Genomic DNA, 69,840 nt, shown 5'->3' on the forward strand with positions numbered 1-69,840 from the left:
GCACCCATTGAGTTTCATCTGGTTTTCCATGCTCTTCTCCTCACCCTGGTTTCATTCTGCCTGCATTTCTGTTTAACACTGCAAGGGAGATGCTGTCTTTAACTCATCACCATGCTTTATAAAATCATATCCAGAATAGGTATCTAATGAGGTCAGGTAGAACACCAGTGTATTCACATGCTTGAATGTCTGTGACTCACCCTGACCATTCCTGGTAGAGCCCTTTCTAAGGGTGTGACTTTGCTTAAAACTACAGGTACCATATCTTCTACCCATGTACAGATAAATATATGTTGCATGCGTGTGTGTATACACTCATATAAAAAGTCTTTAAAACTGTATTTATATGAAAAATACATATGAAGCTAAAAGAAATACATATGTAGTTAGATTTTGATAGCACTACAGCCAAATGGATAATAACTCACCTTCAAATGTACAGTCACTGTCTGCTGGTGCTGTGAGTAGGTTAACTGTTGGTTAGGTCTTTTTCAGTGTGCACAAATCTCCTGAATTGGGGAAATTAGTGATTTCCCTGTGTGAAAGTACAAGTAAAAAATGCATCATGGGGGATGCTCTAATGAGCTTGCACAGGAGGCCCAGTACTGGGAGCACCTGTCTCAGCCACACTCACTCCTCCATCAATTCGGAAATCTTAGTGAGGGCATCCAGCATGTTAGGGAATGCCCTTAGCTATGGATAATTTGTGATTATTATGCCAGAGGAAATACGATGCCCTGGCTCCTGATGAGGAGGTGGTGGTGGGCACACATCCCCAACACAACAGGGAGGTGTTTCTATAATCAGACACCAAAACCTATTCTGGGGTCTGGTTTTCCATCTCATTCACTGTGGGAATCTGCTGTGAGGCAGAATAGCCCTCCTTTCCCAGCCTGTTAATAAGGAATAGGTCTCCAAACTCCTCTGGTGGGTTTCCAAACTTACAGATTGCAACAGATTCAAGATTTTTTAGATCGTTTGTGTTCCAGATTTAAGTTTCCCTACGGACCATGTTCATAGTGGAAAAAAGAATCACTTCTGGGTCAGAAAAAAATTAATTTTAATTTAGAACTGAGATATTTTTCATCAGAAAAATATTTTGGAACATTTATTTAGAACCACATATCAGGAAATTCCTGTTTGTATACAGATCCCTATAGTAAAAGAAAATATGTTAGGAGGAAAGATCCCAACCTTCTCCAAATGTTTATGTTTTTCTTTTCTTCCCACATTTAAAAACAAACAAACAAACAAACAAACAACCCAAACAACTCTCCCCTCTTATGGTTTGAGAGGATATTATGGATTTAACAAAATGCTTCTGGGCATAAGATGCCCAACCAGAATGACCTGCACTTGGTTTTGGTTCCTTGAGTCCTCCCTAGGAGCTTGCTCCTTTCTCCCATGGGACACCCTGGTCATTCCTCAGCAGCCAGAGCTGCCTGCTCCTGCAGCTCCAGGCACAGCAGGCAGCTGTGGAGCATCCCAGCCCCAGCTCAAGCCACAGCTGCTCTTGTAGCTGCAAGGGATGTAAATGCTGGCCTTGCTGCTCTCGGGGATGCTGGAGCTGCCCAGGCATGGAGCTGGGAGTCAATTTTTACAGGTCAGAAGTTAATAGAACTGTTCTTATAGAACACAGGCACCTTGGCAATCAGCTTTGACAAGCAATTCAGGAAAGCTCCTGTGCACTCCTTCAAGCTCCTTGGGTTTCAGTGTGACAGGGGCCCTGCTGTTAAATTAAAGTAGCAAAACCACAAAAAAGCATTGAAGAATTAGGGCAGCAAGTCTGAGAAAAGCTGTGTCTAGAGCAAGGGAAGGAAGTGAGGAGATACAGGAGAGCAATTCCCCTGAGACCCTCCTTCTGAGTAGTGCTGTCCAGATCTTCTGTTTATGGACCTGCAAATGTCTGCATTGTGTTGGTTTTTTCCTGAGTTCTGAGTTTGTGGGTCAGTGCAGAACAAAGGGGGATAAGTAAAACAACCACAGCAATATTTTCTAGCTTTTTCCTACTTCTTTTTCCTTGATCTTATTCTGACTTGTCTTGATTAGTAGAATTAATGCAGGATTAAACCCTTAATCCTCAGCATACCAAGTGGCCACAGTACTGCTATCCATGGGGGCATTATGGCAGGGCCAGGACTGAGTCATGGAGCTCAGAGATAATTGACAAACATAGCAGCAGAAGATGGTACAGCTCATTTTGATCTACACTTTGTTGAACAGGGGCCAAAGTTCCAGCACTAATGTGCCATTTGATGTGGGACACTTGGGCAGATCAGCCCCACAGCAGTGCTGGCACATACCTATATTCTCTGTACAACTACGACAGTCTGTAAATACCATTTGCAGCCAAGGCTTTCTTGTGAATAGTTAAAAGACTTGGTAAATCTTTTGTTCAGATTGGGACTCCCTTGGACAATGGCAAGAAAATACCCTGAAAATGCCTCCTGTCACTCTGTGGGGCGTTGGTGGGATGTGGGGTCTGAGAGGCTGGGCAGTGGGCACGTTGCAGGGACAGCACAGTTTGTCAGTGTTTCACCTCCTGTCTCCATCCCGTCCCTGCTGTCTGCCATGTCCCAGCATCCACATCTGTACGGCCTTGCAGCGACTGGTCCCATGGGAAAAGCATCTATAAAACTCCTGTATTGAGTTTGCACAGCTAGGTCTGGGTAGCAGGGGGCTACAGAGGTGTCTCCTGTGAGAGGCTGCCAGAAGCTTCCCCCATGACCAGCAGAGCCAGTGTCCAGCTCCAGGATGGACCCAGTGCTGGCCCCATCAGTAGGCTGGGGGTGGATCCTTGGAGGGGACACAACTGACCCAAATTAACCAAAGGGTTATTCCACACTGTTGAGGTCTCTGGTGTTGGGACGGCCCTGAGGTGTTAGAAAGTCTCTTTTTTCCCAGCCCCAAGACCGAAGAAGAAGTCAAGATTCGTCAGTTCTGCTTTTCAAGGTTGTTTATTTTCTCTTATCTGTTCCATTCTTTCTCTGACTGGCAGAGGTCAGTCCAGGTTGGGTTGAGGCACACTGCCCGCCCTTGGGGTGGTGTTACCTTTTTATAATAAAAACTACGTGTACATTATTTACAATAATTTTCCAATGCCTATCACCTATGTTAGACAGTTTGTCTCTACTCTAAACCAATCCAAAGGTGTCACCATCACAGCAGAAGATGGAGGACAAGAAGAATCAGGAGGAAGGACAGGACACACCCAGATTCCTCCATCTTGCCTCTTGAACCCCCATTCTAAAACCCCAAAATTCTACTTTTTCACCCTGTGATAAATTCACTAACATTCTACTCAAACTCTTGTGGCTTGTAACTCTTCATACGAAGTTGGTAATTGTTTCCATGGGCTAAAATCGAAGGCACAGGTGTTTTTGACTCCATGCCAAGGTCTCTGAGCCCCCTTGCCAGGGTCTCGAGTCGTCCAGGGCAGTCAGAGGAATGTCCTGGGTTCCGACACCACACCATGTGATGTCAAGACATAAAAGCTCAGGAGAGGAGGAGAAAGGGAGGCATTCATTATTTGCAATGTTTGCTTTCCAGAGCCAATGCTGAGGGTGCTACAGCCCTGCTTCCCAGGAAGCGGCTGGGCACTGCTCACTGATGGCAAGTAGAGAGTAAAGCCATGGTTTTTTTCTTTTCTTGTGTGCATGCAAACTTTCTCTTTTGCTTTAGTAAAGTAAAGGCAACCTGTGAGTCATTTTCCATCTTACTTTCTTTCCCCTGTCCAGCTGGGAAAAGGAGTGATAGAGCAGCTTGGTGGGGACCTGGCATCCAGCCAAGGTCAACCCACCACAGCTACAAATCTAAGTTAAGCAAAATTTCCATGTTAAAAACTGTCTTATAGGCTGCGTGCCAGCAGCCTCTAAAAGAAAAAGGAGAAATCACTCTTTAAAGTGAAAAGAAAGAAAGAGTTGCTAAAATTTATGCTGGGCTTGCATACAAAATTCATCGAATTTTCATGCTGGCAAACATGAGGACTGGGTATATCAACAAAGCTGTTAGCAATTGAGTTGATGACCACCACAAATAAAGAAAGGTCCCTGACTGTAGAGCAGGGCCCAGCCCTTCCTCTGAGAGCTTGAGACTCTACAGTGGCCTGCTTGCTGCAAATGCAGGTCCAGGTTCCAAGTGCATTTGCTCTTTGGAAACAGAAATTACCTTTTAGATGGGTGTTTTTACAGAGTTTGAAGCAATGACTGGGCATTCACCCACTAGCTCAAGATACCTATGGGCTTTCGGATGAAATTCCTTTGTGTTTTTGGTTTTGCTGGTTTTTTGGGGTGTTTTTGGTACTGCTTTTTCCAGAGTTACTGGTGTAAGAGCACTGCTTGTTTTGACAATGTGACCTGCAACAAAGTAAAGGTGCCCAAAGCAGCCTCAGTTACTCAGTTCCCAGTGTCCGGACATGCCAGGCTGCCTTCCTGCAGCCTCCCTGCATCAGGGTGTGCACTGCCACCACCCTCCTGCCTTGCCACCCAGGCTCAGGAGCCCAAGAATGAGCAACAGGATCTCTCCTGCATTTCCAACAAGCAAGCTGCAGCTATCCCTCAGGTCTGTGCATCCTGAGCCAGTGAGCTTACCATCCCACTGACCTTTGGTTGGCCTATGCTACATTTTAGCTGCACCTTCTGCCATGTCTTCAATTATTTGTTCGCTCAAAATTTGTTTTATGGGGTTGTAAACCAATGAGGTCGGATTAATGAGTGTGTAAACAGCTTGGATCATACCCTCCTTCCCATTTCTCACACTAACAGGAATCCTGCGTTATGTTATCTGTCTCTGATTTGATAGATCAGAAATCCTTACTATCAGACTGCCAATTTCATGGGCCAGTTCCCTCAGCTCTGGGGATGGAGATTATCTGGTCTTTTTAGCTGGAATATATTAAACTCAGAGTTTAGCTTCCATCTGTAGCAGGGTAATTTCCATTTCTCTGAACATTTCCATTAGTCATCCTGGCTCTGACCCTGCAGTCTAGATAATTATTCTTATTGAATTGCAGCACCAAGCTAGTCTCTTATGTTTTGAGACCTGAATAAATTGTTACTCCTTTTAACCTGAGCGGGAAGCTGAATGTCAGGATCTCACAGATAATTTCATTTGGGAAGGTAAATCAACAGGAGGAATCGAGTGGCTCTGAAGAAGTTTTGTTGGTTTGCTTGCAAAGAGGTGCAAAGACCAGAACAAAATGCTCTCATGTGTTCCCAGCTGCCTGTCCCAAGCCCATATGGATGGTGCTGGAGCAGCCAGGACCAGGCAGGGTTTCCCACAGAGCTGGGGCTCCTGTCACTGTGGCCCCCCTACCCTGCCAGCAGCCAGCTGCAATGCCTCCTGTCCCAAGCACACAACATTTTGCTCATCTTTGAGAAATTTTTCTCATTAGCATATCGTTATAATTTACTTTTATCTGTTAACTTCAACCAAATCTGCTCATGCCCTTTTGGTCCAAGGTCATCTTCTGCAATGAGATTTTCTATAACCAGTCCAATGGATGACAAATTAGGTTGAGGTAATATCACCCTTGCTTGGTTCAATGACAAGGGAACTGCTGCATCCAAGAATACCTGGGGCTTGTGACTATTAGCAGAACTATTTTCCAGATAGCAGCTCTGAACTTCAGGTCTTTTCAATGATACAATTCTCAAGAGTGTCTGTTTCTGCTGAAGCTGCAAAGCATTCTCCCACCTCAAAAGTTGCTGCTCAGAGTGTGTGACAGAGTCTGTTTCACAGTCCCTAGTTCCCCAATCATCTCTTCCAAAATTAGCTGATAACATCCCTTGTTTCTGTTTGCATTGGTTCTCTGTTTCCTTAACAGCTCAGAGATTGGTCGCTGTTCCTTCTGCCTGTCTGTCTGTCTATCTATCCATCTATTACCTTCTATCTATCGGTCATGGTCATTGCTTTTGCTCCACCATTGTCTATACAACATCCACATTTTCTTCCCTTCACTCACCCTGACCAGCTCTCTAACAAGTGTGCAAACACTGCAGTTGTGTGTTTCTGATCTGGTGCACATGGTTACCTGTATCAGGCCCAGTTCCTCCCCCTCTGCTCTTAGGCTATATGAAAGCTTTTTTCAACAGTTGGGTTTTCCCTCTGTCCTTCCTCTTCTCATTCCTTTGTCCATGGATATCTCTACTTTTAAATTGCTTTTCTCTGTCTCTGTAATAAAATCAAGCAAATGGCTTTACTGAGTCTCAGATAACCCCCTCCTCTAAATTTTTTTTAAACTTTTCTATTTCTAAGCTTGTCAACATTTATCCCACCAGACTGGTAGATTAGGTATGCAGGTGAAGTCCCTTTGCCAAAAGAAGTCCCATTCCTGGAAATGCCTATTATTGCAGCAAGAATGTGATGAATGTTATACTCATGCTGTGCTGCCATGAGGGATGTCACATCAGTTTTCTTTGTCCTGCACCCACGAGTACTTTGCAACATTATTATCAAAAACGTATAAGAATTTGCTGATTATTTGGTGGAAGTTAATCAAGCTGAAAAGTAGATTAACTGCATTAATTCACTTCCATTTAGCTTTTACTGGAGTTTATTTCTTCAGCAGTTATTTGCTGAACTTGGAGATTGCTTACTTCATCTTGTGAACAAACCTTTATGTCTACCTGCCTCTGTAAGTGCCTGTAGCTTTTATCTGTTAAGGTTATCAAGGCAGGCGTAGATGTACAAGAAAAAGCATCTTGACTCATCTGCCCTGGCCCCTGGCTGTGGCTGGAAGTGTTGAGATAGCAGAGCACTGGCTCTTGTTGGGATCACACGAAGGGTTGCACCTCCTAGGTCAGCCAGACATAACCTGGCAGGAAAGAATTGATCCAAGGAGAGATGTAGCAAATGCATTGCTGTGATGATGTGAAAACAAGCCTTCAGGCCAAAAGGCTTTTGCAGACATAGGCTGAGCTGTCCGAATGGCCATCATGTCCCCTGGTAGCTGACTGTGCCCCCGACTGTCTGGGGCTGTCACCATGAGAGCAGGGCCCCAGCAGAGCTGTAAGAAGGCTCTCCATGCCACTGTGGCAGCCTTTCATTCTGCCAAAATCCCTGGGGAGCTGGCACTGAAAGGGAGCTGGAGCACTCACACAATCCCTTACAGGGCTGCCTGCGTGGCTGCCCATCAAGGGCAAATAATGATCACCTGGGTGGGATTTCACCCAAGTGTGCACATCTAAAACTGAAGGCGAAGCAGATACCTACACCTCACTGTGGTTCATGGAGCCCCAAGAGTGACTCAGACACTCAGATTTAGGCCTACACTGGAAGGTAAGAGGAATACATTTAGGAGTCCACCAAATGAACCTAAATCCTCTCTTTGATGACTGGTAAAACCATCATCTTCTCCAAAGGTTTCCTAAATCCCTACAGCCCTAAACCCAGGCACTTAGTAAACAAGTTGGAGGCTTTTCTGCAAGGTCAGTCACAGAGCCAGCCAAAGCTGGTTATCTCCCCATCACACACTTTCTCCTTCCATCCTTGGGCTCGAGAAACTACTCCAGTCCCCACCTCATGGCTCTTGCACTGGAGCTGGAGGGAGAGCAGCCACTGCCCCTGGGCTGCCCCACATGCTGTGCCACAGGTGGGGTGGGTGAGCACAGCTGCTGGGCCGCAGACACAGGGCTGGGGAAACACTCACTCCTTGCTTTCTATTGCTCCTGCTGCTCGGTGTCTGGGGTGGAGCATGTGTGGGGTTGGGGGTGGCATCCATGCCAGTGTGTGGCCCCATGTCCCCCTCTGCCAGCCAGGGCAGAATGGCTCCGTGCTGTTCCTTCTTTTGTCCAGTGGAACTGCAAGGGAGGTGCATTTTCTTTGCCATTTCTGACTCCTCTAATCTCTGTTCCAAAACCGGCTTTCTGAAACTCAGGAGGAAAAGCATTTCCCTCCCTTCTCAGCACAGATATGTTTTGCTTGTTGAGGCAAAGGCTTGCAGTGCCTTTCTGCACTGCAGTAGCAGCAAATATGTCTCACAGGAACATTCAGGCATCTATTTGCTCCAAGATAGGAACACTGAGACTTTTATTTCCATTGCTTAACCTGTTTAACCTTGTTTGTCTACTAACAAACCCCATTTAAGTGCTGCTCTTTTCATTTTGTTCACTGTTGCACAGAAAAAGAAAGTTCATCAGGAGAAAAGCCTCTCTGCTCATGTCAGAGCTTGAAGAAAAATAGGCTTGGGTTTGAGTTTAATTTTTTCCCTTGCAGAGAGGCCCAAACCAATCACAGGGCTCCTCAATTCCTTCAGTGAGTCTTCAGCTGATGCTCTCTGGGAGATGCTGTCTTGGGAGCACAGGGCTTCCCATCCATGTCTTGGCCACCTGGCAGTGATGCAGTGGCAGAACTGGGAAAGGATGGCAATGGGGACCAGGTTGGTGTCCCCTGGCACACTGATCCATCCAGCAAGTTGTCCCGAGACCACATGGGGACAAGGATAACCAGGAGTGGCCTGGGCAGCAGCCAGCTCATCCTGCTGCACTGGGGCCAACCAGGGTTACGTGTCATGCACTCCCATGAGAGACAACTATCCCAAGGGGCAGTACATGACTGGCATGCTACCATTTGATGTGTATGTTAAACAGCACTGATTGCAAATTAACCATCCTTTAGCCTGCATTAGAGCACTGTCATTGAATATACATTGAATTGTCGTTGAACTCTGCACAGCATGAAAACTCCCATTGATGGCAGGGCAATTTGAAGATATAAGTAAGTTCCCCTTGAAGCAGGATCTGCACAGTTACAGCTTCTGCAAGGTGATGGTTCTTCCATGGTGGCTCAGCCTGGGCAGATAACTACACTGAGAAAACACAAGTCAAAATGCTTCCAGAAGAACCCCAAGGTAAACAAAGAAACTGTCAGGAGTGTTTAACTGAGCACAGACTCTTGGCTGCTCATTCCAAGCCCTGTATGATAAATCCCCAAGTCATGCTGCACTGAGTTGGAGTGTTCCAACAGCAGGAGCCAGGATTTGCCCCTGGGTGATGCAGGTGACTTTCTAAGTCATGGTGCTTCTGTCAGCTCTGCACCATGAAACCACCCTGGGCAGCTGGGATTGCTCCTGGAGAACTGTGATGGGTTGTGACCAAGAGCAGGTCTGTGTCCCTCTGTTTTGGGGGCATTTCAGGGAGCCCTGTGGCTCTGAGCACCTCAGGCAAAGGGCTTTGGGTACAGTGTGTCCCTCAGAGTGCAGATTGTGCTCATGCAAGGCAAAAAAAGGGGGTGGAGGGTGGAAGCAGGGGAGAAAGGAAACAGCTGCCTCATGCATGAAAAGATTTGCCAAACTCCCGTGGTTAGATTTAATAGCTGGGTGCTGCAAGCTCAGGAGAACAATGTAATTTATGTCATTACTGCTAAAAGGCTGGTTTGATGGCAAGGGCCTCATTTGAGTTGCCTAAAATGTTTAACAAAGGGGAAAGTGAAAACAAACATGAAAGCTGTATTAAAAATTATGAGGATTTTGGGGAGACTGCCAGGTATATTCTCCAGTGGTACAAAGTCCTCTCCTGACAAACAGTTCATTTTGCCTATGCTGACTCTAAGATATGAAGTTGGAGCTAGAGTTAGAGGGAAATAATTAGGTTTTGCTTTAGCTACACAAGTTTCTGGAACAGTAGTTGGGTCACCCTGTTGTGCCTGAGCAGCAGAAGCAATAGTGTGCTTTTTTTCTTTCAGTATTAATTGTCTCTTCTTGAAAATGTACGTAGCATCTTTTTAAAATATTTTGGGGATGGGAATGGAAGGAGACAGAATAGGTACAAAGGGAGGAGGTCTGGGTGGCTGTGCCAGACCCACCTTTTCTACCAGTGCATTGAACATGACAGTGCTGTTCTCACAGCAGCACAAGCAGTGCATGTGGCTAACCCTGCTGTTCTGCCTGGTTCTGTACCTGGTGCTATTTTTAATGCACCAGCTCATACAGCCCTGAGTGGAACATGGTGGGATCTCAAGTTAAAGAAGTGCTGCTGCTTCACGAAGGCACCACCAGGCTGCCCTCAGTTCTGTGTGCTCTGAGGCCATATGGTGCTGGGTATGTCCAGTCCCCTCCCCAGAGCTCCAAATGCCACTGAGTGCTGCAGGGAAGCACAGCTCACAGGCAGCACATTCACAGCTCTCTCAGGGCTGTGCTGAAGCTGGGTCAGGGTGCCTTCCTTGGCCACCTGCTCATCCTCTGCCAGCACAACACCCTGAAGGACTCAGCCACACAGAGAAAACCGAGACAGCGTCAGCCTCTGGGTCACCATTTGGGCTGAAGGGCCTCTCTGGGGCGTTCTTGCCCTGAGCAGACAGCTGGCATCAGCTGCCATCCCAGCCAGGGTCCTCCTGCAGCACTGCTTGGGGTAGTAGTGCCTAAATTACTCATCTCAGGAATTCACCACAGAGCCCCCAGCCTGCAGAGTTTGTTTGTGCCTGTGTTTGCCCACCATTGGGCACTGGTGGGACCACTGGGAAGGGGTGCTGCCAAGCCCTTTCCCTGGAGGGAGACACGTGCTCCTTGCATCAGTTTGCATTGCCAGCAGAAGGCCCTTCTCCCTTGTGCAGCCACAGACAGCCGTGCTGGGGGCTGTTTGAGGCGGTGGTCAGCTCACCTTCCTCCAGCAGGGCTGATCTTTGCTCGCTGCTAATCGCTGCCAAATGGGCAGCAATGATTGTGCAGCAGAGTGGCTGCCAGGCCATTCAGATTATCTGCTCCAGTGCTTTGAGAGACAGCTGGTAAAGCAAATAGTAACAATCCAGAGAAATTATCTTTATTTGCCTGTAAGCACAGCACTGTAATGCGAGGCTCAAATGAGCCTCTTTTGGCACGCAAGGTCAGCGTTGCCTTTGCGTATGGCATGTATTAAGATAAGTCCCAGCCCCACACAGCATCTCTGAACCAAGAAGCTGCATTTCAAAATTAGATGTATTTTGTTGCTCTTGTCAGAGATCAGCTTACAGAATTGGCTGGCAGGGAGATTTGAAGGTTCATATGTGCAAATACTTGAATACTTCTGGATGAGTTTGAAGAATATGTTATTATAATTTTTATTGCTCTAAGACTTGTTGCTGCACACAGGAGATGGTCACCAACATTCCATCAGCTTCAACAGGACAAGATGCAGGGTATGCACTCCAAAAAATCCTGATTTTCGTGATGCTGAACATCCCATTCTCCCTCCCTCCCTTCTACCCTTATGAAGTTAATGTTATGAAGCTGGTGGTTATGAAGGTGGTTTCTTATAGTGTAACATATATGCCTTTTGCTGACAAACCAGACCCACAGATCCTCAGACTCGGAAGATCTCTGTAATTGAAGGGTCTGACATTGTTTTTCTGTGCCTTATTTTTCATAGGTGGGTGCTTTGCTGCCCCATTCTCTGACTCTGAAGCCAGGGAAACATGGCAGGAGAGACACTCAGATAGTAAGGAAGCAGCTGGATCTCAGCACAAGCGTCCCAGGCACTCCACAATGCACCATCATACAGGACTTCCACATGACTGAGGCATTTGTGTCAGGGCCCCAGGAAACCTCTACCCTCTGTCTCAGCTGCCACTGCCTGTGGATGCCCAATACCTGGGCATTGCTGAGGGTGCAGCTGGGCGGTGGGGGCTGTGTAAGGACAGGCACAGCACACATGGCCAGCACTGTGCCAACTTGCTTGCAAGAAAATTCTCTCTTAGCCAGCAGACCTGCAGTCTGTCCTCTGGCTGGCTCTTCCATGGAGGTTTCCAACAAGGAGAGTGCTTCGGTGCTGGAGCTGGCTTGGAGCAGGTGCTCCATGGAGATCTGACTCAGACACACAGGTTGCCAGATACCCACCAGCTGCCAGAGTATTTCAGTCATTAATAATGGCAGGATTAAATGCAAAGTATCGACAGCGTTCCCAGAATGAGCCAGGGCTTTCAGCTTTACTGCCTTTTGCTTTTTCTAAAAGGATCCAGGTCCAGCGTGGATGGTGCTCCTGGAAAGGCCTTTGCTCTCCTTCAGGCTGTGTTCATCAGGTTTGTACCAAACCTGCACTGTCAGTGCCACTGAGGGAGGAGGTCACCAGAAAGAGCAGATGCTACTCCTGACACAAAGATATAAAGAACATTTCACTGACTCTACTGGACCATCCCTCCCAAGGGATTGCAGCACATATGAGGCACTTCGTGTTTTCCCTTGTGTCCAGCAGCGGCTACTGAAAATTCAAGACATTGGTTTGGGTAGCTCTGGAGCATTAAGGCTGCTGCTGTGCTTTTATTCCCTCCCATCACTATGCATTTAAGTGTTGTATCAGTTTCAGCACTATCAATTCCTTGGCTGTGGTTATCTCATGCAACAAACTCCACTGCCTTGCATTTGTGCAGTCTTCGGATGTTTTCCCTTGTGGAGTTGTATGAGACAACTGGTGCATGGACTCTCCTGGATCTACATGCACTGTGCTGCTCACCAGTTGTCCCATCTTCACCTCTCAGTCTCATCATATTAGACTCATGTCTGTCTTGAGCAGTTCTCTTTTTCCCACTGCTGACTGCAGAAGTTTTGTGTATCACTAATCCTTTTCATTCTTGTCTCTGGCTCACTTTGCTGCTGCTGACGTATGATGTGAAATGGCAGGTTAATAATGCTCTACAATCTTTCAAGTGGGAGTACAATAATTTTATAAAGAAGCTCCACATTTTTGTCAGTTTTCAGATTTGGTGCCTATTTTGAGTCCAGGTTATTGAACACAATGAAGTGTAATAGTGCCTGGATCAAGGTGACTGCAATTTCTCTAGGACATACGGTCTGTATGTAATGAAAACTTTCAAACATCCCTTTCCACAAGCAGCTTGGAAAGGATTTCCACTCACTGCTCTGCTATGCATCTAGCTTTCCCAGTTAGGACCATAACCTCCCAGTCTTCCCTGACATTTATGAAAGTAGCTGTATATTTTGCTACCAGCCAGTTCTGCACCCGCTCTGCTGTTCCAGGTCATTAACAGCTCCATTAATCATTGCTGCCAGTTTGGAAGGAGAGCATACCCAATTCCTCACCTCTTGTTGCATTAATATGAATACTTTCTCCTTCCTCCTTTGTCTCCTGCCTGTTTCAGTTAATATTCAGAAGCATCTTTTGCCCACTCTTGCCATTTCAGGGCCTTTACTCGGTGAGTAGGAATGACAGGTTTGACAGTGCCAGCAAGCTCTTCTGCCTCATGATTTTTGCTGACCAAGTCACAGAATGGCTCAGACTGAAGAGGACCCTGACAGGACACAGCACCTGGCTCTGAGCAGAGAAGGGAGTTGTGGGAAGATAAACTCAGCAGGTTCCTGTGGTGTGAGTAGGGTGAAATTTTGTGGAAGCACTTGAGTATACCCCCCTTTTGTCTCCAGCAGTACTATTTCCTATGATTGTGGCTGGGCAAACAGTCAACAGCCAGCCTTGAAGATGTAGCAATCACTTGATTTGAGTTCAAGAATGTCCAGGGTAGCTCCAGGAGGCAGAGGCTTGATAACTATCCTTCCCATGGCCATAGAAGAGGCTCTCAGAAAGGAGAACACCCTGCAAAGGCTTTAATCACATTTGCTACCCAGAAACCAACCTTTGCAGGAGAGTTTGCAAAACAGTGAATTTCAAATGCCTGCAGAACAGGCACTGGAAGTGAATTTCAAATTCATGTCAAGCACTAGCAAGAGGAAGTTTCTTCCAAAAGCCACACTCAATCAGGGAATAGATACACCCTGTGACCTTGCATCCCATCAGCACGGCCTCGGTGCCGAGAATCTCAATTAGCACCGGCAATGCTCACAGCAAACATGAAACACCCATCTCCTGGGCTGCTAGAGCTCATTCAAAACTTACTGGGTGGAGAAAGGAGACCACATTGTCACTAAAACTTATCACCTGTCTACTAAAGGGATAGTGACAGAGGCTGTGAGGGCTTTGACTAAAACTGCTTTTAGCCCAAAAATATGAAGAGAAGAAGAGTGCAGCGGAGTATAAAGCCCAGCTACTGTCACCCACGTAAGGCTGCCCTCACTGATTGCGTTTGAGGGAGGTCAGGCAGGGGGGCCATGCTTTGCTGTTTGCAGTTAATAATAATTATTGTCTGCATGACAGGCAGCGAGCGTAGGTTTTGCATGTGGCCTCAGAGGAGCTTGTACCCATCTTCTCCCACCAAGAGCAAAGATCTCTCTTCAGTGATGAAGATGAAGAAGGCAAGGACACACAGGCACGCTTTGCAAAATGAGCATGCGGCTTGTGATGCAGATACCAGACCCTCCCTGACCACAGCCCTCATTTGTGAGGGTACAAACAGAAGTACCCTTGGCAGCCAAGGCTCTCATCCCAAGGAAGTGTTTTTCTCCCCAGTGTGTGCTCCACAAGGAGCCGAGCTGGTGTGCACGGCAGGGCACAGGACTGGTTGTCAGTGTTTTTCCATTAGCAGGGACAAGAGCCTGTGGCTGCAGCTCAGCAAACAGCCAGTGCTGGGGAGGAGGCCTGAGCCCAGGGCTCTGGTCCATGGGGGATTTGATGCCAGCAGAGGGGGCCAGCAGCCCCACAGGGCCACTGTGGTGCTGGCCCAAACCCCCAGCTGGGACCTGGCAATCCTTTGGGCGCTTCCTTTGCTTTGTCTCTCCATCTTGTCCACTCAGGCCAGGGCCAAACCCTTCCTCAGGAGTGTCAGCCACCTCACACTGATGCCTTGTGAAGGCTGACCTGGAACAGAGACTAGACAGAGCTGAAGAATAAAGTAGGCATTTATTAGGAGGCCTCAATGGATCCACCTTGGGCAGCACAAGAGCCAGCCAGGGCTACACCCAAGATGAACCCAAAAATGGTCACAAAATGGATGACCAGTCATGGGGTCTCACACTTTTATAAGTTTTGGTCCATTAGCATAATGGAGTTATTGTCTAATTACAGCTTTAGCTTATGAAGTCCCATCCTTCTTGGTTTTCTCTACTCAGTCCACTGTTGTTTATGCTCTCTGGCCTGAGATCTGGATTGGCTGTCCTTGGTCCCCAGCTAGAGAGGAACTGTTTTGTCTGCCTACTCTGTGAAGAGAGTTTACTATCCCCTAATACAAAGCCCAGACCCACACACTAAAGCAGCAGAGAATCTGAAAAATATAAAAGCTAAAAGCTGAGGCATCAACACCAGCCCTAACTCGGCAGAGCTGAACTCCCTGACAGGTTCATGTGGAAAGACACTTTGGTGTCTGCATTCCTCCTGCTTGCCCAACTCTAAGGTGTGTGAGTCTGAAACAAGATTGAATTTCCTTTTGTTTTCCTCCCTTGGAGGCCATTTTAGGTAAATTAATTTTCTGGGGGATATCAGCTGGCCTGAAAATATGGAGAGGGTTTAAAAACTGTTTTTAGCAGCTCTAAGAAAGCATTTCCCAGTAGGTACATGCCAGCAGAGACTGCCAGTTCAAATCACCTCACAAGGGCCCTTGTGAGCAGCTCTCACAAGGGCCCCAGAGCAGCTCTCAGACACAGGCAGTTTTGATAGTGAGAACAGGCATTTCTGCTATCACTTCTGCTTTCCTCTTAAGAAAAGAATAGCTACTTAGCTTTCTTTTTTTGTGGATGTCATTGGATTGGCATTGTTTATGTGAGGGACTTCCACATACTGACTTGTCTCCTGTAGCTGTTTTTTATATTGATCCCTCTCCCTCTGCAAATTTCTCTATCAGTAAAAGCAGTTACTGTTAGTACAAACCTCTCCTGATTTCTCCTGGGATTTGCACAACAGCAGGAGTCTGTCTGTGCAGTCACTCTTTCCTCAGTCCATTCAGGGTATCCCATGCACTCATGAGCTGGAGTACACCACAGTGGTTGCCTAAATGGTGGCTGTGGGAAGATCTGCCTCCCTTGGTAGGGGCTGGAGAGTTCCCAGAAGGCTCATTATTCACCACACACTGCCAAACAGGCTGGTGAGCTTGCTTCTACTCAGGCAGTCTGTGACACCAGGTTCATAGAGCATTGCTCCGGTTTTTCCTTCTCCCCCAAAACTTAAAGATCAGGAACAGAATTCAGCATCTACAACCAAGATGTGTGCAACAGAGTAGTTCCATCCTCGCTTCCCTCTTTTCCATCCACCCAGCCAGAATGCACAGAGAACCCCTAAAAAGCACCTTTTATTCCCTCTGACCATTTAAATGTGAGCAGAAACATGCTAATGCACAAAAATGTACCCTTCTACATTTGTAACAGCTCTTTTAAATAATTCCTGGCAATTTACTAAGCCTGACCTCATGTTTCCCCGACACCACAAAGGCCGGCTCTATTCAGGCTGTCCCTTTCCAGGAGTTTCCCCATTTGAGCGCTTGAAATGCTTTTTGTCTCTCTGGCCACATACTCTCTGGCACTGAAAGCACTAGAGTAGAGTTTGTGTTTACCCAGACTACTTTTATAAGTACATCAAGATCTACAGAGCCACTTCTGACTGCATCAGGATTTTTAAACACAGGAAGAAGAAAGATTGAAGCTCCAAGTTTTTTTAACAAACAGAAACAGTGCCAGCTTCATTTCCTCCCTTGTTGCTTTACATTCAGTATATGCTGATGCCCTTAGAAGCAGGGTGGTTTCAGAACCAATGGTCTTTCAAGTTTATTTAGTTTCAGGGTTTAATTTTTTTTTGTCAGTTATTTTTACTAGCAGAATAACTCTCAATGAGGGGAGTATCTGTTGAGCCATGGAACATTCCTTTGGATGAATATCTGTTTCTACAACTTTCCACAAGCATGAAATGAAATGAGGATATAATGCACACATTCCACTCAAGAGCTTAAAGCTCATTGCCTGAGAGCATGATATAAATATAGACAATGAACTCCACAAAGAGAAGGCTAAAAATCTGTTTTTCCACTGCAAGAGATTGTTAGGCCATTAAAACAAAAGACTGCTGATAAAGCTTATGTGCACATTTGGATAAATTACTGGTAAAGGGTCTGTTAAGTACAAGCAGAGGAAAGGATTCCTTATTCCCAGACTTTAACATGGCACATGTGCAAAGGTGTCTCCTTGCTTCAATAGGAAAAAGCTGGGAAGGACAGGTCATTTGAGATCCTCTAACTCTAGGTTCCTAGACTAACTCATCCTTGAGCCACTCAGCTGAGGAAAATGCAACTGCTCACCTTTTCCAAAGTATTTTTAAATAGTTGTGCAGAAAACAGAAGCTGGAAAAATAAGTCTTAGCTGGAAACTTTCCTTTAGTTCAATATCAATGATTACCTCCTCCAAAGCATTCAACAGATATTCCAGGATATTTTAGTTTTCACTGACTTATAAGATAGGCCTTCAAAAATCAGCTTTACCATCACTGTTGGACTAGTTCTGGCAGAACATTTCAAATGCTCTTGTACTCTAATCCCTAGATGAGAAGCCTTGCTAAGTTTAATTTGATTTTAATTCAGCTTTTCTGTAGGAGCCTCCAACTTTTCAGTTTTCATGACTATTTAGTCAACTATAGGAAAAGCTCCTGTGCTCTCAGGTCAGTATTAGTATGAAGAGCCATTATTGAGTGTTTTGCCAGTGACAGTAGGTTGTGCTAACTGAGAATTGGACAGGTAAATGGACAGGTAAGAAATACCCCATCCTTTGAAAAACCTCAGGTGTGTTGGTAGTTAAAGGGAAAACATCCTCGTGCCCTGACACAAGGACTCCTCTCACCTCCTGCACCTTCAGTGACTTGCAGGTGCCCAGATCCTCTCTGTGCACCCTGAAAAGTAGAGAACTGAGTTCTGCATCCCACTTGGTGAGGAGTCCCTCTGGGTGGGGTCCCCTGGGGCTGTGGCATAATGTTTGCAGCCCCAAGCACTTCAGCTGTGGCTCAGAGGCAGGGCAGGCCCACCAAGGACCAGGGCCAGCCACCCTCAGCATGGTGTGTCTGCAGCAGCACATGGGGTTTGTTAAGGATGCTGTTGGGGGATGTGCAGGAAGCACATCCTGGAGGAAGGGGGGTATCAATGCACCCACAGTGCAGCACAGTGGGCATTTCACAGTGCTGGGAACCCACACAAGCACCTGGGGCATTGAGCTGCTTTGCTCTTGGTGCCACTCAGAGAAGTTCACGCATTCAAACCTGCTGCCAGCAAGGATGCTGAATGGCCCCCCCACCAATACACCTTTGGCAGAATGTTTGTCTCAGACAGCCCAGGTTTTGCCTCAGCAAGCAGGCAGCAGCCAGAGCTTTCTTGGAGTCTGTCCACACAAAGCCAAGGCAATGGGAGGCCTGCTCTAAGGGGATTAGAGGGGATCTCTGCTTAATTAGTCTAAGAGGGCTGATCTCAAAGATTATTTCTCACACAGAGCAGAAAGGGCTACCAAATGATCTTTGGGTCAGTCAATTACTGCCCATATTGGGTGATGTGGCAGAAAACTGGTTAAGACTTTTGATGCAGAAATCCAGTAGCAGAGGTAGCTGGGGCCATACTGACACACAGCTGGTCAGGGGGAAGCACAGGCCATGCCCCTCTCACAGGGTGGCAGAGCAGCAGCCTCTGAAATCCTGCTGGCCTGATTAGCCCAGCTTAACTGGAAACACCCTCCGTGGTGGCTCTGCAAGGCAGAACAAGTGCTCAGCATGATCTGGTCCTGCAGTTCCTGACTAACAAACACATGGGAGAGAAAGATGTGATGGACATCTTTCCTCTGTGCTGGACAGCACCTGAAGGTGGTTTTTCAAGGAAAATGCAGGTTCAGGAGCAATTACAGGACCAGTTAAAGAAGCTGCATGTCTCTAAACACACTAAGTGCCAGCTGTGGTCTGCAGGGAAGCTTTGCTAAAGAAGGTGAATGTAGCAGCTGCTGCAGTGCTAATCCAGCTTTCTCAGCACTCACAGCACAGTGCAGGAGCAGGCTGCTCATCACCCAGTGCCCACACGGTGTGGCAGACACTGTTCATTCAAGCACTGCCTTACAGGCACACTGGTATGGGCAGAGAACAGGGAACTCTCTTTTTTCTAGAACTTTTCTTAGCATCGCTGCCATTGAGTCCCAAGTGAGCACCTGCTGCCACCATCTCCTTTTTATACTTGATCAGGGAACTTCATGGATTATTTTGGCTCAGTGAGCTGTAAGAGTTCTTCCCCTCCCCAAGTCTTCCCTTTTCCCTCCTTTTAATTTGCATTGGAGATAGCAAGATGAGGAAACCTGAATTTGGTTTGTACTGTTTGGTTATCTTGTTTGCTTTGTTTTTACTATTTGGTGTTTTTTGTTCATTGGTGTGTTTTAAAACTTTTGACAAACATGCCAAAATCTGGAACAAATGAAAAAAGTTTAACAAGGAGCAGCATTGTGAACTTTTTGAAAGTGTGGTTTTCATAATTTATCGGAAAACTCTAGCACTTATAAACAAGCAAACTGGGTTTATAGCTTCAGTGATGCACAGGCTGTGTACATTTCTGAGTCAGAATGTCTCCAGAGAGCAGGGGAGATGCAGCTTCTGCCATGAACTATTGATTCAAGGGCACACTGGTTGCTTTGTGCAAAACCTATACAAGATAAGAAGAAAAAAAACCAAAACAGACAAAAAAGGGAATAAACGAAGAAGAATCTCTCTTGTCTTACATGAAGCAAATTGTTTTCCGCATAGAAAAAACATGAACATGACAACATGATGTTCACCCAATGGCAGAGGTGACTTCCCTGGAGTGAAGAGCCTTTATGAGCAGTGTATCTTCCCTGTCACTATCCTTCCTCCATACTGACAAATAGAAAGTTTTTTTACCAGTGTATGCTTTTGGACGAATCAGAGTTGTGAAACTGGGGATACCTCACCTAATGGGAAGAAAGCAATGTTTATGGCTCTTCAGATTTCCTCCAGCCGTTAAAAATGCCAAGGAAAATGAGCATTTTGCTTTAGATCTGATGCAGAGATGAGAGTCCCCTCCCCACAGGCATCATAGAGAGCTTATTTGCAGGTGGATGTTGTCTTGCTGGATGAAGGATATCCACCTGAGGGGTTAACTTTAAATGCAGAGATTAGGAATTATCTCAGTAAACTATCATGCATGTCAAGCACAGCATTCCCTGGTTGCAAAGGGGAACAAGTAGACAACATGCTGTAAGTGCCCACCCACTCTTCATGCTTGAATAAGCATGTTCCTAGAAATAACCACAAATAGCACCTTCATCAAGGTTGATTGAGTTCCCCTAATAAAGAGGTGCCAACTCTTATGAATCCTTGAATCTTCACAGTCTATCTTTTCCTGCAAAATCAGGCAGAACCAGAAGAGTCTTTGGTGTTCTCCTTCCATCTTAAAACATAAAGATAAATGTTATATCAATACTGCACTTAAATGTTGTCTTCCCCCCCAAATTTTTTTTTCAGTAGAACCACACAGGAAAAAATAAACTTTATCTAAAAACCAGTTAGAGAAATACAAAGGCCTAGAAGGAATCCAGCCCAGTTTGAGCAGCATCTGTTACAAGTCTTGAGGCTTCATGGAGAATTTGAAAAGCACCTTAATTCACATAGCATTGAGTGTCCTCATCTATTTACTCTCTATCAATAGGACACTTATGTATCATTAATTTTGGTGTGTGGAATCTTATCTTCTTCACTTTAATCAATTATTTGTGTTCCTGTATTTAAAATTCCAAACAGCAAATATTATAAAGGTTAACTTATTCTTGCCTTACTTAGGCAAGGACTTCTAGGCAAAATCCCACTAACACTTTTGGAAAGTTTTTCCTGTGTCTCTGTGTTGGTGACATGCCACCAGGCAGGGTATGAGGTTCCTGTGTTCAGACTAGCCCTCCACTACTGGTGTTAATCAAGTCTGCCCCTGAATCTGCTCCTAGATGACTTCACTGCCAGCAAAGCTGATTTCTATTCCTTAAACAAGAAACATTAAGATCTACAGTTGGAAATCATCCCTGCTGAAGTCTCATCCTACTCTTTCCCACTCTATTTCTCAGCTCTAAGCCAGTGTGTACAGACAAGGGCTGTGCCTTGCACCCAGCAGTTACTATATATGAAATACAAAGAGCAAAAAGCATACCCAATCCAGCTGAAGAGTCTGGATGCAGACATTTATCCCTCCTTATATTAGGCAAACCATTTTTTCAAAGGCTTATAATTTGGCTAAGTTTAGACCCATATACCAATATTGTGGTGTTTTGGGCTATTTCTCAGTCATTCAAACCAAAATGGTGCCAGGTTTTGAGAGAATATTTTCAAGAATTTAGCACATTCAGAATGGTGCATCTTCCATTGTTTTATCCTTAGAAACAGCTGAACCATTAAAAAAATAGAGAACAAACAACCACCCCCAAATCTGGGACAGAGAGATCATCCTGAAAAAACGGGAGCTCTCCTAATTAGTTTGGAAAGCAGAAAAAAAAAAAAAAAAAAGATCGCCTTGTGTCACACTGGAAAGTGCCAGGCAACCTCTATTCAGTTTGATTATTCCATCTGCAAGAACAAAGGGTGAGTAGCAAAAAGAAGCCTATGTAATAACCAAAAGAGCTGTGATCTAGAGTATATTCTTGGCTGTAGGATGAAAGCATGTTTTGTTTTTCTAAGCTCTGTTGTACAACTAGAAAGCTAAGGTGCCATGTCTCAAGTATTTGGGGATGACGTTTGAAGTTAATGTCTTTCAGTTATTAAATTGTACAAGGATTGTAAAGCAAGAAAAATTCAGAATCTTTCCATAGAACATCTCAAGAAGCAGCTTTATACTTATTTCAGTGAAATGTCCTGTAGAAGACTACACTTCAGATCCAGTTCTCTGATTACCTAATAAGCACTTCTGCGCAAGAATGTCCTTAATCTTAATACTCTTATTTCTACCACTCAACATAACACTCAGTCTACCTACCTATTTTTCTTCAGCAGTCTTTCAGGTTTATAAACTTACCTCTTTAACCCAGATCTACCCCCATGCTCCTCCACTTCTGCCAGCTAACTAGCTCACTGTTCCATTCTTCAATGAGAGACTCCTACGTGGCTGTCTGGTCGTCTACCTACGTGGTCACTGCACCGTGAAAAATTTGAAATAAATTCTCAGTGCCCCACAGACTATTTCATATTCCAGTCAGACCACAAAGCATGTGCTTGAAAGTACACAGAAAAACTGTTCCAGCAGAGTGGAATGAAGATGTGCCGTTAGCAGTTCCAGTATCGCACAGTGCCTGGCTCACATCAACACGGCGTTTCTTCCACCCACTTGCAAGCCAGCCTGTAAATGCAACCCACAGCCTGGAGAAGAGAAGGCTCCAGGGAGCCATCTGGCTGTCTTCCAGTACCTAAAAGGGGCTTGCAAGAGAGCTGGAGAGGGACCTTTGACAAGAGCCTGTAGTGACAGGACAAGGGGGAATGGCTTCAAACTGAAAGAGGGCAGGTTTAGATTGCAAGGAAGGAATTTTTTCACTGTGAGAGTGGTGAGGCACTGGAACAGGCTGCACAGGATGTCCTATCTCTGGAAGTGTTCAAGGCCAGGCTTTGAGCAATCTGGTCTAGTGGAAGGCATCCCTGCCCACAGCACAGGGATTGGAACTAGATGAACTTTAAACATCCCTTTCTATCTGAATCATTCTATGAGCCTATGACTCTTAACTCAGTACTTTTTATTTCCAATGTGAGAAGAAAAATGTGTTGGCCATCAGACAACTGAAACCCTAAACAACTGGAGTCAAAATCCAGACATATTAATTGGCCTCCCTATGAAGAAATCTGCAGTTCTGAATGTCTGACTGCAATTAGCAAAAAATACCACAAGAAAAGTTCTTTGTACAGGTTTTATGGCAAAACAGGAATTATGTTTAAGACAACTGAGTAGGACACTAGTGCATTCAAACAGTCATTGGAAGCTGGAAATTCCTTTCTTAAATGAGAATGACCAAGATGGTGCCTGCCAAAGGAAGAGATGACTACACTGCTATGGGCAAGACAGCGCAACAAGCACAGTTTCCATCAATTTCAAAATAATTCTTCCTGCACTCAGAAAAATAGATGTCATTTGATGGAGAACAAAGCACAAGGTAACCAGCAAGAACACAATACTACTGGAGGTAACTTTGATAGGAGAGGGAGTCCAGTGATTCTGTGGTCAAGCAACAAAAAGATTGACCAAAGGTTGGTGAACTAGCTAGACTGATACCTGTGGAAGACTGATAACAAGATATTATGTCCAACCAAAATATTTTACAGAGTAAAAATCTTCCTGCAGTAGCTAGAAAAGAAAAAAAAAAAGAAAAAGGGGAGAAGGGTGCAGAGAGACAGAGAAAACATTTGCTAGGAGTGAAAAGTTCAAAGTTTTCTAGCTGTTCAGTTATTTGAAAAGAGCATGTCACACACTGGAATTTTTTTAACTCTTCAGAACAGCCCAATAAATTCATGTTGTCTCTCTATAGGTATCTTCTTGGGCAAATCAAAAGGATATTACTAAGCTAATGGGACTGGAAAAAACCATCAGCAAAAGTTCCCTTGGAACTGATTTACAGAATGAATGGGCAAATCAAAAACATGCAATTAGCAGCATGTGTCAGCCTTCTATATGATCCATAGAACTAAAAGCATTTAAGATGTGCCAGCCTCAGGCTTCTTGCTCCTTAAGGCATGCATGACATGAGAACAAGAGACTACCATCATTACTGAAAATAGGGTTTTTTAGTGATACTGGCATGACTAAAATGTAACTGCTGATCAGTGCCAATTAGCTAGAATAATCCTGTTAGCATTAGCTCAACTGTTCATTTATAAATCTCTGCAACACTAATTGTATTTGAAGTTCTTTTAACACTAACTCCTTTTGTGTGGTGATGAAAGCCTTCAAAACACTCATCAATCGAACAGCTGATATAACAAACAATCCTCCTTTAACCCTTTGCAATCTCAGTGCTATAAAAGTAGTTTGCATATTAACTATATCATAGATTGAACAAGTTTTTACGTGGTCATTTTTTATATATGGAACATTTTATTATATATTTACATATGTATATGTAAATATATATATTTATATATATTGCCATAGCAAGAGCTGTATCCTATCAAGTACTGAGTATAACTGATCGTTGTCAGTGTGTATCCCACTAAGAAAAGTGAAAACTGCCCTCCATTGCTATTGTTTTTTGTCAAGTTCATAACTTAGATCAAAACATCCATCCATCCATCCAAAATAAATTTAATTTGATTTTTACTTATTGCTACTTAAATTGTACCAGAAGACCATTTTAGCAGGAAATACTTTCCTGATCTGAATATAGTTGACAATGTTGTTTCCAATTACTGGGCCCCCTCATCAGCTTTGGACGAAGTTTTTAATCAAATCAAAATGGACAACAGAGAAAATGCAAGGAAGATTTCATTAAATAAATTTATTTGTTAAAATAATTTAACTCCAAATACAACTGCTGAGTTTGCATTGAGTTCTATGTACAATTCTTGTTTTATTTGAAACATCAAGGTTTAAACAACTGACATTGTTACAAAACAAACTGTTGCCCCATTTTAAGTTGCCAGTTGTATTAGAGCTCAACAATTAACTGTGAAATACATTAATTCACCCAAGGAAACTCCAAATCAACAGCGTTAAGTCTGACTCCAGAACCCACTTCAGTCTTTCTTCAAACCCTGATCAAGAATTAACAGATGCACAACAATGCAGATAAAAGCCTCCTGCAGTTGTCAAACATTTGCTTTTGTTGCGGAGTTTCACAATTAAAGCCTAACCAGTGCTTTGATGGCACACTGGTAAAAAAAAATTAAAAAATTAAAAACAAACATGCACAAAACCCCCCAACCAAATGGCTGACATCTTTAGGTAACATTCTATACAGGAAAGCAAATACCAGTAGTTTTCCCACAGAAAAGTAATGGCAACTGTAGCACTGGGGTTAGGGAGAGGCTAGAATCAGAACAGAAAATGTCACCAAATTTCTTTTCTTGATGCTCTGAAGAGGTGGGCAGGGGGATGGGCAAAACAGAAAAAACTCAAAATCCAATGCAAGTTATATACTCTTGATCTGATTCTGGTTTGTTTGCTTTGAATAATTTTTGTGTGTATTTTTAAGGGAAAGAGGAAACAGTTGCTCTATCATAGCTTAAAAGAACAAAAGTTGCAACTTTTTTTTTTAAAAAAAAACAACAAAACTGGAAAAAATGCTGTCTTTGTAGAAAAGTACAAAGCTCTACAAGAACAGCCAAAGGAAAAGTGGGTCTTTGGAACAAATCATAATATTTTAAGGCATGTTATAAGAAACTTTCAAATACTATAATTGGTAATCCTATCAGGGTACAAATGAAACAGTGACCCAAGACCAGTGATTCCTGCAGGGTGGCCATGCAGCCTCTGTGCGGCTCACCTACCTCCCCTCCTGCTACCCCTATAACTTGAAAAATCTGTCAAGTGCAACTGTCATTGATTCAAGCTCCACTATCTTCACATTAGTGGAAATACAAATAGTGCATAACTACTTCCTCAGAACTATACAATAAAAAACAACACTTACACTTTGCTCCCCCAGCCAAGTTGCATGGTAGCTTACATATGGCCTATGCTTTTGAAAATGTAAGAGTGTAATGAAGCAACAAAACTGGGAGATATTTTCTTTAATATTTCTGTTACAAATTTACTGTGCAATTTTTCCTATATTTAAAGCCCATCTGCTTTATATCATGAACTTCACGATAGGCTGTTCATCCTTGACTTTGTGCCATTTTCTTGGTTGATGAACAATCTGTCAGGTAAGATTTTTAACATCTCTGTAAATAACCTCGCATAACATGCACTTCCAACTCAGTTTGGTTTTTTGTGGTTTTTCTTTTTCGAGTGCTTATGCAGTGGATCTCACACTGACAAGCTGTTTTACGGATGGATTGTGCTGCTTGATTAACCATTTCCCAAGATATCTGAAATCTAGATATCTGAAACCCTGAAATATCATTGATCCAACATCTCACATTTTGTTTAAGCATGGCAGCTGACACAATGGGCAGGCAGGGAGTGGTAAGAGAACATTCATACCATCTATAGTTTAGGCATGTGAGTTCTGTGACTTGGAGGACTAAAGTTAAAAGCCTAAGTTTGCTATACAGTCAATGGAAAGAGGTAGGTGCCTCTAGGAGGGCGATTCAGAGCACCCAAAATGGGCATTCAGATGCCAGAAATAAACGGTGTGCCTATCTCCCTAAGAGAACAAAGTACAGTAACAAAAGCTCTGCAAAGAAGGTGGGAAATGGGCTACATTTACGTTGTAAGGCTTAATGCTCTGTGACATCTAATGCCCTTTGTCACACCGGTTGTGGAAAGGTCTTGAAAGATTAAGGGCAGAGTTGGCCAGTTCTCTTCCGTGAAAATGATTTTCTTTAGTTATCATCCAGTGAACTATAATTCAAATGTTAAGGATATTTATGTATGGAAATCTGCAAAGTGTTTTCTACTCCAGTGTCCTTTGTGGCAGATGAGAGCGCTTTTAGGAAGTTCTGCAGATGGAGGCAAAACTCTCGAACCTAACTCCAATTACAGCATTTCTAAGGGCCATATACACACACACATACACACTCAACACACACACACAGCCCAGCACCCCTATTTTCACTCATTTAAACACAAGGAACTACACTGTTACTGCACAAGATTTAAAAACTAATAAACGCATGGTGTTATTCAGACCACAGGCTCAGTGACTGTATTTTATGGCCAATTTTACCTATAAAAGATCCAGCTCAAGACAATCTCTCCAGCATTTAAAATCTAAACATTGCGATTGAAAACTTTTCTATGCTTTGATTGTAAGACTTTGAAATAGGTATTTCTGTGCCATTAGTCATGCAAATGATAAATACTTCACTGCTATGAAACTAGCAAGTCAGAGCTCGAGCATCCTTTCCAAATAAAATATTTGCTCCCACCATTAAACACTTCAATAATTGGGGCAACCTTTGAATAGTGTGTCAGGCATTTAAAGAGCCATTTCCACACTCACCTAAGGAATTACAACCGTAACTATTTCACCTCTGAACCAAATGATTTCACGTGGTTATTCAATTTAAGTTTTCAACATTAAAGCTATCAAATAGCAAACTGGATTTTCAAATGTTAGTTTGGGATCACACCAGAGAATGTAGCCCTTAAAGGCAAGAAAAACTGTTGTCTTTAACAAACTTAAAAATGCAGGATGTTCATACTGTCCCACGAGGTTTCTGCAGAAGGGAACATATGGATGAAACATGGCTTAATTTTCCTTACAAGATGGTACTAGTTAATCTATTAAAGTGTTCCTTGTTAGTAAGGCTCAGCAATTTTTTTTTTCATCACAGTTGCTTCCTCCTGGTTCAGTAAAGTGAAAATAAAGATGCTTCCTGCTTTGTAAACAGAGGGTTTGTTTGGCTTTTTGTAGACCAAAACCTGAAGCGATCCTCCATTTTTGAGCAGCAAAATGAAAGATTTAAAACATTCCAATGCCAGACTGTTTCTTCACCCGTCACTTGTTTCCAGATGTTGCCTCTCATTTCACACACTGATACAATGTTTTCTATTTCAAGATGTGGGATAAAGTGTAGAAATAATAGCATTGATTTTGAAAAGAATCCAAACTATATGGGTCTCTGGTAGCCTTTTCCTCCAACACTGTCAGAAGTTCTGGTGAAATCAACATAACTGACTGAACAAACTCAGCCACATGTGATAGCGTCCATTCTGAAGCGTGGTAATCAGACACCAAAAGACTTGGTTCTCCTTTTCATGCTTATCCTTGTCATGAAAGGTCTTCAGAGACATCCTCTCCACTGCTTTCGTCTCCGTTTCCAAAAGGATTCTGTCCTCTTCGGAAATAGTTGCTGTTGTTGCTGTCTGACGTGACAACACACGTGCGTTCGACTGGAACGACCCTGTAGATCAACTGACTGTGCCATAAAATTGCAGGTGCTCAAAGGGAACAACGGATGAGATGTGGTCATTTAACCCAATTATATTCAGAGTCAGTGATTGACTTTCAATGCTCAGCTCTGAGTTAATGTTGCTACTTCACTACAGATGTATTTCAAGTGACCCACAAACCAGGAAGTGAAGTAGACAGTTTTACCACCTTACAAAATTTCTGCAAATTAAGTCCAGGTTAGGTCATTTTTAATGCTATTGTATATTACATGCAGAACAGCATGGATCATCTTTGTCTGGCTGTGCTGCATAGTTCATTTGTCTAACAATTTCCGCAAAGAGCTCATCCACCATTGTTTTACTCTTAGCAGAGGTCTCCATAAATGGGCAGCCCCATTCTTCAGCTAAGGCTCTGCCTTCACTCAATGATACTTCTCTCTCACTTTCCAGGTCCACTTTATTACCAACCAGAATTACTGGCACCTTCTCATACCTACAGTTTAAAAACAAAAACAACAACAACAATAATTAAATTTTTAAAAATGGCAACATTCTTCAAGTAAAAAAAAAAGAAGAAAAAAAATCTATTTGCAAACAATACAGGCCCAAATGGAAAGAGACACTTGAATGACCTTAAAATTTTACATTTGAAAAAATGTGTATTTCACATTCTAGCAATTTGTTGCATATCTTGTTCCCCTCAGAGCTTTCAGAGTTCCGCAAAAATTATCCTCCCCTGAATTTTCCTTCCTTCCAAGAAACATGCCAGGAATACTTCCGCACTACAAAAATGAGGAATATAATACTATTTTCTCTGTTTGCAATCTCCATGTGTAAGAACAGGATGGACATCAAATCCTCCCTTCAACATTACACCCTCCTTCTCCCTGAAGAGGTATTTTGTATCTCCTGCTTGGGATAACGATGCAACACTCTCCCTTTCAAGAGTACATTTACCTTTGGTCAATACACACAGAACTCTCTCAATAGCAATAAATGAGACACAACCAAAGTGCCAGTAAATTAATTCCAAATTTCAGGAAATGAAGTCCACTTCAAGTACCGCATACACACATAAGTACTGTTACATAAAAATATGTATTAGATAATACAGAATGTGTATCTCTCCCTTGCAGCACTCACATCATTATGCCAGTTAAAGAAGTTGAAGAGACAAAAAAAATCGCAATTAAGTTCCAGGCAATACTATCACAGTTCTGCTTCATAATCAACTTGGACAGCACAACAGATCATGTTGCTATGAAGGAATTCTTTACTTTGCACCTCCTCATGAAAGGATCCTTGCCAAATCTTTTTACAAAATTGAAATGCCTGCCATTCTTTTTTTTCCACCTCACATTCATAAACCTTTCTTCAGACATGAAACTAAGAGTTCCATCAGGTTTCAAATTTACATATTTGCCACAGAAAAGAAAAGAGAGAAGAAAACACTGGGCCTATTTCCAAAATCCTCTTACACAGGTTTTCTCACAAAAAGAACTAGGACTGAGAGTAAACCACTCATGACTTTTCAGCACTCGAACCAGACCTAAGAGAAGCAAGACGGTACCTTCTTAACTTAAACCCGAATTTCTCCTTCATATTTTCTTAGTAGTATTGCTTTGAGTCAAATTGCTGGAGTAAGACTGAACTGTGGACAGACAAAAGATGCAGCTGACACCTGCAGCTGCTGAAGACGACACCCTCCTTAAGCCACCTTCTTCATCCCTCCCACCCATCCTCCCTGCCTGCCAGGCAAGGCAGCAGAGCAGTGCTGGTGCATCTGCCTCACCTGTTTGAGGGGAACAGCCTGTTTTCCCCGTCTGTCCCCACTGTGCACTGGAACAGGTACCCTGTGTGCTCCTGCTGCAGGGACAGTGGGCTCCTCCAGAGTCCAAAAGGAAAAACGGCCGATAATGTCTCAAATCACACCAGCAACTCTTACATCACCAGACTAGTATCAAAAATTTGTCTAACTATGTCATAAGATGTAGCTGAAATTCTAAACTTTGTTATGCCTCTTTGCTTACTAAGAAAATGTAATTTAATCCATAGTCCACGGCTGTCATCAATAATTGCAGAGAATTCCCCTCACTTTTACCATTTATCCTGCCTTCATTTACCATCTGAAGAGACACAATCCATTTCTCACTCCGTGGATAAGTGTTTAGCACAATGATATCTTTGGAACACTTGCAAGAGCTAAGCTGCCATTAATAAAGTACCAAAATACACACAAGCATCTTGAAATCTGTCCTCCTGCATTTAAACACAAGATAGCACAGTCTTTAATTACATAAGATGGATGGCATACAACAGATAAAAAGAAACACTGAATTGCTGTCTTATCTTTATTGTTCAGATGCATGTGTCCTATTGTATTTGCTACACAGCATTAAAAAAATCCTTCAGTGGAAATGGAATCAGGTACCCCCTTCACTGCATTACTTGATTTCTGAAGGCCCTGAACTTCCTCTCACTCTCCACTGGCTTGCCCTCTGGTAAAACTGAGAAATTCAAAGCAGGTGCTTGAGAAATGCCCAGTGAAGAAACAGATGAGCCAGAATTAAAACACATAATCACTTCTCTGAGTTTTGTGACATCAATTGTTGAGAAACATATAAGGAAACACAAACACACTTGTTGCAGACTTATAGTCAGTTCCCCTGAAAAATTCAAGTGCTTAAAAGGTTTAGGAATGCTAGAAAAGCTGGGCAACTAAATATCTGAGTGTCTGTATGCTATGAGTACTCAGCACCTGGGAAATGGAGCAGTGGAAACCCTGATGTTTTGTACTGAAGAACAGAAAGAACTGATGAGCTGACAGAAAAGATGTGAAAAGCCTAATTTAATTTATTTGCAGAGGACCATCTAGGAACTATTAGGTGGAACTGATAGAAGCAATTTTCTGCATTGCTTTTCCTGTTGCATTTACTCAATTCACTACCAACCCTCACCACCTAAAATGAGATCCTACAGTCAATAGCCTTATTCACCTTATAATTCAGATTCACCCAATAACCAATAACTTTACAAGACTGAAATGTGTTAGAAAGTGTTTCTGCAAAGCTCTCATTATGTTTCCTTAGCAAAAATAAAGTTGCCCTTGCAGAATACATCCCTGTACTACCTAGATTTTGAGTGGTTAATTTTACAGAAAAAAAACATTTTATATATATACATAATCTGTGTGACACATATTTTAGATTTTGATATATACTTATGCTTGTATATCATAAATGCAATTTATCTTTTTACATAGAAGAGTCAGTGTCTACTACCTAGAATACAGCAAATAATGGAAAAACAGTCCATGGATACTGAGCAGAAGACCGGCTCTAGTATGAGCTGGAGCTAAGTGCTCCAGCTCAGGATCAGTCCTGCCAGACCCAAGCTGAGTAGAGGGATTCAGACCAGACTTCTATGTATCAGATTCCCCAAGTACCAAGACGATGATGAACTGTGTGTCTTCATTCAGAGTCCTAAGGGCCTTCACACTTTCCAGTTTTGAGTTCTGGCAACACTTTATGGAAAATCTAGCTCTTGCCTAAATCAAACTCTACAAGCTCTGAAGTTGAAGCTAGCTCTGCACCCTTTACCTCTCAACACTGCCAGAATTTCCGGCCTCAGTATCCTGGGCAATTTCTTTTCTGATGAAAAGAACAAGGGAGATCCATGGCTCAATACTTTCCTTACTGCAGCTGCTGATCTCACTGGAGGCAATTTCTGCATGCATCTGGAGACTCCACCTGATACCCAGAGCTTTGAGCAGCCAGATGTTGGACACCCTCACTCAGGTGCTGTGCAGCACACCAGGCCCACCAAGGGAAGGGCAGTTTCTCAGATGTGGGGGAATTATATGATTCTAATGAAATCTGAAGGCAAGAAGATAATCTCTTCTTCACCCTGTTGAATTTCAGTGGCCCAAGAGAAAGGAAAAAACAAATAAACAAAAAAAAAGAGAGCCACCTTGCAATGTCCAAGCAGCAATGCAGAACCTTCCATACAACCACAAAAATTAAACACGGGAATTTACAAATCCTTCCTCCAGTAGGATCTAACTTACTCACAAATACCTGTAGCAGAGCAAAAGAGGCTGAAACCCCACCACCCATACTGAAGTCCTGAATCCAGGCTGCTGCTCCCATCACAGGATCTGTGAGAGAGCAGTTCAGCTCACAGTGGGAGCTGGGCAGAAGTTTTGCCTTTTGCTGCAGCCCACCTGCCCCTGCATGTTCCCTTAGCAATGGAAAAGTGGCACAGTTCTGCTCATTTCTGGAGCAGGAAAATCCAATTTTCTCAGTATGTCTCAAAACCTTTGAGCAGCACTGATCTTTCCTAATGAAAAGCATGAGGGCCACCTGAAAATAAGAACTGCTGCTACTTTTGTCAGTATCAAAGAGCACAGTATGTATTCTGGAGCAAATATAGCAGAGCCTGTAAGAAACACTCTCAAAAATGTAGCAGGGGAGGGCTTGACTTTTTAAGACCTCAGGAACAAATTTTTGCAAGACCAATTACACGTGTTTGCAGAACACGATTAAAGAACAAGGCACTTCACCCTGTTTAAATGATCTCATTATCTTTAGCTCCAATATGACAGATACTGAGCAGCAGTGACTCTTGAAGAGGTAGCAGGACTGCAGTCATTTACAGCCCTATGAAAGGCACCAGTACAGAGTCAAATGCCATCATATCTAGGGTTTCCACTACTGGCAAGGTAGTCATTGCCCCATAAAGACAATCAGAATGTGCTTGCCAGTTCTAGATAAATTCAGTGCTAAAACTCACCCCGTTACCCATCTTTAATGAACACCTGGGACCAATAGCCCACAGTAAATCCTTCAGTTTTCCTGAGGATGGACACCACAGCCACATGAAATCAATAAATACACAAACATCAGATGTTTTATGTGGCACAGTTATACACTACTGACCACACAGCTTTATATGTCACACAGCAATAAATATTTCTATATTTTATCTTACCTCAAACAGCATACACATCATCCACATTTCTGTTTAGATTACTATGTACACTTTGAATAAAAGCTTAGAACATTTAGAAAGTGTCAAGGTGATTGGTATGAGAATGATCTTCACAGACTTTTTCCTCACAGCTTTTCCACCTTCAATCCCACCCAAAAAAACATGGGCAGTACCTAACTTCTTTTACAAGGTACAAGAATTTAAAAACAAAATCCCCAAACATGCCAAGGCTAATAAACTGATCTGATTCCTTTAAACAGTGGTAGAGATTGCCCAGTTCCCCTACACTCTGTGCATGTGTGAGTTGTAGTAGTCAGTGGAGAAAAAAGTACAAACAGGTTCCTGTTTTCCAATTTCACATTCTGGAAGTGGTGTCTCTTTTCTAAGATTTTTTCCCTGAGTTTCATATCAGACCCAAATATTTTCAACCAAATCATTCTGTGTAATAAAAACAAACCAAGATAATACCATGTACTCTGAAAGACTTTTTTTTATAACAAGTTTAAGTCCTGTTGAAGTTTTTGGAAAGATGCATGATTACAGCTTTATATGATAAAACCAAGGACCACTGAAATACAAAAGGTATTTCAGGATAACGATTACTAATAATCAAAAGGAGTCTCCAGTACTAAATCTCCTTTATTACTTTCTACCTCCAGTACTAACTCTCCTTTATTCCCTTCTACACACAGGACATCTTTCTTTTTTTTTTTTTTTTAAATGCATTTCTGTCAGTTTTGATAGTATTTAAAAAAGGAAATTAATTTAAGGGATAAAGATAGTAGTGTTGAAAATGATGCAAATAATATCAAAAATCAATAAAAAATAACTGTTCTTCAATTTAGATTTACAAAAAATTTGTGGTATAAATCCTGCCAAAATACACAGCAAAATAATTATGGGTAATATGAAATAAAGTACCAGAAATGACAGTTAAATCTATTTGGTTATTTACAAACTCACCCTAAATATAACACAATATCCTTTTGTAATGTAACTTGCAAACTTTGATTGCCTTCAGTATAATCCGTCATAACTTGAACAAGCAGTTTCCTCATCTAGAGGAAGAACATATTCCAAGTGTAACTATCAAGAATTGTTCTAATCCCTTTCACGTAATTACTTGGATATTTAATGCAGAATCCTAGATAGTTAAAACTCACATCAGCTATGGAGGATAAGAAAAGGCACCGAGTGCTCCCCAGCCTGATTCTGAGCCTCTCAAACACCAGGATGAGAAGAAGCAATACCACAGAATTTTCAAGGAGAAAACCATCTTAAACCTTTCCTGAAGTTACCAATTCTTGAACTAAAGCAGCAGGAAAAAAAAAATTTATATATATACATACATACTTCTGAAGCTATTACTAGCTTAACACACTCAGAGGAGACATCTCACTTTTACCAAACCCCTATTCTTTGTATTTTGGTAGCGTTAAAAACTTCAGCTATTAGGGGGTCACTGTGCAGAATTATGTTTCCATAGACTCCTGCAAATAGACACCAATAAAGACATGCCAATACCTGTATACATGCATAAATGTGTCAGAGAGATACTTAAATCTAAACAAAGGTAGGTTTCTGCAAAGTTGGAGCACTTTTCCCTCTAATGGAAATTATTACAGCTTCTCAGGCAAAACCACATAGAACAGCTGTAAAACTCCCACGATTCTGCTGCAAACAAGTCATTTCAGTTTACTAATTAATTGCATTTAACATTCAGCTTTGTAAGCTATATTGTGTAGTGATTTCATTTCTTAAGCAATAACTCCCAACTAAAAAAATAGTCTTAAAATAATTTTTATAAATGAGTAGATGTTAAAGAGTTTATTGGAAGTCCCACTGCAATTAGGTGGCTGAGTCATGAATCAGTTCGCTATAAAGAACAGTGCATGGCCTAATTGCAGGACTGGGATCTAACATTTTCTTCTAGGCTTTGACATGAACTCCTTACATAGCCTTTGGGGAAAAAAAACCTCTTCAGATGGATAGATTGAGGTATATAAAGGCATGATAATTGTACTTACTCATAGGACAGCAAATTAAATAATAATTGCAAAACAACCTAGGAGGATAATATTAGAATAATAAATAACACCACACCATATCACTTTTGAAAAAGCTTCAGAAACTTTGTTCTTGTACACGAAACTTTCTGGAAATAATGCCCTCAGTTTAAATAAAATACTTTAAAGCCAATTCAGTTCTGTGGGTGTTAGAGCTGGCTTCACTTGCCAATTTGGCTCACCATTGGTGCTGTGCTTGTAAGAAATTAAGAGGAAATAGTTCCAAGCAAAAGCCCAAGAAACAACAACCAACCACAGCATGCAGAAGCACTATAAATATCTGCTTCCCAACTCTCACAATAAGCACTTTTCAACGAAAGCACTTGCACACATTATTGCTAGGCAGCTTACAGCTGAGACCTTCCAAGGGACTGGAACCATGGATTGCACAACCCAACACACACACTCAAAGGCCATGCAATAAACCTGCATTCCCTGCTGCAACAGATGTAACAGGATGATGCACATCACCTCTGTATGAAGGACACCAAAGATCTTTACAGGTCATTTCCATTCACTTCAGAGAAAAATTCCTATCTACAGAGGATTTTCTGCAACTAAGATTCCGTAGGAAAACTAGAATAACAATAAACTCCTTCCATGTTTTCAGCCTGCTTCTACAAGTCACTATAGATAGAGCCTACTTTTAGCTGTCCCTCCTGTTTTTTAAGATAAAATGTCAAGAGCATCTGAAATTTCAAAGGTCTATCAACATGTCTAAGGCTTCACTAGTCACTAAAGTAAGTCCCAAAAAATATCCGTGATCATTAAGATGTTAGGGAGACATTTTCTCATTAAGTCTGCAGAACTCCATGAATGTTTAGACTATGTCCCACGACACTGTTTGCTCCCCTCAAACTAAGGCTGTGGCACAGGTGAAGAAAATCAGCTTTCTGAGTGCTGGGGATGACAAGGAGCCAATGACACAAGTAGCTTCAGTTCTCATCTACTGCCATTTCAGATGCTCTAAAGTCTTCATGAACAGGTTATTTTCTCCTTAAAAAGGACACGTCTCCCTAGTATCTATCATTAAAATTCATAGCTAACACTGAAGTCTATTATCAAGACTGAAAAGACTCTAAGGGATATATAAAATCTACCTTCTTAGCAGCAGGTTTGCTGGGAGCATATCCAAACAAGATTTTAATCCTCGAGTTCCCTCTCTATGCCAATCAAAATCCTCATCTTCACAACTGAGCATCAACATCATCTTGCTGAAATCCTGAAATGCATGGCACATTTAGCAACTCAGAAACACTGGAATTTTCAAATGGGAATTTTCTGTTCCTTGGTTTAGCTTAAGAAGCAATAACCACAAGTAAATACAAAGCAAATGTTGTACCTGGCTGTTTCCAATGTGACTAATGCCCTTGTTTCTAAAAGCAACAAGAAAATCAGAATGTCCTACAAATCTGAGATTCTCACAGCTGCACCAATTTCATCTAGCTCCTGTTTCCCTACTCAGTTCATACTGAAAGAAGTCTAATTGTCAAGAAAACTATTAACATATTATGAGTCATGTTATAGTTGCTTAAATACAAAAAAAATATTGCTCAAAAAATTTCCAGACATTAAAGCCGAGCAACTAATTTTTTTTAAAATTACTGCTATTAGCTGTAGGAATATCCCAACATCCTGAAAATTAGGCCTCACATTTCAATATTTAAGCTTTGCATCCATAATTGAAAATTATTCTAATAATAATATTAGTTTTCTTACCTTGAATATTTTAAGCCATACCCATGCTAATATACTAATATTTATTCCAACACAACGAGCATGACTGGATAGGTCAAGTATCTACCAAATGTGCAACATATAGAAGATTCTAAAATTAAAGAAACTACCATCTATCTTTTATTTGTACACTGAAGTCTCAAAAAAATACATTTCTTTTAAATGACAACTTTTTTCAGACATAACCACTTATAATTAAACTTTATCCTCAATGTCGTAGAGCAAAAGCATTAAGTATCAAGCAAGAGGAATGCTGACATGTGATTTAAGAGATGTGGGTTCAGTTTCACACCCTGTTACAGACCACCTGTGCAATTTCTAGCAAGACCCTTGAACTCTGTACCTCAGCTCTCCATCTGAAGAAAAGAATTGTCAGCTTTAACCTCTGTTGCCTATGGCACATAAACACTTCTGAGGTCTTCCATCCTTAGTGATGGAGGCAATCTGAACATCTTGAAGCATGCAGCAGCAGTTTTGCTTGCTCTTCAACTGAAAAAGCACCCTGCATCCCAGCTATTCTCAGCAGTGAGCTATGGAACACCACAAAATTTCAAGATTTCTTTACAAGTATTAGGGCAGACTCTGTGCCAACATCAAACCTGTCAGCAGCAAGGATAAAGCTGGTGGATTAGGTGTGCCTTGAAGCAGGAACACCAGCTTTGGGGTCAAAGTCAAGGTTATTATCCCACTTCAACACCACCAACTTGAGCAGAAACTGCAAAGGCTCACAATACCTTTAAACATACGCTGACATTGAGGGATTTCTCCTCCTCCTTGCTCCTCTGTACAAAACTCTACCAGGTCACAAAACCTGCCTGTTCTGGTGATGTGGGACTGAATAGGGGCCTTTACAAAGGCAGTGAAAAATGCAGATATCTCTTAAAAGCAATGTGAGCCTTTTGCACATCATACAAATCTAAGGATTCCAATTGCTCTACAGTTTAGTTATTACACTGCTGTGTTCAAACAACAGTGATCCTAAAATGCATTACTATTTATCTATCAATACATACTTTGTCACAAGAGATTTCTCTCAGAAGCATATCTTGATGTGCAAATGTTTAGATAAACTACTGTAATATTTTAAAATATACTGTAAACTTCCTGTACAAGCAAACACTGACAAAGGTGAGGGAGGAGAAAGAAAGGCACCAAAGAGATTTGTACCAATTCAGATATATCAAAGTTTATGCCAGGAGCTCAGCTAAAAAAAACCACAAAATCTTTGCAATAAAATACTGTTAACAATCCTCCTGAAAAAGCTGAAACAGCATCCAGACTTTGTGTAAAGTGCAGAGTGGGTAAAGCAATTTATGAACACAATGGTAGGTCTAGTTTCTTACAGAGTCTATCAATGCTGCTATCTAAAGCTCTAGTTTCTCCTTCTGCCTACAACTTTTCCCCTCACCATTCTCCAGTCCATAAATAGCATTAAGCATGTGCCAGTTTCTTCCATATAGCAGCGACAGTGTGTCTTTCCCACCAACAATTCTGACAGAAGTTAACCATTATTTAGATTTCTAATTTATTCCAGATGTTGATCTGGGCAGGAAGGGACCTTGGGAAGTTTCCAGTCCAACCCCCTGCTCAGAGCAAGGTCAGCCAGGAAATCTCAACCAGCTTCTTCAGGGCCATGCACAGCTCAGTCCTGAAAACTTCCAAGGACAGGCTTTCCATGATCTCTCTGGGAATTCGTCCTAATGTTTAATTTAGTTTAACTGTGCCGCAGAATTCAAAACTTACTGGCAGGTAATGGAGGAAGATGAGACAAGCGGACAACTGAGTTGCATAATGCTTGTTTACATAGAAAATGGGCTCAGAAACAAATGCCAAAGTTACATAAATATTTATAGCTATTCATTTATGTAGAGGAAGTGATAATCATACTTACAGGCCTCGAGATAGACGTACATCTTAGAATTTTGAAAGCTAAATGAACTAACCAGATTTTGCAGAATTAACTAAAGCGCAAGCATAAGTTAATGACATCTTCAAACTCTTTACCCTTATTTATTTAAACTATAAAATTGAAACTTTTTAGTGGACACATAAAGTAAAAATAGCAAAAAGTAGTGAAATTCATATGCATTTTAAAAGGGTCAGAAGACTATAGTGCTCTAAAGTATTAGTTAACTCTTCAAAGCCAACATACTCTTATATTACTTTAACCAATTTATAATCACTGATAAAAATTTCACTGCAAAACTTGTTTAAACTATTCTAATGAGATTTTCTCTAGCTCATTAAAATTACACTTTTACAGTCTTCAAGAACAGACGTAACAATTAATTCAAAACCTTCTTAGTAGCATCACCCACTTCCAAAGGATTAGAGTTTAGCAACAATCATGTTGTCCTGTCCAGTCAGAACCACAGGCAAAGAAACAGTTTCTCTTCCATTTTGAGGTAAGAACCTTTTACTCCAAAAAAGGTAAGAACCTTTTACTCCGAAAAAAACTTTTACTGTGCTCCTGACTTTTGGCATTACCCAGATCTGGCCTCTGAAATGCAAACCTTGCTCACAAAACTGACCTCTGATAATTTGACTGCCACAGCCTAGTCTGCAGAACCAAGCATTACATACTGATACAAACTGCAGTTCCACAGAGGCTTTTATTTATTTGCTTTTTAAAGAATTTGACTGTTTGCAATGAACCTAGCTGCAGGTCACTAAAACTCAGAAAGCAAAACAAAAATAACAGGGCTAATTGGCAAACAACCTGGCCTGAACTTCTGCTCTTTCATCAGTCCCTAAGTAGAAGCTAAGGCAGGTAGATACTGGAGTTTTTATGATACTGCATAGCCTGAAAAGAATTTGTGTGTCTAGTTCAAAGCAGAGACACTTGTTGCCCTAGAAACTAAAGAAGAATACAGCTTAATGTCCTTCAGGCTAATAAAAATATCCTACAATGCACATAAAAAAAACTTAGCAAAAAATGCTCTGTTGAGACAGATCTTCCTCACAATGGTACAATTAGGGTGGAACTCTGGATACTTTTCAGAAGATGGACTACTTTACAGAAACTCTAAGCAAGTGACCACACTGATAGAGTGAAAAAAATTCAGGACAAAACAGTATAAAATGCATTTTTTCTTTTACTGCAGAAATACTATTCTTATTTCAGTTCTTTTTGACCAAAGTCAAACCCTCCTCTACCAAGTAAAAATCCAAGGCCTTGATGAGTATGATGGGCAGATGCTCTGAAAGCCTCTTCACTACTGCCAAGTTTCTACTAGAACATTTTATTTTCTACTTGGTAAGCAAAACCATTCTGCCATGACTTCAGAAAGTTGGTGGCCCTTACCTTACAGAACAACTTATCTAATTACCATATGCCTACTATAAATAATTGGAATGTTAGACTAAACAGAGCACCAAGAAGGTTTTATTCTCCACAGGTTTAAGAAGGTAGCTCCATCTTCAACACCTCAACTTTCTACCTCCAGAAATTGTATCCAAAAAATGTATACAATCTTGTTAAATGAAACTGTTTCCATATCTAAAGATGAACAGACCAAAATAAGAGCTTCAGAAGTGCCAGGATTTTTTTATTGTTACTTGTTTGTTCTTATTAAAATAAAATCCTGGTTCATCTTCAAATACAAGATACTGCCTCCCAACATACTACTAAATGGAATAAAGATAAATATAGAGAACAATTTCTTGAAAACTTCCCTATTGTCTTGAGCATAAGCTTCAGAAATAATTTTCTTAGGAGATTTTTTCATTCTTTCTACAATAGGATGGGTACCAATTAAAGAAAAACAACAGACTACTTCATTCTGAATCAGTGTTGTGAATATAATCCATTTGAATATCCAGACACTTCTTAGTAAGAACTTGTTTGTAAGATGACATGAAATATAGGGTACCTGGTAAAACAGTGAAATCTAAACATTTTACTTTTTCTCACATACACAGATGTGTGCATGAATATCTCAAATCTAATATTTGATTAACTATCAAAATGAAGCCATCTAGAATGAGGAACTCAGATATAGTCATCATCTCAGATGTCAAGCTATTTATATTTTAACTACTGTACAAACGTTAATTTCCTTGGGTCTACTCTAGGTTATAAAAAGCTCCTCTTTCCCAGAAGAGTTTTACTAACCTGTCTGACAGCCATTTCATTGTCCATGAAGACACTCTGTGGCAGCCAGTCAGGCCTGCAGACTGTTTTATCTCGTACCTGTTAACCCTACCAGCAAGGCTGGCTCCTGGGGCTGCACCACCACCACGCTGGCACCTCTGGGGACGTGGGCACCCCGGCTGTGCCCAGGCTGTGTCAGCAGTGCTGGGGTCACAGCCCAGGGCTCTGGCTGCCAGCATCCCTTGGGCAGCAGCTCCGCGCTGGCGCTCTGCCGTGGCCGTGTGCCGGCCATCCGCTGTCACCCAGAGACGGGGAGGGCACAAAGGGTAACCCATGCACAAGTGTGTGACACAGGGAAACAGAACAAAATCAGTGCATATGTTTCTTACTGACACAATTTTTTTTTTCAGAGGGAAACACAAACAAGCCAGGCAAACCCAAGAAATTTCTTTAAAATGCTGCGAATTCCCGCATGGATACCAATTTTCATATTGCTCAAGTTAGGTATGAGACAAACAGTGTGGCTTTACACTGGTTTAAACAAATTTGTTCAGAAGCAATTTGGTGAAATAATTTTCACATGTAGACAAAGCCTATTTTAATTTTTTTAAACAGAAGATGACTGCAGAGCCTGATAGAATCCATTCATTAGTTTTTTCCTTGTATCCTGAGTCCTGACCCCAGATGGCTAAAAGACTGAAAACCTCTTGTGTACATATATGCATATATTTGTGTGTATGTTTTACATACATTTTAACTGTCTCTTTCTGAGCAAACTTAATTTTAAAAAAGCCCATGTACTTCATTTTACTCCAAGAAACAAAATATTACTCCAATATTTACATGTCTATTTGACATATTTTAGGTACAGAAAGGATGGTAATTTGTATACTTAACCCTCTAAAGTAACAGTAAGAAAATATTAGAAAAACATTGAAATATTTGAAAAAGAAAGTTTTCTTTTAAGAAAGAGATTATGTTTAAAGGTACTGTACACACACCCCCGTGTCCATTACCCCTTCTTCACTGAATCACTAATTGGTAACTAGAATTTCCTGAAAATAGTTCATTAATTATTTTTTCCACATTAAGTTGTCCTATTCAGAAAGGCCATTCCAATTAATCTGAAGGTGTGTGCAGAGGTGTGAAGCCTAGACTGTTCCCAGTCCTTTTAATCTAACCACATTTCTTGCTGACAGACAAAGTCTTTCAAAGCAAGCGTTTTGATCATTTCTTGGAGGAGAATGTAAACTTCAATTACCAGACCAATTATCCCAGCTAGGAAGGGAATACAATTGCTTAATTTTAGAGTAATGATGGACTTTCAAGGTGTGCCTTCTCAGCTTTCATCCAAGGCTGAGCTCACCATTGTCCCTCTCTGGCAGATGAAGCTACCATGATGGCAGTCACTATTTCTGACTAAAAAACCATCTGGAGGAGAATTCAACATTCCCCCAGTTATGTGATTTCACACCTTTAGGTTATTTGTTTTCTTTTTTGAATAGACTAATTTAAAAAATGATGCTTTTCTCTTTATTTTTTTACCAAATATAGTTTGTGAGAAAAAAATAGAAAAGGCAATATCCTGCAATAAATTGTAGCAGTTATATTGAGTGACTAAATTCTTGAGAAGCCATGGAAATAAAATATTTTCTTTTTTCAAAAATCATACTTCTTCCCTCTGTAGAGCCTACAATGCAGCAAATCTTTCCAGAGGTGAAAACTTTGTAAACACAGGGTTGTTTTTTTTTCTCCAATGTGTCCCTGTCATATTAGTAAGTCTTGCAATTCATAGCACCTGCCTTCTCTCTTCCTTAAGTTCCAGAGCAATTTGGCCATTTTAAGTTCAAGTACTCCAATGGTAGCTTTCAGTATATGTTGCTTTCCTTTCCACAAGGGAAAGGTAGGTAAAACCTGAATTGCATGGATTTGTTCAAGGAGTTACTAAAGTACCTAAGATGAAGCAGTCTGGATAAACCACCTTTCCACCATTAAGTTACCATTATGTTTATCTTCAGCTTCTTGTGATGTAATTTTTAGAGTTAGGCCCTTTGAGCACCTCCTACAGTTTAGTCGTGTGATGGAAGGTTCACATCATCTGCAAGTGTCTGTCACGTCCTTCCCTTGAGAAAGGGCCCTGCTTCCCATTAAATGTTCACATGTCCTGTCTACAAACCATCACTGCAGCCCAGTAGTTGAGCTCTTGGCAATTACAACAAACAGTGTTACAAATCAAAAAGATGAAAGGAACAGTAGCTCCAGTCCATCAGGAGACAGTCCAAAGACTGTATTTGCTCATTGTGGCTCCTGAAAACCACCTTCACACAGGTGAGGAGCAAGCCTTCCAATTACATGGTCAGTGCAGAATCTGGGGCAAAAGGCCTGGTGGCAGCAGGACCATTCCACAATGTAAAAACTGGAACTTTACAGAGTGGTAATAGGACCAGCATTCCTTGCCAACCGTTGTTAACAGACTCATCTGACAGGTAGCAAGTATCTGATTTTGGTTGCTAAGAGATCTGGTTAGAAGAGAGCATGAGAAATAAAAGAGTTACAAGAAGTTTGTCTACAAACTGCTAGATAGTAAAACAGACTCAGAAATCTGCAACAACAATATAAGAAGACAGTGATACTTTGTTAAGTAACAGAGCTTACAAAATCCCAGATGGGACAAATACATCGTGTATGGTACCAGACTAAAGGTGAGACCATTAGATAAATACCCATTCATTCAGTCCAGGCAAAATTATCAGTTGATCCATTTTGTTATCTTTAAAGGCAGCAGAGGACTCTTGAATCCCACTCCCATCAAAACATAGCCACACAAAGCAGGCAGCCTGGCTTCTCCCCAGTTTTAATGAATTCTGGGAAATTTAGATTGAGTGAAATTCTAGAATGCATCATCATGCTTAAATTTTCTAGAACATCAAGGACCAAGGAGCACAAGGCTATTGATTCCCTCACATGGCTAACTAACCAACTACTGGAGAAACAGATGGCATGAAAGGAGACTGCTGAGCATCTGCAGCTTCTGATGTTAAGTGAGGCTGCAGACACCCAAACTAAGAGACAGACAGAAGAGATACCTGGTGAAGGCAAACTAATCAAGTTTCTTCCTGTTTGATACTTAACATTAAAACTCTATGGACTCTTGACAGGCTATCCTGATATCATCATCTTCTCCAGTTTCTTTCTAGAAAAGAGTCTATCACCCCTCAGACAATGATTTGTATAAGGATAGACACCTAAGAAGATTCTACTCAAAATAAAATTTTATAATCAGCAATATAATATAAGCTGTGCATAGAACTCCTTCTAGAGAAGGGAAGCATCTGAAGCACAAGACTTGTTTATCCTATGCTGTGGATGATTTGATCATCGAGCCTCTGGCCTACTCCATGTTCTATACTAAAAAAGTCATACAAAGGCATTCAGAAACTCACTGCTCAATGCATACAGAACGAAACTGATATGAAAAAGGAGGTAGAGAGATTTACTCATTCTGATGGCAAATATTTCTGGGTCTGAAAGCAAAACTGATGTAGATAAATATACTGGGACTCCAGAAGAGTTTAGAGGCCCATGACCAGGAGACTGCTCCCCAATAAATTTCTTGAAAAGCTGCACCCATCCAAAGTTTTTGTCAAAACAAGGTATCTGTCTGAAGGCCTAGAGCTGAGCTCAGCTGAGCCACATACTGGAACCAAAACGGGGTCACACACCTAAGGTCTCTGCAGACTCATGCAAGCAGCCAAGTCCCTCAAGAGGCCTAATTCACTAAACATTGCTTACTGAGGCTACTAACACAACAATAGTAAGATATGCAACAAATCCACAACAGCTATCACTTCCACAGAAAACCTTGGGAATAAAAGCAAGTGGTGTCAATGGTGTTTCTCACATTTAACATAGTACAGCGATTACAACCCTGATCAATGAGGTGACAGACCTGCACTACACACCTCCTTTAGACACAGGAGTTTCACATCTGCTTTTCCCAGAAGACTGTTCTAACCACTCAACTGCAAGAAAGGTCCAGAAAATATTCTTCAATGTTTTTGTTGAAGACATACCACTATGAAGGTAAGTACAAACAAAAGAAGGAAAATTCACAAATCCCAAGGGAACAACAGAAAAAGATTGGATATACAAGATAAAGAAAGGTAGCAGGACTGGTACCCAGTGATTTCTCAGGACTGCTTATTCTCTTCAGGGAAGTCACTGCAAAAATGCAAAATTGATATCCCATATGGTTAATGATCACCAGAAGACTCCCCTAGTCAGGGTGACCATAATATTTCAGGAAAGGTCAGCTGCTGCTTCATGATGACATACTGACTTCCATTTCTCTCCCATTCTTTTTAAGTGTTTTGACCCGTGGCCAAGCCTGTTTCTCAAGAGAAAAGATTCTGCATATATGACTTGGTAGTTTGAGTGGTTTGCTGCAACAGTATTATACACCTTAGAACAAAGCAGATTCCTAAGGAAATGACCCAAAATAGCTTAGTGGTTTTTTCCTGTAAGGGCCAGGTCTCATTTATTTCTAAATGAAAGGCATAAAAAGAGAAGGTTGGCATCAGGGAAAAATATTTTTAAAAAGGCATCTGTTCCAGAGCACTGCATGTTCACAAGACTGATGCCAGGAGTGCCTGCTTGCATCCTGCACATTTGGTGCAATAACAAAACCAACCTCTCCTACTTTCAAAGCTTCCATGCATCCTGAGGAGCTCATCTGCTAAAGAATCCAAGCAGATTGAACAGATTTAAGTGGTACCACACTGACAACCACCACTCCCCTCCCTCCAAACCTAAAACCACACCCAAAGGAAAGCAATGGGAGAACTCACTCCACATTTTCACTTGGACTTTGACAGTGGACTGCAGCAGCCTCAACCCAGCAGAAGGTGACTCATTCTTCTCTCTTCCAGGCATTGTAGGGAGTGACATGCATGTCAGCTACCAAGAATCTAACTGCATTTGAGACTGTTATAACAGAGCAGATGCCTTCTTTAAGCACTGAGATGGAGAGCCTGGATTTAACTGGAGACTAAAAAACACTCAGACCAGTTTAGTTTTTTTGCTTTGTGGGGTTAGAGGGGTATAGAAAGCATCTGATAAAGTCCTCCAGAAGAAATAGTTCAACATGACCATCTTCTGCCCTCCAAATTATTAAAAAAACCCCAACCTGAATTCCTGAAGCTAAAAAAAACCCCCACAAATAAACCACAAAATACCACTGTGTGACAGGCCTTCAGCCGAATTATTTCAGCAGAAGAGGGACAAATTCTGAACCTGGTGATACTAGGAAAACCTATTAATACATCAAGTTCTTTTGGCACTGGAAAGTAATCCACAGACTGAAAACATACCTTCCTAAAAACATGCATTTACAAACAGCAGTATACAAATTAGGACTGATGTCATAGTTCAAAAGAATACACTTGTTCAGCATTTTGCATCATTAAATACAGAGGTGGGTGAAAAAAAAAAAAAACCACCAGATTTTTTTTCCCACTCATTTATGAATTGTGGGGGAAAATGGTATAAGTCCCCAACATTTTATATTCATTGTTTAGTTCTAACAAAACCAAGGAGTTTCTAAAATTTATACATTAAATTAAAAACATAGTAAGGACATTTCAAAAGAAAAAGAATTCTTGAGGAGAGAATTTATGCATTTATATATTGGTCTTATAAAGTTCATAGCTTTTTGAAAAGACAGAAGCATTCCAATTATTTTATAAAATGTTTCAAGTAAGATTTTGTACAGCAGTTTGAAAGATGCTACAGCAGTCCTGGAAACTGCAACCAGATCTAACGAGGTAAAGTAGGTTGATCAGTCCTGGCTTACACTCTTTACTGTAAAATATATTAGGGGTAAGAGGGCAAACAATTCAAACATTCTCCTCTGAAAACTTGCTCATAATTCAGCAGACATGCTTATAGGCTTGTGGTGACCTATTTGGCTGTTTCTTGAAAGCATCCTTTCTTGCAATTAATCAGAAATCCAGGATCAAAGCTCTTCTTCACAACATTCAGAGCACTTAAGTTCAGTGCCTTATCCAATTCATTTCCAGTTCAAATTAAATTGTAGTTGAGTTGAAACTCGCATGGGAATCTCAAACACTATTAATCTTTTAGTTGAGGTGGCTACCTGTTAACAAGAACAATAATGGAAGTCCCCAAACCGTTCTTTAAAGTGAGAACTGTATTTTATTTTACCACGGACCACTACCCTATTAGATCCTAATAGTTTAAAAATGCTTTAATGGCTTCCTCATTACCATGACTTTTGCAGAAGACAATATTTTAAAAATTGTTACAGCTCCATCTACAAGACACAAGTAATATTTCAAAACAAACCAATCAATCCTAAAAACATTCCTTCTGTTTGTCCTTCACCTGATCTTTCACCCAGTCTAGGGCTAACCAAGACAATAACTAAAATATTGTCACCATTGCATTTTTAAAGAGTACAGCACCCAAATGTACTGAGCGAGCCCTATGACATTAATGTTGATAAAGGATAACATGCCCACAACACACCTTTAATTCTCTTGTCTAGACTAGGATTTAAGACAACACAGCTGCCAAAATGCACCCAACCCCTTGATACAGAAAGTGCTCAAGTTGCACTCATCATTGTAAACTGCACCTAGACTGTAGTGTTTGCCTTAGTGCAGCAAAAACTGAATACCAGTCCTGGATTGGAAACCTCTGGAAAACAAACCCAGAACAGAACAAAACAACCCCAAACCCCCCAAAAAGAGCAGAAGCAAGCTAATGAATAAGAGAGCCCATAGAAGCAGATAGCTACAGTTCTTGTTACCTTAAAAATTTTTCAAGGGAAATCTTTATACAAGTCACTACGTGCCAGGATAATTTAGCACTGCAGTTCTGATTGCTTCCCTATTCTCTCTCAAAACGTTGTCATCACACACCACCTACACCATTTACATGGAGGAAAAAAAATTGTTTGAGCAACACTTGTAATGCTCCAGAAATTAAATAACCAGTAACCTCAGGGTTTTTTTAGGTACAAGAAATAAAAATCTGATATTCAATTATTAAAAAGAAAACTAGAAATAAAATTTAATGGAAGGATTTGATGACTTTTTTTGGGAGATCCACCCACTCAGACATTTCACATTTTAATTAAAAAACTTCCAACAGCCAAAGAATGTCTATTTTTGAAATTCTGGTCTACAAAGTATGCCTGATAACATAGGAGCTTGAACTAAACATAATGTCACCCATATTGCTTCACATTTGACCAAAGAATGAAACTTATTTCTATCCACACACTACCTAACTGAAAAAATATTTTGAAAGAAAATATTAAACTTACTGACAACTATGTTGGCTATAAAAAAACCAGTATTTAAAGAATTACTGTCCTCCCAGCAAAATAAGAAATTCAAAGACAAAACTAGAAATTCTAATGAGCAATAATTTTTTTAAAAGAAAATTCTCCAAATATTCAAAAATCTTTGTCAAAACAGCCTAATGAAGAGCACGATGGAAAACATTCAACCCCAAGTATTAATGCTATATTACTGAACTAAGTTAGGAAAGCAATTAAAGTCATGAAAATATTTGGTCTTTAACACATTAAATGACATTTTTACAACACAGACACAATCAAGCAATATTGCACAACCAAAAACAAATTTTAAAAGTCTTGCCACATACTGTTCTACTATTTGATAACTGTAGCTATCCAAAAATTATCCACACATGTCTACAACAACATAAGCTACAGCAGCAATTAAGACCCAAACCCAGAAGATGATGCTAAGGAACACAGGCATCATTTGAAAAAAAAAAAAAAAGCACTATACTCTAAACTAGCACAATCTAAACTAAACACGCATACAAAAGGAGCTTGCCTACCTGGCTTTTTCAATAAAAGTCCAAAGAACACCTAAAAAGCAGGAGGGGATAAAAAATATTCATATTCAGTGTTCGGATACGAAAACTATCACGTCATTTTACCTTACAGAGAAAAAGAAATAAAACTTGGGAAGGAATACCTATAAAGTTATCTGGACTAGGCTGTGGGCATGGTAGGGAGCACAGAAACAGCCAAAAAAACCCCAACACATTAGAACACTTTGGTTACAAGCATTGTCTTCAATTTTCACATTTTCCACTGAAAGAAATTCAAAGTAATACGTATATTTCAGATTATCAAGACCATGAGAGTGGGATAGTGTGAGGGGGAAGAGTCAAGAGAACTCTGCAAATATGTAATTAAATTCAAAAGTTACTACAGGAAAATATTAAAGGTTACATGCTCTGAAGATGCACGAGCACCTTGAAATATCTGATTTTAAGACTAAGCCAAACAACTTTAAAATAGTCTTCTATAGCTTAAAATTGCACATTGCCAGACATTTTTAGAGGATTGTCTGTATAAGACTTATAGGAACCTATAATTTTATCTGACAGAATTAGTTCATTAATTTCAAATTAAAACAAAGGTAGATTCACATACACACAAAATTAATCTAAGCTTTATACAATGCTTCTTTTGTCTCTGAAGTTTAAAAAACCTGAGAGTACAAATCTGAGTTATGCTTTTTCTTTCACAGACACTTTCTAGAGGACAGTCTGTGTATCAATTCCCCAATAAAACACAAGGGATGGCCAGACAGCTGAAAGTTCTGATATTATACACAGAGTCAATTAGGTATGACTGACTACTTCTGCCTACCCCTCCTCTATATCTCTACAGATGCCTGAAGAGTTTATATTTTGTTCTTATAAATCAGTGAGGTTCCCACCTGAGAAGCAGCTATCCATAGGTGTCCCTTAACTAAGAAAGAAGGAAAAGGGAGACCAGTAGAGTTCTTCTATTGTACTTGAAGACGTGCAAATGTTTGCTGAGATTTAGAATCTATTAATCTGTTCTTCCAATGAACTCCTAAATTTCATCTCCTGGGTGCACAAGAGTGGCTGGCAGCTTGGCCAAGGGCAGAATGGGGGCCATACTTTTTACCAAAATTGCCATTTTTACCCGAAGATGAGTACTCAAAACAATCCATTACATTAAGATGACTGCAAGAAAAAGAATTCTTCCTAAAAAAGACTTAAGGATTTCAGTGTGTGCTTATTTCTGCCATCTCTACACAGCTAGAATGTATGAAAATCCCCAGACATTTGTCAAGTACACTTCAGAAGAAACAGGATTTTCCATATTTCACTTCTACCAAACACTTCAGCGTTTCTTCCTGAAAGGTTGAAGCCATGTTTGGGATTGAAGGTGTTATACCAGTGTTTACAAAGAATCCTCTAACTACTTCTTAAAAGTAGAAAAAATGCTTTCTGAAAATAAGGCTGCAACACACACAGAACTTCAAAAACTGAAAAATTTGACCTTGTTTAAAGAGGTCTTATGTTCTCTGAATAAAAACCAAACTTCAATTTCAAAGTATTTGGAAAGCAATATTTTCAACTAAACTTTTGAGCAATTCGTAATTTCAAATATAGTTCTCCAGACTTAATCACCATTAAGTCGCTAAATACATCAACTATCATTGACTGAAGATGCTGATTTCACGATTAATAAATTTTAATAATTACATCTCTTGTATGTTTTAATATTACACAGAATCCCTAGACTGAGAGGCAGATTTTCATCCTGATCATAAACCACAGCTACAAAGAACATTGTCAACGCAAAGACACATTTCTGTGATATTTCATAGCAATATACTTAAATAATTTAGTCTACACTTCCATCCAATCTAAATAAAATAAATTTTCTGGTCTTTTTCTTCCAGAGAAGAAGCATTAGATTAATGAAAAGGAGGGTTCTTTTTACTACTTGGAGTAAAATAGTCCTTTTGAGAAATACTTAAGTATTAATACTTAAGTAGGCTCTGTTAGTCTCTAAAATGTGAATGCAACAGTCCTGTACCTAAAGCACAGGTCACACGCCTAGAGAAATTACTACAAGTGAAGAACTCAGAACTATGAGTTTGCTTTTACTTCTAGGCACTAGTTTTCTGCTTGAATAGAAATAATACTTTCCTCTTTCTTGGGGTTCAACTGAAAAAAACACTATAAAAATGCCTGTAGGACAGATTGAGAAATTACACTATTGAAGACTAAGCAAGCACCTAGAATTGATACCCAGTGAGTTTTAAACATACCTCCATAATGGAAAAACATTGGCTGTCATATTAAAAATTAAAATTCAGTATTTGGCAAATACCAGCAGATTTTCTTTAGAGAGCTTCCTAATCACACAACAAACACAAAAGTGTTAGAAGATACCCAGCTCCTTTTCCCACAAAAATAAAATTAAAATTTGCACTACCTAATCTTCATACTCACTAATTACTTCTAAATCTCGACATCTAACTGGGGTGTACCACTTCCAATCTGTTCTTCTGACAGCTTCTGTTCTTCCTTCACTGCAGACCTTTGTTGGCATGGGCCCACTCATCCAATTTTGCCCTGCACTCACAAATAGAAGGTTCCTCCAGAAAACAGCTCATTCTGAAACTACGGTGAAACTGCAGCATAAACAACTCTTTGCTGCCAAGCCTAAATCTAAGGAAGAAGGTCCCAGAGCTGCAGCACCCACCAATGCACAGGTGGCATACCTTGTGTATTACCTCACCAGGAGGCAGTAAAGCAGCAGCTGCTTCTCTTTATCCTTCTTGAATACAGAAAATAAGTAGTGTTCAAAGCTACCTTATGCACACTCCACCCTCCTAGCAGTACAAACCTTCAGCCTATGCAAGAATCGAGAAATGAAGCTTAAAGGACCTATTTGGCAAAAGCAGGGTTCAGAAACCAGTTCCAGGTGCCCAAACTGGGATTGGATCAGGGTGTTTCAGATGAAGCATCTGGAGGAAGAATGGCAGCTGTGATTTCGTACCACCATGATCCTTCATCCAGCGCTGGCAGCGCTCTGTGCTGCAGGAAACTCTGGCCCAGAGTACAGGGAGCACCTTAGAAACATCTTCCTCCTCCTCATCCTCTGTCTACGCAGAGCTGCTGGGGGTGCCCTGTCCACCCAGAACTGGCAGGGCTCCCTTCTCAAGGTAAAGCACCTGGACTCTCTCTTAGAAAGATCTAAACAAAACTCATTTTTTTAATTTGAGAAGAGGAATACTGTTTACATTTAAAACATTTTCTGAAAAAGACTTTTAAATACCTGTTCAAAAGGCATGGAGACATCCTCCACTCTGGATAAAGCTGTGCACCATGACTGAAAGGGATGCAAGGCCTACAGACACTACACAAGGAAGCTCAACTTCACAGTTTTGCCATTAGGGGAGTTCTCTGCAAGCTGGCAGAGCTGGATTTCAGACTAAGCCTATTTATGTGCTAATATTAAATAGCCATTTAAAGAGAACAGAAACTAGAGTGGGAAGAATGATCTCAATCTCTTCTAACCACTAAGCTTCAGAGTTCAGTGAAGGTCCACTTGTTTCCTCTCTTTCATTCATGAACATGTCATTCATTCCTCTAGGATCACTCAGATTCATCAGGTGGGGCAAAGGACTCGCTGAGCTTGGCTGGCCTGGTATGGGCTGGTTAGACCAGGGAAGCAGAAGACTCAAGTGTGCATCTCTTAACCCAAAGAGGGAATTTCAACTGGCTTTTCTACTTTAGAGAGTGTAATTAAAATTACTCTCTAATTATGTTATAACACAGGGATTCTTTAATCCGAAAATAAAACAAAATTGCAAGGACAATATGTAAAATGCACAGATACCTACCACTTAGGGACCTGGCCAATTGGTTTTCAGTACAACTAAAGCTCAGAGACTTTTCAGAACACGGTTTTGTATCAATATAAGCACATAGTTGTCATCCAAAACCCCCAAGAAAATCGTACGATTATTTGTTCCTCAGCATGGATTAAATGCCTTTCTGTAACTAAATTATAATTTAGAAGTCCTTGTACAGATGCATATTGCATCTGTAAATATGCATTTTTCAGGTTCAACTGGTAAGAAGGATGCAAGCTTAAGTCTACAGCACATTAGGTCTTACACTGCCTGCGAACCTAAGTTCCAAAACATAACACCCCCACCACAACCCACATATGCAAATCAGGCAAGTTAACAAGTAAAAATCTGGTACCCTTGCTGAAGCTACATCCTTTTAATGCATCATATTCCTTTCAACTACAACTCAATTAAAATTATCTGGGCTTGCTAAAATTTTCAGGATTTCAGCTGCATTTAGATTACTTTGCATAAATGAAATTTAGGATTACAATGTTGCTCATATGTCTCACAAAATATCTAACCAAACGCTGGAGTCTTGCAGTAAAAGAGCTGGCAGATGAAAAATGAGAGCAGCATTCAGACCCACTCTCAGCAGTGCTGAGTCAATGTAACTATGGAAGTACAAGTTGCTTTCTATTCTGCTTCACCTATCTACAGCTGGTCAGCTGGGGTCTGAATGCAGATGCTCCAGCACAAAGTACAAAGCAAGCTGCAAAAGCCACAAATATAAATTCAGAAGCTAAATGAATTTATAGCGATGATTAAATACAAGAAAACCAAAAGCATTTATTAATGAATAAAGTCTACCTGAACTACTTAAAGACAAAACCTTCCTCTCTAAGGTATGTGCGAATGATAAGAACGGAAGGATATTGAAAATGCACTTTCCATAATAAATTCAAAATAACTCCATTACATAGGTCTTTAGAAATCTCCACTGAAAGAGTCAGGACACACATTAAGAAACACCCACTATGAAGAAGTTGCAAGTCTTTAAAAATAGCAGCGCTTTGCCTCCTCCCTCCCCTTTCCCCTACTCACCCTCCTCCCCAATTTCAAAATACATCTTCCCCAGGCCTTGGTCTGGAATGGCAGTTTCTGTGAACAGACCATACCCGACCATATGATTAGCCATTATTACTCTCACCTTTTATACTCTACACTAAGATGCAAATCCAACAGATGTGGTCCAACTAAGTTATTTACAAGGGCTTCCCTTTCAGATGTCCAAGCCAAAGCTACAACCAGTTCTGCGATATAATTACAGCCTCTCTCCACGGGCACTAACAGACCTCTGTCTGCGGCGATGTGGCCAGCGGCATTTTCTCATCTCCGCTCCGGTTCAAACGGTTGCTATGATTTCAAATGGTGCATCTACCCTTATTTTAGCGCGACTGGCTGCATTTCAGCTGCCGACATCTGACTGATTGATGCACATCTAAACAACGCAGCGATTATAAAAACAAACTGGCAGTAGGCACCGGTGTTTCTCCCGTGGGCTCGCTCCTAACAGAGCGGCTGGCAACGAGACCGTGGGAAATTTAAGAGCAACACCAGCACACATGAGGCCTAACACTCACACTGCCACTGCCACCGGGAAGGAGGCTGGCGCCCTGCACTTTTAAGAGTGGGAAGTTCATGGAAATACCTATGCAGGTATCTCAGCAGGCAGACCTCTCGCCTGCCGCACGAAAGCATCCAGGTGCTTCCCCTGCACATCGGCCACAGCACGTCCACCAAGAAAGTGCACTCGAGGGCTGGCTGACCCGACACACCGCTGGGGAACTGCTTTTCCGCCCCCACGCCGCCAGCCTCTGGCCAGATTCTCCACCGTATTCCATACGGGAGCACCCCAAACTCCCCGCACACGCAGCTGGGAGGAGGGCGAGCGGCGGAAACCACGGGAGCCCCCGGCCCCTGCCCCCGCTCCACCACCCCCGGCCGGCGCCCGCCCACGGGGAGCCCGGGGCTGCGGGCGCGGCTGCGGAGGGGGCGGCGGGCCGGGGGCAATGCCCCGCAGCCCGGGGGAGGGCGGAGGGAGGCGGGCGAGGGAAGGGAGCCGCGGGGCAGGCACCTGAGCGGGCGTGGGCAGCCCCCGGGCCGGAGATCCGGGCACCGGGGCGGGGGAGGAGGGCACGGAGGGGGGGGCGGGAGGCCCGCAGGCCCCGGCGGGGCGGGCCGGGCCGCAGGTGGGCGTCGGGCGCGGCCGCCGGAGGAGCGGCCGCCGGGCAAGTCACCTCTTGACGCGGATGATCTGGTCGCGCATGGGTCGGATGTCCTGGAAGCTCTGCTGGTTGACCAGGCTGTAGACGAGGATGAAGCCCTGCCCGTTCTTGATGTAGAGGTCCCGCATGGAGGCGAACTGCTCAGTGCCCGCCGTGTCCAGGATCTCTAGGACGGAGGGGGAGGCGTCCACCTCGATCTCCTTGCGGTAGAAGTCCTCGATGGTGGGGTCGTACTTCTCGATGAAGGTGCCGGTCACGAACTGCACCGTGAGCGCCGACTTCCCCACCCCGCCCGAGCCCAGCACCACCACCTTGTACTCGCGCATCCTCCCGCCAGCGCGGACCGCCCGCCCGACCCGCACCTGCCGACGGCCCCTCCTCACCCCCCCGCCATCGGCCGCCCCGCCCTGTGCCCGCCGCCGCAGCCGCCTCCGCTCCGCTCCCCGCCCGGCGGATGCTCCGGGCCGCCGCGGCGGCTCCTGGGCGGCGCTGCCGGCGGCGGGGCCGCGCTCACGGGCTGCGGCGCGGCCGGGGTGGGGCGGCGGCCCCGCCTCCTCCTTCCCGTGTCGCCACGGCAACAGCCAACGGGGCGGGACGGGGGAAGAAAGAGCGGGGAGGAGGAGGAGGAAGAAGAAGAAGAGGAGGAGGAGGGCGGGCACCGCCCCGTCACGTGGCGCGCCCCCCTTCCTGCCCCCGGGCGCGGCGGCCGCACGTGATGCCGGCGGGCGGTGGTGCCGCTGTCGCCCGTGTCTCTTCCCCTGTCCCTTCCCGTGTCCCCTCCGGTGCCGTCGCCCCGGGCACACGGCGTCCCCCGGCCCCGCTCCGGGCCGGCTCCGAGCGGGGAGGGCCGGCGGGCGGGGGCGGGCCGGGCCAATGGGAGCGCGGGCCGGGCGGCCGCGGTTCCGCTTCCCGGGCGGCGGGAGGCGGCCCCGGCGCGGTAAGTTCGGGCCGCTCCGGACCTGGCGCTTCCCGGCCCTGTGGATCCCGCTGCTGCGTGTAAAAGTCAGTGGGATTCATCGAACCCGTGGCGGTGATCCGGCGCACGTTGGATCCCTGTGGGCGCACTGCGGTCTGGGCTGTGCCTGCAGGGGGGCGGCCGGAGGTGTTTGTTGGCACTGGGTGCCTGCCAGCCTTCTCGCCCCCTTCTGATAGAGAGAAAGGGCCAGAAAAAGTGGTGGTACAGTTTGGGAAAAGTGCTGCATCAAAACAGATAGGAAACGAAGATGATTGATGGGATAGAATTCACAGTTCCTCCCAGGAACTGATACCACTCCGGAAAGCTGCTCACACTTGTATGCTTGCCTGTCTGCTATGAGACAGTCTCCTTAACGCTTCTTTTTTTCTTTTTTTACCTTCGTTTTTTTCCTCAGTCATAACTGGCTAGAATTATTTGATACAGGGAGTAAAAACTTTGTTTCCATTGGAGGGTTGAAGGTCAGCCAGAGCCCTTATTCTGCTGTTCAGATGCTTTCTGAGAAAGCTTTCTGGCTGTCAGAAATGAGCCCAGACCTGGTGCTGTGTTTTTCTTGTTGTGCTGTTCTTCCCACTGCATCTGAAGCAAGGCCCGAGGTGCCGGCCTGCTTTCCAAGCAAGTCTGGTTCTTTTTTTCTTTTTTGTCTTTTTTTTTCTTTTTCTCCTTTTTCTCTTCCTTTTTGGCTTGTTTTCATGTTTCCAAACCTAACAGTGGCAGACGTATTTAGGGCTTTTTGGAGTACAGTTGTCCCTGTCCAAGTCTTCCAGTTAAATGCTTGCCAAGTGCAGTATTTTAAGCTTTGCGGTGTTTCGCTTGGGTATTCTGTTTGGCTTTTCTTCTGTGTGTTTTCGATTTTTTTTTTTTTTTAATTGCAAAGCTTCAAAACAAATTTTTCTTAGTAGGATGGCGATAGTTTTGGTGCATTGAGGAGAAAGAAGATTATCTGCCAGCTTCTTGCAGTTCCCATGTCCAAAGCTGCTGAAGTAAACTGGAAACCACACATATTTGAGTGATTTAAATATATCAATACCAAAGAGGTAGACAATTTTTTTACAGGACTGTCAGAATTCATTTGTAAATAATGCGGAGCCTGGTCAGAACTGAGTAATAGTTTCAACGAATGACCTAATTTCTATTGGTGACTTGAGGCCTTCAAGTATTAGAAAAGAGCCTACAAGAATGTGTAATATCACAGAATACAAGATACTGTACAGATTAATAACTATTGTACAGATTAAATAACTGTAACTAATTAATTAACAGTAAGAGATTAATTAACTGTAACTAACGTACAGATTAATAACTATTTGTAGTGTGAATCCAGGAACCCTCCAGCAGAGTAATGGGAAAATACCTGGATTTATTAGTCAACAATGAAAGCAGGCTGCCAGTTTAACGTGGTTGTGAAAAAGCTGAGTGTGACAGTGGTGTGCACACAGCCAGGCTTCTGGGTGACTGGTGAGACATTACTGTATCCAGTTCTGATAAATCATGTCCAGGAAAGAGCAGTTTGTGCACAAGTACTTCCGGGAGGGTTACTGGAGACGAGAACAAAGCTTATCTACAAGAGGCTCTGGGAATATTTGTTTGATTAACCTAGGAAAAGCAAATGCAGGGAAGGGTTATGAGTAACCAGTAAGGCAGGGTGGGGTCAGGCTCAAGTGAGTAGGCATTTAACCTAATGAGCAACACTGATGGGAGAGCACAGATCTAAACTGATAATAACTAGATAGAAAACGAAGCCCTGTCTCAGTGCAGTGAGGGTTTTGTTTTCCATGAAGAACAGTGAAAATGGACTTAACTAACAGGCTTTAAAATGTGTTGTGCATCAGAATAGGAAGATTATATGTAATTACACAAAACAGATTTAAGTGATCAATGTTGGAGGGAGGAGTTTTGAGCCTCCCCAACTCATCCTGAGACCAGAGCAACCTCCTGATGTTCAGCAGAAAAAAAGCTGTCAACTGCTGGTTCATGATGGGGAGGGTGGGAAGGCCACAGTTCAGAAAGAGGTACCAGGAATGCTCCCACTAAGGAGATTTACGCCAAGTTTTCAGTCTCTTAGATTGGATGGGCTGCAAAATGTTATTTTACTTAATAGTGTATGCAGGGACCTAAAAAATGTAGAAACTGGAAAAACAGAAGGATAGTGTATATAGAGTATGGAGGATGTAAAAGAAAATGTAGGATGGTCAACAGGAGGAGGTGCTGGATGGTGTGAGTGTTCCTGAGGATCTCACCATATCTGTTTTGAGGCTGAACATCTTGTCATTGCCCAGTGCTGTTTTTCTGAACTTCATTTTTGATTGTAACTCATCTGACAACAACAGCACTGAAAATTCACCTAATAAGTGCTGGAGGCTTAGCCCTAAAAACAAATACAGTGTCAGTTATGTGGAGTTATATATAGTGAGGTGGAGAACATGGGGTCATTTAGGTACTGCCAGTCTGTTTTTATTGCATGTTGCTTATACTTCTGTTCTTCCTTACTGAAGAACGGGAGAAAAAAAACGAGGTAATAAATTGCAGGGAAAGAGAAACTTCCTGCCATAAAAGATTGAATCGGGCAAGGCTTGCCAGGCAAATATCTCAGCCCACAGCATGCTTTCCCAGCGTGACTTCCTTTGTAGCTTCTCACAGGAGACTCCAGAGTCATCTAGTCCCCCTGTGCTGTACAGCTGGACTTTTGCTGGCTTCCTAGGATTTAGAAACTTCAGTTTTATTGCTCACTTCTCAAGTCTTTTTATGTCTTGTATCGAGCTGTCTTATTTCAAGCTTCAGTGGCCTGCGGCTTACCGCACTCTTTTATGGTAGCCTGGAGTTTCTCAGTAAATATTGAATTTTTATCTTGCACAGCAACCAACACACTGGTTTGTAATTTTTTTGCTAGCTATTGTAGCCTGTGACTGTGCATTAGGGTATGTATTTAAAAGAGGAAAATGGCCTCTTATATCTATTTCCATTCTAGAGCTAGGGTTTGCCAATTCTTCACTATTAACAGTATCAGTCACAAGATGTAGCAGCATGAAAAATGGGGGAAGCTGTAGTTCCCTCCCTCTGAGAGCTGATGATGGGCTTCTGACCCTGAAGTGCAAGAAAATGTGTGAGATAAAACTGTCTGTGCTACAAACTGTTCTGGTGTCCATTTGTTTTCCATGGTCAAGTGTTCTTTTAAGTGCTTATTAGTAGAAGATCATGATTTCCTGTCCTTGCTTACCGTCATGTCTTTACATTCAGGCTGTCAATTTCTCCTCCCAGTTTGTCATTGCAGTATTTAGGAAGTGTTAAGGATTAAGATTTTGTTTAGTCCTTAATATTTCTTGCTAGATAAATAGTCTTGTTAATACTGCCCATAAAGTTGTTAGCAAATTGAGGATGCAGCTAGCTGCAGCGGAAGGTGGCTGACTTGGCTAACCCTGTCCTAAGGTGCTAGCATTTTAGCACCTTACCAGATGGTCAGGCTGGTAATTTCCCTTTCACACCAGCAGTAAAGTTGTCCCATTCCTTAACCAAGTGCAAAATTATAAATGTTTGACCCCTTTGTTTGCTTTCCAGGTGAGAGCAGGAGCTATCTGGGTGTACCTGTAAAGGTGAAGGAGGCTGGACCTCCTCTGTCATGTCTGGCAGCAGTTGGGTGGCAGCTCAGATCACCCAAGAGCCCATCAGTGACAGCCAGCACCATCTCCAGCCTGCTGGAGGGACTAGGATTTGGGATTTAACTTACCACACTGGAAGAGCATGTTACAGAAGCAAGGTTTCATTAACTTCTCTGCTTGGGGCTTTTTGTTTTGTTCTTAAGCAAATCTAAGCCCTTGTTTTGGAAGGTACGGTGAATGTGCTTTGGTTTTGTAGTGGTGAAGCCTTGTGTGAGCTCTGAGTGAATGACTTTTGTCTCTGTGTCTAGCCTCACTGAAGTCAGGGGTGCCAAGATGGAGATAGCAGCTCTCCACAGACCTCACTGTAAGGAAAAGTCAAAATCTGCAGTGATGAATTGCAGTCATCATTACCTGTCTGCATTGGCTGGAGCTAGCAGTTCCCTGTGTGCAGGGATTCACTCCCCTGTGCCATCCTGGGCTCAGCACCCTAAGCTGATCTTCCAGGGTAGCAAGTGTGATGGTCATCAGTATTGCTATGCTTTAGTTCTGGTACCTGGTTTTGGGAGGAGAATTCACAAAGCTGAGGTAAGCTCTAGGAAATTCTTGGCAAAACTGGGACTTTAGCACTTGGATTCCCAGCAGCCAAGCATGCTGAGTGAGGAGATTTTAAACCAGATGATTGGAAATGTTCTTTGGGCAACTCTTTTCTGCTCAGTTTTAATTGCTTACAGCCTTCACTTGAGCACATTTAGAGTCAGAGAGCCAAAATCTGAAGTGGTCTCTTGTACTTGCTGTGATCCATAGGGGTGAAGGCAGACCCTGGAAGCTGGCTCTGTTACCTCCCCAGCTCTGCCCAACCCCACACCGCCTTTCTCCCTCTGACACCTGTGCTGGGCCATTTCAGCTCACTGAATGTGTAGAAAGTGAACCCAGACTATGAATACAAATAGTTTTATAATTCCTAGCTGCCAGGGGCTCAGCCATGAAAGAAGAACAGAGTTAACTCTGTTAACTCTCACAGCTTTAACTTCTTCAACTTAAAACAGTTTAACCCCCACCTATTGATTCCCAAGACACTGTTTTGTGTTGTGAGGGAAAACAAATGAGATTACATTCCAGCAGAACGAGATTCAATTAATGTGTTTTCCCTTACAACTAGAGAGGACAACCAGTGTGAACACAATTACTGTGGCTCCACCAATAGATACTCATTAAATTGCTGTACCTGCCACTTTCAATTGTGTGATCCAGTCCCCAGGGTTTGGGTTCTTCTGGTTTTTTACAGTTTGAAAGAGATGGAGACAATAGGACTAGACATACCAAAGTCTTCTCTCAGTCATAATTTAATTTTCCAACCAGAAAGGAGCATTAAGGTAGCTTCAGTCCCAAGGGTTTATTTCAAAACTAGATAGGTCCGCAGATCCCCACAGCTTTCTCATTACTGATCTTTCCTAACACTGCAGGTTAACTGTTAAAGGAAGGGGATCACTTGTTGAGGGGTAGGAATGATGAGTTTTTAACTGTTTTATGCAGTCAGTTGCCCATCCCTGTGGTGTTTTAAGGTCATTGTGTTTAATTGAAGATGGTGGTTAAATTAAAAAAAGAGTAATTGCTCCTGGCCCCTCTTTTTACTAATAGTGAAAATTTGATAAACCGTTCCCCAAAGTGCCTGGAAATCAAAGTGAAAATAGTATGAATTAGCTTGTGACCTGATTTTTACTTATTTTATTTTTGTTTTCAGTAGTTTTGGTGGACTTTTGCTGATGTATTATGGCATTTCATAACAAAGTTTTCCTTGCTTCCCATATAGCAAATGAGAAACCTTGATGGTGCAATTAATTTTAATTAAAACTTCCACTGCATATTTAAGTTTTGTAGGAAATACTCATCACTAATAAAGTTAAGTTAAATAGCTGTTGTTCAGATGTAAAAACAGGGGGAGTCAATTTCAAGGTATAAAAAACACAGCAAAATAAACCAAAACCAGGTAATTTATTATTCTATTTGACTCTGTCACTCTTTCTTCTTATGATGTTTAAAAATAAATCAATTCAATCACCAGACTTAAGGGAAAGTTAACATAATGATAGTCTGTTTTTATTAAGATACAAAAGTTTTGCAATATCTGTCATAAGTCAGCCTTTTTTTCTGAGTAAGACTTAAAATAAGTCCTTCTTTATAGTAATAGAATAATAGTAAGTCCTTCTTTATAGTATAGTAATGGTATAAGCATCAGGGACATTATACTTGTAGACATCAATAAATATTACAGTTACAATAATATTTGCTTGTTATGTGGTTATTTTTTGCAAAATATTCAGAACTGAAATTGTAAGGTCTCTTAATTGCTCTGAGTTACACTGTAAATTAAAATAAGATTTCCAATATGCTTTTCACAGAAAAAGGGGAAGCATTTAATCTTGATTTCACATAATCTAATCATAACTTGGATGAATTCAATTTAGTACATGAACTAAAACCAAGTAGGTGATTTTGGTGCCTATCCAAAGGGCTGGGTTTGTTCTGAATATTTGGATTTACATCATCTGTCCTGGTGGAGTTGGTTGCTGTGCCGAGCAAGGCAGTCACAGTGGGAAGGGGCTGGGGAGGGTCCCTGAGGAGAGGCAGGTTTAAAGGGGGCTGCTCACTGCCTGGGGAGTGGGACAAGACCCAGCTGCCACTTTACCAGCAAGTGCTGACCCTGTCTGTGTACTCAAGGAGGGGGACAAATGTTCAGTAACTTGTGTCTTTCTACATGGAGGTCTGGAGTTTCTACTTGCAAGAGCTTGTGGAGCCCAACCTCTTAATTAGTGGAAGTTTTAACTTGATGCTTCAGGATCATGTGGTTTATATATGATCTTTATCAACATAGGAGCTACTGACTGCTGGCCTTCAGAGATAAACATTAAGGGCCTGAAAATAATTGCCTCCTGACATTGACTATTGGGTTTGCCTTTTGCTCTTCAGTTATTGTTGCTTTTTGCTGCTTTGTGATAGATTGTTTGGATTTTTTAACAGAAACCAGGAATCTCATGTTTTTGATGCCAGTAGCTGATGCTTTAAGACAATCCAATATCATAAATTTATGATAAAATCATTCTGAGGCTAAAGAAAAAATTCAGGCAAGGAAAATCTAAAAGGAGCTGAGTTCGTGAGGTGTACAAAGCTCTCATACTCTTCTTTAGGTCTTCAGTGCTGTATGTGAATGTAACACTGTGACTACAGTTTTCAAGCAGCCTTTCAGAGGTGTGTTACAGTGGGAGGTCTGTGCAAGCAGGAGATCTGCATATCCTACTCTAGGAACCAGAGCTCATTTGCTTGAGGAAAATAATACAAAGAATTAGCTCCTGCCCCTCTTGGCGTTTTCTCTTGGGCCTTCAGTGAGAGCTGATACAATTACAGGTAGATGCTTGCAAAATAATTTGGGAGCAACCCACAACGCACCAAACAAATCCATAGTGTTAATTTTTTCCAGAATTATTTTGGGACTTTCATATAGATCTGGCCCCACCGCACAGAGATTAACTTTATCAGGATAGCTTTTCTGGGACAGATTCCAACAATATTTCCTTGTGGGTTTGGGATGAACACACTGGGCATATTAGATGACTGAGGAAAATGCTAGAACTACTCCATGACAATCTTCTCAAGGTGGTTAGTGTCTAGTCATGCCTCTGGAAAAAAAATCATCAATTAGGTGATGTATTTTTATCAGGCTTTAATATGATGGCTTTTTCTATGCAGAGGGAGACATGAGCAAAATTAGTGGTACTGCAGCCCTGTAATGTTCTCTTAAACCATACAAATGAGGTACCACCTGTCTAGTTAAGGACTAGCTTTTCATAAAACACTCTTATAAGCAAAGTTTTAAAATTTTTAAGGGGATGCTGGAAAAATTGGTGTAGCGTTTTAAAAAGTGATAATTCAATTTGCATGTGTTGTCTCAGTATCTGTGTGTGTGTGTATGTAGTTAAGACAGAAAGGAGATAAAAAAAAAAGTCTTTGCTGCACTGTTTTCCATGGACTTGAAAACCTTCAGCCAGTGTCTCAGTTCCTATAAATTGGCATAAACTCCAATAGGTTAAAGCTGTGTTAGTTTATGTGACCCAATGAGGTGACCTCTGGGATTTGTGGGACCACTGTGTAAGTACCAGAGCCTTCAACCTGCCAGGGTCAAAATAAATAATGCCTTTGGTACAGTCCTGGCTCCATGCTTACATTTTACTCCTTGATTTAAGCAACATCATGTGATGCAGAGCAGGGCTAAGGGAGCCTTCAGCAGCTCTGCACCTGTCCCCAGCAAAACCCTCACCAGGCTGTTGCCATTTTCATCTTGCAGATGGAAACTGATGAAGAGAGAAGCTGTGTCCGTACTGTGGCATTAAAAATGCACTTTGTGGACAAAAGAGGCAGTGGCAGAGCTTTCCAGAGCTAAGTGAGGGGCAAACCCTTCTGAGGAACATCTGACATGACAAGAAAGCTTTGTTCCTCCAAGCCCCTCACTTGCCTATGGAGTGACACAGAAGCAGGTGGAGAAATGCTCCCGCAGTGCTGCAGCTGTGCCCCTGTGCCCACACAGATGCTTCCTTTGTGTCAGGACAAAACAAATTAAATGGTCTCCACGTCTACCTGTGCAACATGCCCCTCTGCAGGGTTGGGTGGATGGACACTCAGGGGTGGAGCTGGGCAGGCTAAATTGTTATGGATGTAAATGCCTGAAGAAAATTGTTCTGTTTGAAATTGTTTTCTTTTTCCCCTGAGATAGAAAAGGCAGTGATTATAAACGTTGGCACGTTTTGCCAATCCAAGCTTTATCCAGAGGAAAAATGCAGCAGTCTGGGAGGTGCCAGGGATGCTCCTGGCAGGAGTAGCAGAGCACAGAGCCTTTCTTCCCTGCAGCAGGCTTGCTGCACTAGCAGGCATAGCTGCAGGCTGCTAGCACCATAAACCTCCAGCTATTTTCATTTCATCAAAACAAATGCAAATTTTGTCTCTAAACAGATATAAAATGCTCTAAAAGAGTCTTGGGCTTTTTCTGACATGGGAAAGATGCAGTGAGCTAAGCCCTGTGTCCTGTGCCGGTAAAAGTGTGTGGAGAGACACCAGGAAAGGCTGAGGAGCAGTTGCTGGGAGGCTGGCTTGAAGCTGAGAGAAGAGCTGCATGTGAGCCTGTGTCACCAGCATTAAATTAATGGGATGGGGTTAAGAGCCTAAAGCACACAGCTCCAGCCAGGTCTCCCTTCTGAAGGAGAGGAAGCTTTGGCAGCCCCTTGGCTGAGCAGGGACCATCAGTGGCCAAGGGATGCTCAAGGGCAGAATTAGGCAGGTGTGTTGCAGGCAGGCTTTGTCTCACCTCAGCTGCCTCTGAGATCTGCAGGTGCACTGTGGAGCTAATCAGCCTCCCAAACCCCCAGACTTCTTAATTTTACTGATTTAAAAATAGCCTCAGGCTCCCTGAGGGGCTGCAGCTGAGGAGACTCCCTTGTAACCCAGCTGGCTGAACAGGCCCTGTAAAACTCACCTGCTCCCTCAGGTCCTCCACAGGGATGGTTTCTTCCAAGTGTGTTAGAAAAAGACATTTTTACATTTCTGTCTTTGCATGTGCTCCAATTCCTCCATGTTTTGACAGAAGGAAACTTGGCACAAGGGGATGGCTACAGGGGATGCCAGTGCTGGCCTACAGCAGAGGTTTGGGAGAAGAAATCCTAAGAAGGAGAAGCCAACAGGACTTACTGTAGATGCCACAGACTTTCCTTCTTCATACTTACTAATTTCTCAGAGAGGTCCTGCTACTTGTGATGCCATAGGCTAGGGGACTTTGGGTTTTATTTATTTACAGTGATGCCATTTTTCATGTGCAGGAGCAAGATAGCTAGTGACGCTGATTGGATTCGGGCACAGGATGTATTGAAGGAATTAAGACACATCCCCCAGTCTGTGCCTCTGAATCCTCTCCTTTGGGCCTTCCCATTGCCTTCAGCCCTACCAGAAGGCTGTAGGGTGCTCCTGTGGTAAATCTAGTAATCTGCTGGACAAAGCACCAGGCATCTGAGGAGACCTTCTGTGGCTTGTTGACAGCCAATCTAAATATCTCTGCAGTGATTGCCACAGACAGACACACATTTTGGGATCCTGAAAGAAAAACATTGTTTAAAAAGATGAGGTACTTCAATTTCTGTGAAACAGGATACTTTTCACTGGTGAGCAGCTACCCACAGCTCCTGCAGAGCATGGGCAGTGTCCATAAATCCACACAGTAGCTTCTCCTAACACCCTGCTCAAGTAACCCAGCCTGAGCCCATTCCTTTCAGCTGTGCCTTCAGCTCCAGTAATAAGTGTTTAGTCCCAGTAAAGCCCAACTGCTGCTTCAGGTCTTGCTTCTGAGGGACCCCACCACAAACTCTGGCTGTTTCAATTGGTATCAGCCCCTGTGACTGGGAGCTTCTGACACCATGATGCTGCAGCATGCATTTCTAGGTAAAACTCACATTGGGAAATGTTTACATTACTGAGCAAACTAAGTCCAAGTTCTACAAATGCCACATCTTATCAGAGCCATTTTCTTTATTGCAAATTGACTTGAGTCTATTGACTCCTAGAGCATGAAGCCACATCCAGCTAAGTCTTAGAAGCTGAAAATTAAAGGAGATGCAGCTGTTTCTGTCTGGAGCATTCATGAGGTAATAATAGTAACAATAAGGGGAAGGAAAATAGAGCAGTTTCATTGTGATATTTTTTAGAAAGTAAGGATTCCATTGAATATAAAATGGCCATTGATTTTAGGCACTTTGATGGACTAATGTTTGGTTTTAATAGAGTCATTTTCTGAGAAGTGCAAAAAAACCGTGTCAAGAGGGAACAACCCTCACTTTGTATAGAGAGGTGCTGCTGAGTAGAAGTGCTGAAGTCCTTCATTTAAATAGGAGTAATTATATTGCACAGGAAACTTGGATTTGAAAGCAGTTCCTCTGATATATTCCTCTTCAGGAGTAATTTTCTGCTGCATTCACCAAAGCCCAAAGGCTGATCTCATATCACATTGGATCATCTGCATTATAGCTAAAATTAAAACAAAGGGAGAGGAAACAAATAAGAAAGGATGTAAAACTCCCAAATGCCAGGTCTAAAAGGAAGTCCTTTTCACCAAGATGGAAGTTGGAATGCCTTTTAGAGTGAACATCTGATGTAGATGGAGGTAAAAAGCAAATAAGAGAATAATTATGCTGCACTTGGCTTCCACCAAATGGCTTCTCACCACGTGATGTCCCCTCACTGCTTTGCACTTTCTGCTTTTCATGGGATTTCCATCATACCTAAGGAGTTCTCATCAAAACCTTTCCTGTGGACAGCATTCACTGGGAAAGACTGGAAGACTTCTCTGGCCAAATAATAGTAAGCAGAGAGTTGCTTCTGCTGCTGAGGTGGAGACTCATTTGCAGTCAGCCTGCTTCATTTGTCCTCTTCCTGACCACAAAATGTTGGACAGAGCAGATGAGACATGGCCTTCATGGTTCTCTCTAGGAAGGCTTACACCACTTTACCTTCCATGCAAAACAAATCTGTAATTAAATGATGCTTTAAATGCTCAGACTGTTGTGGTTTCCTTCTTTAGTTATGAAGTTCATTTGGTCAGTTCCATGGGAACTGACTCACAAAGGCTTTCATAACCTTGCAAGGAACTTTTCTGTATGGTCAAGAACAGCATGGCCCTTAATTTGGATCCATGGATCTCCCAAGGAAGGCCAGCAGAATCAGGTGGGTGAAGATAAAGCCTCTGTGCATGAATTAAGAAAGGATTGGCTAATGCTCCCCCTTAAGAAGCAAAAGGACATTTCCCCCCTAAAGTCTCTCTAAACAGTAAAGGGTTCACATTAATGTGTATGTGTAGTGGTGGGGAGAGGTGTTTGATTACTGTAGAACACATCACTTAAATCATCTCATCTTTCAGGCAGCGTTCTCAATCTGTGGGGGCAAGATGAATCAGTTCCTTGTACCCATTGCAGTCCTGCAGTGGTGCAAGGACCACAGTGTGCTCCCCAGCCACATGGTGCTGTAAAAGCCCACATTATCTCCAGAGTCAAAGGAAAAAAAGGGGAACAAGATGGTTTGAAAAAACAACCACCCTCAGACAAAAATAAAGGCACAGAAGCCAGCAGGAGGCATGGGGTTCCCATGGTGCATATGTGCTTAGAAGACAAGCTCTGGTGAAAGCCAGAGCACGAAGGAGCTGCAGGCAGGATTGGGAATGCACAGCACCCTGCTGTGTGTCCCAGCTTGATGGAGGAGGGGTCACACTGGGCACCTCTGTAGGCAGCAGGGCTGGGAAGGCTTCAGAAGTTGTTCTGCCTACAAGATCAATGTTGTTACCCTCTGGCAAAGCCTCAGTCACTCTTCTTTTGCGTATACAAGAACCCTGGGGCTGAATGCAAAAGGCCTGCACTTAGTGTGGTAAAAGCATGTTTCTGTTCTACCTGCACACAGAAAAGGATGCTCAGGAAGAAACTGTTGCCACTGTTCAGGCAATCCATACTGCGCTACATCTGGCAAATAGAGTGGCTGCATGTAAGAAAGCACCGAGCTGGCTGACAATTGGATTTAATTTAGTTTCATTTGCTTTATAGGCTCTCTGTATAGAGTTACAGAATGATTTGGGCTGGGAGGGACCTTTCAGTGTCATTTAGTCCAACCCCCTACCATGGGCAGCTTGTTATCAACTCTGCCAAGTTCCTCAGAGTGCCATCCAACCTGGCCTTGAATGTTTCCAGGAATAGGGCATCCACAACTTCTCTGGGCAATCTGTTTGAGTTTTTTGTCACCCTCATTGTAAAAACCAGAATTCTGTCTTACATCTAATCTAAATCTACCCTCTTTTAGTTTAAAACCATTATCCCTTGCCCTATCACAACAGGCCCTACTAAAAGTCTGTCCCCATCTTTCTTATGGGTCTCCCTTAGGTACTGGAAGGTGCTCTAAGGTCTCCCTGGAGCCTTCTCTTCTCCAGTTAATCACCCCAACTCTTTCAGCCTACCTTCAGGAGAGGTGCCCCAGCCCTCTGATCGTCTTTGTGACTCTTCCCTGGACTGTCTCCAACAGGTCCACATCCTCCTAATGTTGGGAACTCCACAGCAATCAATCTAACAAGTTGGTGAGAAGAACACCAAACAAAAGCTCCCATACATGCCTGCAACTCCAGACAAAACTGGACTTCTTCAAGTCCAGCCTCTCCCATGGTCTAATTAAAAGGAAATAAAATGAGAAGTCCCTTACCACAGCAGGAATTGCCAGCATGCTTCTACTGCTGCCCAGAAGCACTTACAATGAATTCTGAGATAACAGCAGAAGAATGGGCAGTACCATCAGCCCAGGGACTTCCTCCAGTGATTGCTCCTGCAAAGTTCACACTCGTTGAGGACTGCATTGATTTTCTATTAGAATAGTTCAACCTCATTTATTTCCTCTGGAATGGGTATAAAGTAGCCACTTTTAAGGTCAATAGAAAAGGAAAACTTTCTGTCCAATTCTGTAGTTAGAAAGTCCACTGAAATCTGCTTAAGGCTGACCACTTTTTTCCATGTGAGTTCTCTTTCACTTGTAGTTGTTTATGTAGCTTTTCTTTTGAGCCCATCTGGCTTGAGGAAGGACACAAAACAGGACTCTTGCCTTTCATAATCATTTATCTTAAACCTAGAAATAAACGTGCAGGCATTACCAATGCCTGTCCAAAAACCCGCTTGTTATCAAGACTTAGAGAAATTAAAGCAACATAACTAATTTGGTTAGAGTAGGGTACAGTCATTTCACATGTTAAACAGAGCAATTTATTTGCCTGCAGGGACAGCCCATCCCATTGCAACTGCACTCAGCCTATGTTGTACTGATAACATCACATCTTCATTGGCACAATAACTGAATAGTGTCCATGTGGAAGTTAAGCCTGAAGAAATCATATCACATCCTAAAGGGTTACAGTATTTTGTCACTCCTCCCTACAATGTGGTAAGACATAAGAACTGCTTGAATTTCTGTTGTAAATTTTCATGAGTTTCTCAAGAATTTTGTGAACTGCTCTAGCTTTACATCTGTGAGCACAGGAACATGTTAGGTGACATGAAAAAAAATTTTAGGTACCATAGTAGGAGAGAAAAAGCTTAAATATGCAAGCTGAACAGCCTCCGAATACCTACAGAAAAGATCAGGATTTTTAACTATCAGACAATTTCAGTCAATCTCATGATTTTGTGACTTCTGTGCATGATGGGAGTTTTAAAAGCCATCAAAACCATTTTCCTTTGTGAAAACAGGCGGGATTCATTGACTAAACTCATCTAAGGTGTTGTAGAGTATCTGAGACACCTGCATGGGGCTGGCAGACTTAACATACTTATCCAGACCTGTGCTGCTCCATAGCAGCAGCTTTAGGCCAAGTGGGTACTCTGCAGTGTCCCATCTGAGACTCCACAGCTACAGACAGAAATCTGGATCCCACTCTAGCAGTTTTCTAAGTGTGAAAAACTTGCCCACTCACAGTCCTGAGCTGTGCTGTAAGCTACCAACTTCAGCATCTCTGGATGTGTTCCACTGGCATTCAGTGCAGTGGCTACAACCATAACCCAAGGAAGTAA

At 42.3% G+C, this 69,840-nt stretch overlaps 1 protein-coding gene across 1 annotated transcript; it reads right to left on the minus strand.

The window, feature by feature from the left end:
• Positions 1-24,268: 24,268 nt before the first annotated feature.
• RAP2A (RAP2A, member of RAS oncogene family) lies at positions 24,269-54,993 on the minus strand. The gene is made up of 2 exons (XM_058044967.1): positions 54,662-54,993; positions 24,269-28,279 (listed from the first exon to the last, which is right to left on the minus strand). Exons 1-2 carry the CDS (start codon positions 54,973-54,975, stop codon positions 28,042-28,044), a joined length of 552 nt encoding a protein of 183 aa, XP_057900950.1. The 5' UTR covers positions 54,976-54,993; the 3' UTR covers positions 24,269-28,041.
• Positions 54,994-69,840: the final 14,847 nt, after the last annotated feature.

The sequence above is a fragment of the Melospiza georgiana genome, chromosome 2 (assembly GCF_028018845.1).
Source record: "Melospiza georgiana isolate bMelGeo1 chromosome 2, bMelGeo1.pri, whole genome shotgun sequence".
NCBI classification, from domain to species: Eukaryota; Metazoa; Chordata; class Aves; order Passeriformes; family Passerellidae; genus Melospiza; species Melospiza georgiana.

Excerpts from the sequence above, each read along its gene's own strand:
- RAP2A (XM_058044967.1), bottom strand. The coding sequence starts at position 54,975 with ATGCGCGAGTACAAGGTGGTGGTGCTGGGCTCGGGCGGGGTGGGGAAG. Across the intron at positions 28,280-54,661 it reads CAGATCATCCGCGTCAAGAG|GTATGAGAAGGTGCCAGTAA; the intron begins GTGACTTGCCCG and ends TTTAAACTGTAG.